Here is a 72,089-nt window from a genome sequence, read left to right on the forward strand (position 1 = left end):
GTAATTTTAACTTTAATATATTCATTAGGAAGGTTTATTAATAATTGGATATTTGTGCCTAATATTATTTATTTTTTTGGAATATTATGAGAATATTGGGCAGATTATGAAGATTTGGAGGAGAAGATAATTTAGGGACTTGCTCCCTGCTACAGGAGGATCACTATTAAATAATAAATCAACAAGATATTATGGAATTATGGCACAAATTGTGGAACTCCAATGATTGAGAAAATCTAGAAATGTGTGCCCTGCCATTTAATGCAGATTCCTAGTATTGGGAACCAGATCCACTAATCAAGGGATTTTGGTGGGGAAATCTTCCTCCATTCATGTGGAATGATTCCTAATCATTTTTTATAAGTACCAACTCGAGTTTTCCTTTAAGGGGAGATTTTCATTAGTGTTCTTATGGAGACAACTCGTATTTCTACAGTTCCATTGTATTTTCTTACAGGGATGTAATTGTATTGATGAAAATAATGAAGATTGGTGTCATGTTTAGCTTCTAAATCTTGTTCTCCTCCATTGGTATATGAGTTTCCTTGGGCTTGGCCATCCCAAGAGTCTTAGAGCCATTTTGTATCATTTTCTTTCCTTCTTTTCACTTCTTATTCACATGCATCTCTTGTTTTTATTTCTTTCTATTTCTGCATTTAGTATTAATGATTTCTTGTTGTAGGATTGGGTTAGATGGTTTATGTAAGTTCTTTTGTAGGATCACAAGCATCATTTCATCCTTGAAAAACCTTTGGAAGGTCATAGTAATCATTGAGCTACTTGGAATAGCTTTTTTATTCTCAAATCTAGATTTCTTGAACTCCTTTGTGGCAAAGAACAGTAAATTCTGCTATTTTTTAGAGAATTCTTACGAGATTCAATCGAGTTGTTTCCACCTGCATTAGATCAAAAAAACATTCTAGTTCATAACAAAAATTACTCCACTACATTTTAACTTGGTTAGGTTAGGCATTTTATAGATTTACTAGCTCACTAGTTCTCGAATTTCTAGATTTTCGACTAGTAATTTTGTACTATTTTTTAGCATGGGTTAACAGAGGTATTTTTGAGTGATTCCACTTTGAATGGGGACCTAAGATATCCTAGTCAATAAAAAAAATTGTCCCATCTAATTTGGATTTGATTTTATTGGTCATTCGATGAATTATAATTTCGTATAGTAAATCTATAACATCCTGTAGTAAATCAAGGGATCCTGTAGGAGAACTAGGAGATCCTGTAGGAGAACTAGTACATCCTGTAGGAAAACCTATAGCAGCCTATTTTGATCCCGAATTGAGAAAAATCATCATTGAAGCTGGGATTAGGCCTCTACTTGACCTCCATGCCATCATGACCATTTTAACCCTCTTCCTCCATACCTTTCTCCCCTGCCAAAGAACAAGGAAAGATTAACATTTGCATTCATAAAGAAAAAAGATTAAAAAAATGAGTTCTTTTATATTTACACATGCACACAGTAGTTAGTACTCTCTAGATCATATATGATGCTTAGATTACTTAAAACATTACATGTGAAAAATAGGGTTAAAATAAGGTTCTTTTGCAAGCAAAGTGTGTTAATAAGGAGATAGAGGATTTCATGTTACTTTACAAACATTTTTAAATTCGATCTTTCATTCCTGCAAATAGACAACATTTATTTTCTCTCATGATAGCACAAGAAGGACACATTGTATGCTACACATATAGTGCCGATGCCTATTAAGTTTGTACCAACCCTGGGTCAATAATTAAGGTCAGTAGCCTTGGGAGTTACAATATTCTTGTTGCAATACCAAGGCTCATCAACAATCACACACCTTCCAAGTTCAAGCATCCCCTTATATACCTCCCCAATCCCTTGGATGATCCATTCCGTGGCAAGGATTCCTTTCATAAGAAAAATATCAATACTTATGGAGTTTTACAGCTAAGGTATCCCTCTAGATTGCTCTAAATAACACAACACATTTTCCATAACATAACTCATGGTGATTAACGTATGTCATATGGTTCCAGTGTCATCACAATGGCCTTTTCTCTAAGTTACAATGATAATGATAATGGATCTTACCCTAGGCTTTGGCGTGGTTATACATTAAGCAAAGTCTTTATGTAATAATTCACTGGTTGGTAGAGTTTGCGGCTGAAAATATTAGTTGCAACTACTCTCTAAATGGGTCACATTAGAGGTTTATTTGCTCTTTATAAACCCTTTGTTTATTAGGTTTTTTTCTTAGGGGTGGATTCACTTCATATTTTAGGATCTCAAGGACTCAAATTGATTGCGGGTAAGGTTTTAAAAATTGATAATACTCTAGTTGTTTTCAAACCTTAGTCTTCGCATTTTTATGTCAAACGTGAACAATCCAATATCATCCCTTTATGGGTAAGAATTCTGGGTCTCCCTGCTCACTATTGGCACGAGTTAATCTTTCAGGATATTGGTAGTCTCTTGGGGGTTTATTTAGAGCATGACTCCTTGTACCTCACTATGAGGGACATGTCCATCACAAGGATTCTCATAAGTGTGGATTTAAGAGGTGGGCTTCCTAGTTCAATAAACATGGGTCAAGAAATGGCTCCTCTAGAACTGGGCTATGAAGGGATTTTGTTCCAATGCATGAGGTGCCACAAACATGGGAATCTAGCTAAATAATGTCACTTCCTTTGTGAAAGAAGATGCATAGAACTAAAACTTCATAAATTATTTGAGTTGCGGAACTAGGGGGTCAATCTTAGCAGTTGTCAATCTCTTTTTCTAGTATGTATTAGGGCTTTGTGGAAGGTGAATAAGAGACACAGTAGACAACATAGGGCTCCTATTCAGAGGCTTAGTATTCGGTTCAATTGTGCCCAATATACATAGGTACCCTATCATCCAATCCCCCATCTTCCTCTATATATATTTTTAAATGATATTATTTTTTTCCTGTGCACAACCTATGGTTGTTTCTCTTTTGACATTTGTGGTCCCATTCTTTGTTATCTCGTATAACCATCCTCAAACATCCCTTCCACTCTTGTCTCAGATTTTTTTTCCTTTCCGTAATGCCCCAGGTGACTTATCCTCCCCTTCTTCCTCCTCATCTCTTTCTACTTTCGAGAATAATGTCTCTAACACTATTATTTACAACCTTTGTTCCCACATGGTTGTTCCCAAGCAAGGGGTATTTTCTGGGGCATGGGTCAACTTTCATTTCCTTCATTGAAGGTCTATGTCGCGATAGGAAATCCTTCCTATCCAAAGCTAAGGAAAAATATTGTGAAGATCTTTTTGCGGGTAAACAATTGTCTGTTAAATAGGCCCTTAGAGCTAACCCAAACCCTATGAGGCCTCCTCATTGAAACTAATGTCCTTCAAATGTAGGAGTATTTCTTGTCCCTCAAAAAATAAGATCTAAAGCATTTGATCGAAGAAAATGACCCATATATAATTTTCCTTCAAGAAACCTTAGGATCTTGTAATCAAATTTATCAAAGCATGGAATCCCTCCTTAAGGAGTGGAATTTCATGGTTTGGGATGCTTCTAGATGATTAGGGGGTCTTACAATGCATTGGAAACCTCGTTAAATTTCGGTATTGAATATATGGAGTATGGAATAAATTTTGGAGATCGAGGTCTCCACCCTAATTTTGGGTCATTATCTGTCTCTGATCAATATCTATGGTGCTTCCCAAAATTATATTGATTTTTGGAAGACCTTCCTCAATAGATTCCACATTCGAATAGAGAATGTCAACATAGGTGGAGATCTAAATTTCTCTGTGGGACCTTCAGTGTCTTGGGGCCCTCGGGCTAGGCCAAATCATTTATTAGGTTTCTTTAGAAGCAAGTTAACTTGCAGTAGGATGGTGCATGTGGAGCCTATCAAAATTACCACCATCTAGAGGAACCAATGTTCTGGTGAGGAATGGGTGGCTAAATGTTTAGATATATTTCTCATTGTTGAATATCTTTTGGATTCACTTCCCCTTATTAGACAATGGACTAGGGAGGGGGGGTATCTTGTATCAATCCCCCATTTTCTTAGAAATAAGGGGAACCCAGTAGAAACTTGCTAGTTCCTTTAAGATTAATTTGGCATGGCTAAAGGATGAGGAGTTCCTCTCCCTAGTAAAATCTACATGGAATTTGTTCTCCACTTATTCAAAGCTTTATTCGGTAACCCAATTTGCAGCAAGATTAAAGTAAATCAAACAAAAAACTAAGGATTAGGGGAAAGGAAGAGAACATTGGAAATTTGGGAACTGGAAGAGATCGAAAGGAAAATCATGGTTATTTCATCTACAGATGGGGAGGGTTTTTCATCTCTAGAATTTTTAAAATTGGCAACCAGGGCAAAACTTCATGTGGGTCATCTTATTCATGGCTAATAATATTTTTATTAGATTCCTCTCGTCGAGATGGTGTAGGATTGATATAAATATCATCCAATTCCAATAAGTATTCATGGAGATATGAATTTATTTTGATTATGGAATTATTATCAAGCCGACCTACAACTCATGTAGGCTCAGAAGCCCAACAGTCGCATCTATTCACCCACCAACGTTCTGTATAAATATAAGAGGACCTTTCCTCATTTGTACTCACTCATCTCATCACATCTCTCTCTCTCTACTGCGCAGATATGAGTCTCTTCTCTACTGCGCTGAAATGGGTCTCTCTCTCACACACATGTGAAGCCGGAAGTTGTTGAATTTGAAGCTGCAACTGCAGAAGTAAAGATTGACTTGCATGGCCTAGAATATCTCCTCTTTGGAACTATGTTGTAGGTTCATCTAAACCTCCTTTGAAAGCTGCAACTTTTGGTGGTGGAATGAAGTCAATCCGACGAACGGTTTGCAAGATATCGACTGCCCTAGTTTGAAGCCGGAAACTATTAAAACTGAAGCTGCAACTGCAGAAGTAAAGATTGACTTGCGTGGCCTAGAAGATCTCCTCTTTGGAACTGCGTTGTAGGTTCATCTGAACCTCCTTTGAAAGCCGAAACTTTTGGTGGTGGAATGAAGTCAATCCGACTGTCGGTTTGTGAGATATGGTCTGCCCTAGTTTGATAATGAAGCCGCTAATGCTGATGCTACTGATCTAGGGTTTGCTACTGCTGATATGAATCAGATTTATTGTACTATTTCTCTTTGCTGAATTATTGAAGATAAAAGAATATTTGATCAAAGGGTTTCCCCACACATTGTGGGGTTTGTCCCTGGCTAGCCGCCACATCTTGTGTCTCTTGTCTTGGCTTGTTTTCTGTTGATCGTTTAATGTTCTATCTGCACTTTACTTTATGTACATGTGATTGCTAATCGGTGGAATATAATAAGAAAAAGAAGTAAACTGTTATAAGCATAGAACATACCATAATTTAACATGGTATCAGAGCTGAGGTGAAGACAAAGCCCGAGCAAGAGCAAGAGCTATCATTGAAGAGAAGATTGGAAAGGCTATCCTAAAAGAACTATGGGGTCCTCAACACTCTTTCCTGCCGAAGACAAGCTCCGTGAGAAAGCTGACTATCACAGATGGAAGATGTCTATCGATCTAACCCTTGAAGATCAAGGAGTGCTGGACCATGTAAGAGGTAATATTGTTGAGCCTTCATCAAATGCATCTGCTGCTGCCTGGAACAAATGGAAAAATGGAGAAGTCAAAACAAAGAAGATCATCCGGGACTCTATCGACAAGCACTTGGTGGCCTACATCTCTGAACTGGACACCTCCAAGGAAATCTACGATAAACTGGTGAGTTTATTTAAAGTTAATGATGCAAATCAAGTTTTGTTTCTTAGAAATAAGCTGAGGGAAATCAAGAAGGGTAAAGAAGAAAGTATGCAAGCATACTTCTTAAGAATCACCAAGATCAAGAACGATCTCCTATCTATTGGGGAAACTATTACTGACAGAGAAATGGAACTCACAACTCTTGGAGGATTGCCATTTGAATGGTATGTGTTCAGGACTACTCTTTTGAACTATAATGTAATTCCTGGTTTCGAGGAATTAATGGCTAGATGCATTCAAGAAGAAACAAGGGAAGAAGTGCAAGAAATGCCCATGCCTAAAGGCCCTCCTGCTGTTTTTTCTTCTCATGCTAAGAAAAGAAATAATTCTGGGTCTAAATCGAAAAGAAAGGCTGGATTTAAGGGTGGAAGAAAAGGACGATGTTTCATTTGCAATAAAGTAGGTCACTATGCAAGGGAATGCCCTGATAGAAAGGACTCTCACCGTGACGATGATCAAAATCTCTCTCATGGTAATCGAAGGAATGGAAAATTCAACAACAAAGGAAAAAGGAATGCGGGAAATCAAGGAAGAAGGCAACCATTCAAGAAGGCTAGAAATTCCAGGTATGAATCTAACACTGTTGACGATAAGCAGGCTGAATATTATCTACCAGCTGCTCTATCTACCTCCGCTCCTTCGGACTCAATGAGAATTTGGCTCATTGATAGTGGTGCCTCAAGACACTTCACTGGTTACAAAGAAGTACTCTATAATCTGGTAGAGAAAGAAACTAACCTGGAAATTGTCCTTGGAGATGACATGAAATACCCAGTGAAAGGTGTAGGCAATGTTTCTCTTAAACTGAATCAAGGTAATACGATTCACTTACAAGATGTATTATATGTACTTGATCTCAAAAAGAACTTGGTATCCATCTCGGCAATGGAAGACAAAGGCTATAAGGTAACCTTCAGCGATGGTAAGGTACGCATATGGAAAAATAATGTTAAAGATGCTTTCACTCTTGGGTTTCGAGTTGATTCTTTATATCAAGTCGGTGGAAGTCCGCTAGGTGTCATGTCTTGTGACACAATGCTTCAGTCCGACCTTTGGCATCAGAGGTTTGCCCACCTTCATTACAAAGCTCTACCCGATGTAAGACAGATGGTAACAGGGATGCCTGAATTCCAAGTAGAGAAAGAAGGTGTATGTCCGGGATGTTCCGAAGGAAAGCTCAAAAGGGGACCATTCCCTTCAAGTCAAAGCAAGACCTCCGATATATTACAACTAGTTCACTCAGACATATCAGGTATGATGCCTATGAACTCCTTGGGAGGATACTCATATTATCTCACTTTTACAGATGACCATTCTCGAAAGACCTGGATATACTTCTTGAAAAAGAAGGATGAAGTGTTCCCTTGGTTTCGACACTTCAAAGCCCTAATCGAGAATCAAACCGAAAAGAAGATCAAGATCTTAAGAACTGACAATGGGACTGAATATGAATCTAATGAGTTCCATGATTTTTGTAAAGAGGCTAGCATCAAGAGGGAGACTACTACACCATATACTCCTGAACAAAATGGTGTGGCAGAAAGGAAGAACCGCACGATGATGGAAGCTGTTCGGGCCATGCTACATGATCAAAGACTTCCGAAGTTTCTATGGGCTGAAACTACAATCACCGTTGTATATGTACAAAATCGATGCCCTCATCAAGCATTGGGTTCCTAAACTCCTGAAGAAATGTTCACCATCGGTCAAAGGGAAGTCGTGATTAGTCATGATGTCACCTTTGACAAAGATATGGCCCTCAGCAAGGTGGACAATCTGCTGACTTTGAGTAGCTCTCAAGAAGCCGACTCCAGGGAACCGAAAGAAAAGGATGATGAATCAAAGCCTGATGTAGAAGAACCCATGGATCCGATTGATCCTCATCCACACGAACCTTCCTCTTCTAGGAAGAGGCCTTCATGGCTTAGGGGGATACTTGACGATGATGAAGGACATGCTGCACCCTGAGGAACCTTCCATCAAAGTAAGAAACTTAACAGGTATCAGGGATACCTGACCATCATGAGCACGATCATACAAAATGAACCTTCATCATTCTTAGATGTCATCAAGCATTAACTATGGAAGGATGCTATGACCATAGAATATGGGTCTATTATGGAGAATGATGTCTGGGAAGTAGTTCCCAAACCCTGGACAAGACAATTGTTACTTCAAAATGGATTTACAAGATAAAGCATGCAACAAATGGAAGTATGGAAAAGTATAAGGTTCATTTTGTTGCTCGTGGTTTATCCCAGAAGGGAGGTATAGACTATGATATTTGCACCTGTTGCCAGATATACGACCATCCGCTTGATCATAGCCCTTGTGGCTTCACAAGGATGGAACCTACATCAGATGGATGTCAAGACTGCGTTCTTGCATGGCTCGATCAAAGAAGAGGTCTACGTGGAGCAACCCGAAGGATTTGAGATTTATGATCGAAAATTTCATGTATGCAGGTTGAAGAAAGCTCTCTATGGGCTGAAGCAAGCACCCCGAGCATGGTATGAGAGGATCGATAGCTACTTGATGAAGCTGGGATTCACTAGGAGTGAAGCCGATCCTAACCTTTACTTTAAGGTTGAAGATGACAAACATCTCATACTGGTGTTGTATGTGGATGACCTCTTTCTAACAGGTGCAGACCCTCTCATTCACAAATGTAAGAGGGAGCTGGCCTCTGAATTTGAAATGAAAGACCTAGGACTGATGCACTACTTCCTAGGACTTGAAGTGTGGCAAAAGCCAGGAGAAAGTTTCCTATCTCAAGGAAAATATGTGGTGAAGATATTGGAAAGATTCGGAATGGTGGACTGCAAGCCTGTAACTACTCCGATGGAGCTTGACTTCAATAAGTTAAGCGGTAGTGCTGCTGGACCTGTTTTACGAAATTCTACCAAGTTTCGGCAACTCGTCGGAGCATTAATGTTCTTAGTGAACTCTCGTCCAGATATATGCTTTGCAGTCAACACGTTGAGCCAGCATATGGTTGAACCCCACCACATACACTGGATTGGTGCCAAGAATCTGCTGAGATATCTTTGTGGCACTATCACTTATGGGTTAAGATACATTGCCAGAGATGTGAGACTATTTGGATACACAGATGCTGACTGGGCAGGCAATGTGGAGGACCGTAAGAGCACTTCCAGGTGTTGTTTCTCCTTGGGATCTGCTTCGATATCCTGGATGAGTAGGAAACAAAAGTCGGTGGCTTTGAGCACCGCCAAAGTAGAGTATATTGCTGCTAGCATGGCTTCTTGTGAGGCAGTTTGGTTGCGAAAACTCTTCAGTGAGTTGTTTGGATTCACATTGGATACCACTGTGATCCTTTGTGACAACCAAAGTGGGATTCGTTTGTCAGAGAATCCCGTATTCCATGATCGCTCCAAGCATATTGATATCAGATACCATTATATTCGAGATATGGTGCAACGGGGAGCTATAAGGCTCCATCATATCGGTACAGATGAACAGGTTGCCGACATTCTGACAAAACCCGTTGGGAAAGTAAAATTTCTGACTTTCCGTGAACAACTTGGAGTTGTTCAAAGACCCTCCAATGAGGGTCATGTATGATGCATTGAGCTCTGAGAGCTCCAGGGGGGTTCCGGGTGCTTCTTGGAGCAGCATATGACCACAGGATTATTCACTATCCCCTGGTGGTATACATGTACACCCTGTGGCGACATTGTAGCAGGATTGATGTGTTCTCCTGTGAGGCCTGGATTGATGTGTTCTCCATGGCAGCCCGGATTGATGTGTTCTCCATGGCAATTGTAGCAGGATTGATGCATTCTCCTGTGAGGCCTGGATTGATGTGTTCTCCATGGAAATTGTAGCAGGATTGATGTGTTCTCCTATGAGGACAGGATTGATTAGTTCTCCTGTCGAGGCATCCTACCCATGCAGTCTGGGACTCATGGGAAGTACCTCTCATCTGATCAATGAGCAGGGAAATGAAGTTAGGGACCATAGTAGTACCGATGGACGCATCGTTGTAACTACCGTACTCCCTACGCTAGGATGACCTCCATTGATCTAGGATCAATGATACTGGTCTGGGACCAGTGGTAGGAGTTGTACCATACTATGACGCTGACTTCGGGTCGGTTGAGACTGGTCTGGGATCAGTGGTACATACTCTGAGACTGACTTTGAGTCAGTGGAGGATGATATTGGTCTGTTACCATTGGAGTTGTACTCACTATGACGCTGACTTTGGGTTGGTTGAGACTGGTCTGGGACCAGTGGTACATACTCTGAGACTGACTTTGATTCAGTATGATACATCCTCGATCATTTCTTCTTCTTCATAATTCGGACAAAAGCAGAGCAGAACAAAACAAAACAGTACAGATCAGTGCAGGGCAGAACAAGACAAAGCAAAATAGGCAAAATAGAGCAGAGCAGGGCAAGGGTCAGGCTGTACAAGGTAGTGCATTTGATGGATGAATAGTAACAACCGATAGACAGATTGCAGATGAAGTTCTCCATGGTTGAGAGGGAGTGTTAAAATTGGCAACCAGGGCAAAACTTCATGTGGGTCATCTTATTCATGGCTAATAATATTTTTATCAGATTCCTCTCGTCGAGAGGTGTAGGATTGATATAAAGATCATCCAATTCCGATAAGTATTCATGGAGATATGAATTTATTTTGATTATGGAATTATTATCAAACCGACCTACAACTCATGTAGGCTCAGAAGCCCAACAGTCGCATCTATTCACCCACCAACGTTGTGTATAAATATAAGAGGACTTTTCCTCATTTATACTCACTCATCTCATCACATCTCTCTCTCTCTACTGCGCAGATATGAGTCTCTTCTCTACTGCGATGAAATGGGTCTCTCTCTCTCTCACATGTGAAGCCGGAAGCTGTTGAATTTGAAGCTGCAACTGCAGAAGTAAAGATTGACTTGCGTGGCCTAGAAGATCTCCTCTTTGGAACTGCACTGTAGGTTCATCTGAACCTCCTTTGAAAGCTGCAACTTTTGGTGGTGGAATGAAGTCAATCGACGAACGGTTTGCAAGATATCGACTGCCCTAGTTTGAAGCCGGAAACTACTGAAACTGAAGCTACAACTGCAGAAGTAAAGATTGACTTGCGTGGCCTAGAAGATCTCCTCTTTGGAACTGCGCTGTAGGTTCATCTGAACCTCCTTTGAAAGCCGAAACTTTTGGTGGTGGAATGAAGTCAATCTGACTGTCGGTTTGTGAGATATGGTCTGCCCTAGTTTGATAATGAAGCCGCTAGCTGATGCTACTGATCTAGGGTTTGCTACTGCTGATATGAATCAGAGTTATTGTACTATTTCTCTCTGCTAAATTATTGAAGATAAAAGAAGATTTGATCAAAGGGTTTCCCCACACATTGTGGGGTTTGTCCCTGGCTAGCCGCCACATCTTGTGTCTCTTGTCTTGGCTTGTTTTTTGTTGATCGTTTAATGTTCTATCTGCACTTTCCTTTATGTACATGTGATTGTTAATCGGTGGAATATAATAAGAAAAAGAAGTAAACTGTTATAAGCATAGAACATACCATAATTTAATAAGAATCCAATATCACACACAAAACCCTGGAAAAAAAAAAGTTTGACCTTCTTGTAGCAAGAGAGAAGGAATGGTGCCTAAGACGCAGAGCTATGTGGTTAAAGAGTGGTGATGAAAGCATGAAGTTTTTTCATGCCTTTTCGAAGGCCAAAAAATGATGAACACCATATGGTGCTTATAGGATGAAAATGGTGTTGAGGTCTCATCTTTTGATGGGGTGTCTAGGCTAGGAATAAGACACTTTGAAAACCTTTTCAAAACCCCTCCAAACACATTAATCACCAAAGTTATACAAATTTCATAAATCTTTCCAAGGCTAGTGGATGAAGATGAAAGAAAGGCATTAATGGAAGAGCTCCAGGATGTGCTCCATAGTTTCCAAAGAGACAAAATCCCTAGGTTAAATGGATGGGGTGTTGAAGTTTTCCTGGATATCTTTAAATTTATGGGATCCGATCTATTAAGGGAGATTGAAGAATCAAACAACAAAGGTGGGATCTATTTGACCTTCAACTCTACTTTCATTACCCTTATTCCTAAATCTAGTTAACCCTTATCTTTCATGTACTTCAGACCCATATCTCTATGTAATTCCATTTATAAGATCATTGCCTCCTGGATTAAACCCATCCTCTCCAGATAAATCTACCTCTATTAATTTTCTTTCTTGGAAGGGAGACAAATTCATGAATCTATTGAGGTGGCTCAAGAAGGTATCCATCATATTAAAATAAAAAACCTGAAAGGGGGTGTTATCAAAATTGATTTATCTAAGGCATATGATAGATTAAATTTTCTTTTATGAGACCTCTCTTTACTCATCTGGGATTTAATCTAGATATCATTAATTGGATCATGAGTTGTATCCAATCAATTTTACTAGAGGTCCTCATAAATGGTTCAACATCCCCATTTTTCCATGCACAAAGAGGATTGTGTTAGGTTGTTCCCTCCCTCCTATTCTATTTCTTCTAGTTCAAGAGGGCCTAAGTTACCTTCTATCCAATGCTAAGAGGAGTGGGGTTTTCCATGGTTCACTTATTGCCAGGAACATGAAAATATCCCATATTCTTTTAGTTGATGATATTCTTATCTTTTGCATCAGTGATGTCAGAGAGATTTCAATGCTTATGAAGATCCTAACCCTTTTTGTTTGTGCCACAAGTATGTTGATAAATTCCTATAAATCATCCTTATATCACCACACTCTATTTGAAACTGAGCTCTAGTAAATATCCCAACTTCTTCCCTATGACTCAAAGCCACTGGAGCTTGGTTTAAAATATTTAGGTTTCCAGATAAAACCAAACTATTACAACAAAGCGAGCTAGGCGTGATTAGTTGCAAAGGTGGAAAATCATATAAAAAGTTGGTACCATAGGTGGTTGTCAAGAGTTGGTCACCTGCACCTCACAAATCCAATATTAGAAGTTATCTTGGTGTATTTGGCATCATTAACATGGATCCTTACGATTGTATTGGTGAAAATTAGGCGCCTACATTCATGGTTCTTATGGGAAGGTAACAAGGAGTTAGGGGTGCTTCTACGGGTAAAATGGGACTCCATCTGATCCAGGTGGCTCCAACAAACCTCACAAATAAAAGGTGTTCAAAATTTTATGAAACTAACACCAAGTCGTAGAGCTCAATGAGATCTTTCCAATAATTCAAATGATGCCTCAATCCGAGTCTGTATGAGAAAGTTATTGCTGTTTAGAGTTTGTACCAAACAACAAAAAAAGTCAAAGTCAAAGTCAACCTTCTACCACGTGGCAAGCCATACATATAGCACGTGGCAAAATCCCTAGTGGGATCCACAAAGCTAATGTGACAGCCTAGTCAACAAACTAGGTGGACCCACAAGTAGGTGATGTGGCAACACCACAAGTCGACACATGGAAAGTATGGGACAGAAGTGCCATATAATGTGGACCAATGAGAATCTGCCACATGGCACAATATTTTGGTGCCACATAGAACTTCAAATTAGGCCCATGGCCTTGGCATGGTGCAACCTCCATTTTGTCTTATTCTCATGGTTTTGAGAGTCGTTACAATATGGACATACGATATACATATATTATATGGTTTAAAAACTACATTAAAGACCAAATTAGGCTTTAAAACCATATTAAAGCAAAATTAGGAATCCATGGATTTTGAACCCAAAACCTCCCAACAACAAGTAACTTAATATGATTATATGAACCATTGTGCCAACCATGCACTTTATCTTATTCATCCTCACACTTTGTTATAAAATGTCATTCAAATGGTTCAAAGGGAACCATGGAGAATACATGAGAGATGAGGACACAGGGAAACCAATGAAGACATGAATCTCAAGAAAATTCAAGGAATATTGTTAGAGCATATGTTAGGGAATATTTCAAAGAATATTCTTTATGAGGAATCTTTAAGATTCCCTGGGGAACAATTTTGAAGGAATCAAAATTATGCCGAATTTATACTTATTTTCTCAATTTTTTGCAAGGAACATAATGGTGTGATCAGTTTCTTTGTCTAAGCAGTCAAATTTCAGTCAGCCTATAGAACAGAATCTTTGAGATTTCCGAGGAGCCCAAATTTGACCGAGTTAGAAGGGGATTGAGTTTACAGTCAGATTTCATGATTTTTCGTTGGGAATTCAACTGTGTTGTCTATTTCATCAGCAAAATTGTGAATTTTCATGTTGTCCACGAAAATGGAGCTATAAGATGCATTGAGTCCATGTATTCTTTTGATTTTTGTTGAGATGACAATTTGATGTTGAGATCCTTGTTTTCCACTTTGTTGGAGGATCCTTGTATGCCACTTCATGTGAGAGTTTGATACTTTGTCATGTTAAAGGAAATCTTATATGAGTGAGAGATCTTATAGAAGAACGTCTTGTGGAGAGACATGCCACTCTAGTTAAAGAAGTTCTTCCTTGTATTGATAAAGAACACATCACATATTCATCATCATCTTGCAACAATTTAATGAAGCAACCTCCCCACTCTTAACATCAGGCCCAAAGACGTAACCCACATTGGGTGAACTCCATTATCAACTTATGTGTGTTTTTTTATTTGATGGTTGTCTTTATGTTTCCTCTTATTTAATGTATGCACATGTGGTTTCTTCATACTTTTTCACATGCAATTCTTCTAACATCACAAAAGTAAAAGATCTTGGTTAATTCTGGTAGATGAGAGAATCTAGATCAAGTTTGTTATCGGAGTGGTCTTCTTGCTGATGAAAACTACGAGTGTGAATTGTAACCAATGATTGAATGTGTAACAAGAAAAAAAAAATTGGAGAAGAACAAATATCTCTACGAGGCCTTCTACATGATGGAAAGCATGGTAGATATAACGTATGTAGATTATAAGGAGAAAATGGAAAAAGAGGAAAGGGAGAAAGAGAGAGCAGAGGACAATCCTCCATCTCCATCTTCGAGTGAATATACTTCTTCTTCGTCTTCTTCTCATCATTCAAATGAGATCAATCAAAGCGTTCAAGCATAGAATGTTGAATTGAGGAGACTTCTACAAGAAGAAGAAGAGGAGAAGAAGATATTGCAACTTTAGTTACTAGCCATGGGAGAGGCCTTGGAAAATTTGAAGTGCAATGAGGGCTTAACGAAGCCATCATCACCTACTTAAGAATCAAAAACTAAGGTAAACAATGTTGATAGTTCTTCAGTTTCATTTTCACATGATGTTATTTCCATTGGAATCCTTGAGGTACATATTTCAGGGTTTGGGTACACAAATGCTCAAAGGCAGCAGAAGCAAGGGGTTCTTCAGACAAATAATCCAATCCATTACCCAAATCATCAAGGAAAGAGAATGATGGGAACACATAACAATACTCCCATGACAATGTACATTCCAGAGAAAAAGCTAAGGTAAACTCTCATTGCCAGGCATGTACCAGAGACAACCAAGCAAGGTATTAAATGTGTCAGTATTCTAAAGCTCATTTTGATTATAGTAAAATTGGTAATAGTGAACAAAACTTGTGGCATAAAAAACCATTTAGCTTTTGTGGCTTGTAGAACCATGTGGTTGCTAAGTGTTGGAAGAGAATGGAAGCAAGGAAAAAGACAAGACATGTAAATTGTTCTCCACGTCAGGGTAGGAAGAAGGTCAAGCGGGTTTGGAGGAAGAAGAATTTTTTCAGCCACTATAACAAGCATGGGCATCAGAGAACTAGATGTTGGGAGCTCCATCCAGAGTAGTGTCTCAAGAAGGACAAAGCACCTATGAAGGAACTAGTTGGTAAAGTTGTTCAACAAGAAAATCAACTATAGGAAGACAATCCATTAACTTTGATGAGTGAGATATGGTTTTATTAGATATAGTAGCTTGTCATGGTCACATTTTTTGAAATGATTGTAAAAGTGATGGTGTGTTTTCCATCACTTATGAAAGAAACATGATGATATTTTTTTCCTTTTTGTTGATAGTTGGGATATTGGTTTCTATTATGATGTTGATGTAAACTTGACCAAAAAGTGTGTTATAAACTCTTGGAAAGTATGGGGTTTTTCTTGAGTCATGATAGGCCTTGTAAAATAACATGTATCTTGCAAATTGTACCAAATGTTTTACACAGGATATGGGTGTCATTTCATCACTTATGGCTCCGAAGTACAAAGGTGAAAGAGAAGGAAGTGTGGTATGTGAGGGAACTTGTGGTGTAGATGAGGGAGTACAGGATATTGTAGATAGTGTTTATGATTTTGGAGGACCAGAAGATCCTTAGTGGGGAGGAATGATCTAGGTGGCTCCAGAAAACCTCAAAATTAAAAGTGTTAAATAATTATGAAACCAAACCAAGATGTAGAGCACGGATATATCTTTCCAACGATGCAAACGACGCCTCAATTCGAGTATGTATGAGAAGGTTATTGTAGTTTGAAGTTTGTACCAAACAACAAAAAAGTCAAAGTCAAATTCAACCTTCTGCCACATGGCAGGATGTACATATGACATGTGGAAGCAAGCCTAGTAGGACCCACAGAGCTAATGTGGCATCCCGGTCAACAAACCAAGTGTTTCCAAAAGTAGGTGATGTGGCAGCACCACAAGTCGACACATGGCAAGTAGGTGGAAAAAGTGGCATATGATGTGGACCAATGAGAACCTGCAACAGAGCCCAACATTTTGGTGTCACATGGCACCTCAAATGAGGCCCAAGTGGCGTTGGCATGGTGCGAACTTCATTTTTGTCTTATTCTCATGGTTTTGGGAGTCGTTACAATATGGACATATGATTTCCATATATTATATGGTTTGAAAACTATATTAAAACCAAAATTGGGCTTTAAAACCGTATTAAAGCAAAATTAGGAATCCATGGGTTTTGAACCCAAAACCTCCCAACAACAATTAACTTAATATGACTATGCCAACCATTGTGCCAACCACAAACTTTGTCTTATTCATCCTCACATTTTGTTATACAATGTCATTCAAAAGGTTCAAAGGGAACCCTGGAGAATACATGAGAGATGAGGGCATAGGAAAACCGATGAAGACATGAATCTCAAGAAAATTTAAGGAATATTGTTAGAGAATATGTTAGGGAATATTTCAATGAATATTCTTTATGAGGAATCTTTAAGTTTCCCTGGGGTAGAATTTTGAAGATGTCAGAATTATGCCGACTTTATACTCATTTTTGTCAATTTTTTGTGAGGAAAACAATGGTGTGATCAGTTTCTTCGTCTGACCAACCGAATTTTAGTCAGCCTGCAGAAGACAATCTTTGAGATTCCCAGGGAGCCCAAATTTGACCGAGTCAGAAGGGGGTCGAGTTTACAGTCAAATTTCATGATTTTTTGCCAGGAATTCAACCATGTTGTTTGTTTCATCAGCAAAGTTATGCATTTTCTGCCCCCATAAATGGAGGTATAAGATGCATTGATTCTATGTCTTCTTTTGATTTTTGTTGAGATGATGATTTGATGTTGAGATCCTTGTTTCCCACTTTGTTTGAAGGTCCTTGTATGCCACTTCATGTGAGAGTTTGATACCTTTTCATGTTGAAGGAAATCTTATATGAATGAGAGCTCTTATAGAAGAACATCTCATGGTCATGGAGAGACATTCCACTCGATTTAAAGAAGTTATTCCATGTATTGACAAAGAACACATCATGTATTCATCATCATCTTGCAACAATTTAATTAATCAGCCTCCCCACTCTTGACATCATGCCCAGAGACATAACCCACACTGGGTGAACTCCATTATCAACTTACATTTGTTCTTTGATTTGATGGTTACCTTTATGTTTCCTTTTCTTTAAAGTATGCACATGTGGTTTCTTCATACTCTTTCACATGTAATTTTTCTATCATCACATAAGTAAAATATCCTGGTTAATTCTAGTAGCTGAGAAAATGTAGATCACCATCACTAAAACAAAATCCCTAGGGTGTTAGGGTTTAAAAAATTATTTCATTTCTCAAAAGCTTTAGCTACAAAATGTGGTTAGCGCGTGATCTCGACTCATAGCCCATGGACCTTTGTAGCCTGTCAAAAGTGTATTTCTCCCAGTTCATGATTGGATAAGCCAACAAATAATATATTAATTGTTTGGAGGGTGGTTCTAAACTCCTTTGATATCATTGGGAGTGGTCCAGCCTATAGGTTGGCAGGGGCGATAAGTCGGACTGAGCATTGATCCTTGGCCTACTGATCTAGGAGGATCTCGAGACTCCAAAGGGATGGATAAAGGCTCGAAACTCAAAATTCCAGAAAGGAGTAGTTGATGGCATCAGTTGAAAGGGCTCGTCTTCCTGATCGCGACGGCATGAACAGTTCGTCAATCTAAGCTCGTATGCAAAAGATAGAGCCCCTCAAAGATTGGTATGGTTGTTAGATGATCCAAAAATACAATTTTATCATAGGTTATAAAATTAGAATAAAATAATTATTAATTTAAGATATTAAATTAATAATTATTATTCTAGAATGTTTAATTATTTAATGGAGACTTTTAGAATTAGCATATTGTTGTAACTAGATATGACTCTCCAAATGTGTCGTATCTTAGGCTCTATTTTAGGAGATTAGTTAGCTAGTTGGTTTGAATAGCATTTATTGTAAATGGACACTTGTTATTTAATAAGTGATCCATAATTAGAGGTAGTTAAGACATGGAGCTTATATATAGCTCATTGCAAGAGTGTTTGTGTTGTTCGGGTGTAAACTCTTGCAAAATCAATTATGTAATTGTTTTTTTCTGATTAATAAAATTACGTGTCTGAGGACACTTCTGCCATTATTGTGGTATCAGAGCTCCAGTAATGATGCAGTGGATGTGAGGAGGATATTCCAGCTCAACAAAGTCTTGGAAAACTCCATTAAACTGATCAGCAAATGATTGGTATGCAAATTGTCTTTTTCTTATTCAAAAGAAAAGAATTTATTCTATTTTATTGATTTTAGTTTTTTAAATCTGAAAATCAATTGTTGTATTATTATCAAAAATTGTTGTGCAATATCCCAATTTCGCATCAGAATCTCTGCTGCTAGCTTACCCCACAAGGTACTCAAACTCCTTTCACTGTTTGTACAAAAGTGCGATATTGGTATAAAAAGTCTGCTGCCCCTGAGTAGTTTCCGCATTTAAACTGAAACTTAGCATATTGGTATAGCGCATCTATCTGGTTAGGTCCAATCTGGTACCGATCACTCAACATCTGGAAATTATATTGCTTATCAGAATGAAGCTCCTGAACAAGTGATAGATTATGTAGAAAACTAATCATTGGTGCAGCGATTTCTTCCAATGACTTTACTCTTGCAACTACTGCAAGGCAACTGTCTGTCATTTCTTGTGGAACGTCTTCGGTGCAGTAAAGGCTCTTGTGGATGTCCATGGCGTAGTCGACCATATTGGTCTTGCTGAGAAGGTCGATCCTCGACTTGAGAATTTGTTCATCTGGATAGATTTGTTTCTCCTGCAGAAACTCCAGAAGAGGGAAAACTAAATGGCGGTCCAGATGGGGAGCAATTTTCGATGTTAGATCGTTCTCCACCATTGCTGCAGTTGCTTCCTGACACAAGGGTTTCAGATGATTTTGAATTTAGACGGCAAAGAGAAACTTGAGATATTCAAGGCCAGTCTCCTTGGTGTCTGCGGTGGTTGGTTGGAACGGGATTTGATCCCTGGACTGCTGGGACTCAAAGACGCCACCTCCTGCAGAACTCATGATGCCGACTCCCCTCTTTACTGTTGATTCACAGCAACGAACCACTACCTCAACCCGTTAAATGAATAATTCTGTAATACGAACAGGCAGCAGCACCAAAACTAACCCGATAACAAGAAGAACAGAATTGTTCCTCGACATATTCAGCTAGCTGTCCGAAACGACGACGACCCTGTAACATTTCACGGTGCATTCGATGCAGTTATTTGGCTTTTTTGGGCGCCCTTCTTCTCACGCCATCACATATAATTGAAGTTAGTAGCAAAATTCATAAATTCCACCATGTTTATCAGATCTTTTGTATGATTCATATAGCACTGGACAAGAGTCACCTTTGTGCAGACGATTGATTGATTCATTGAGTGGAAATGGATAATGGAGTTTCATCAGCTAAATGTCGTCCTCTAGGAACAACAGAAGCTAATTGGTGCAGATTCGATGTTTTTTTTGTAATGGCGAGATAAGTTTTTTTAAAAGGAGAGATGAAGTTTTTCTGCAGTAATAAGGGTGATGTTTTGAAATTTTATTTGTAACTTGGAGAGATAAGGTGTGTTTGGTAATTTGTTTTCAAGAAGCTATTTTTTTAATTGGGATCATCATATTTGTAACTCAAAGTAATTTTACTTTGAGGGGGGGTAATTTATTTTTACCATATTGTGCAAAAGCACCATTGTAAAAAGTCAAATTTTGAAAGTTGCCTTGTAAAAATTTGAGAAATTGACTAGAGCCAAGTGCAAAGCTCAGTCAATTGTCTCCTGTTTTGACGACTATTCGAGGGTCAAGGCCAAGCCCCGATAGATCGTGTTGTTTTTTGCGTGGTGTATTGTGTTGACTATCTTGTCATTTTTGTTATGATTCTTGGTACGACGCTTCAACGCTAAAATGTCTAAGTTGATTAATTTGTTTTCTGATTCCGACAAACTAGAAGGCACCAAATCTTATAAAACATGGCATCGTCTCATCGAAAGCACACTCATTTACAATGAATTATGGCAGGGAATATGTGATGGAGATGTTAAGCCGAATAAACCCATAGATGCAACTGCACTAGCAAAATGGGAAGTCAAGAATGCTAAAGCCTTAGCTCTTATTAAATCTTCTGTAAATGATGAAATGTATGTTCATATAGAGAATGCCACAGATGCATGGACTGCCTTGAAAACTTTTAAAGACCTCTTTGATACTCAGCCTAAATCAAAGAAAGTCGATCTACAATTAAAATTGTTGCAACAAAAATTAACTGAAGGCGGTGATGTTCTTGAATATCTCTCAAGACTTAAGAATATCAGGCAAGAAATTATTAATGTTGGTTTTCCCGCAATTGATGATAGCTTTATGGTCACAATTGTAATTGCTGGGCTTCCTTCTTCCTATACGCATTTTTTAGAGACTCTACAAGTAACTGGGAAATTAGAAAAACTAAAGTTTGATTAACTTTGTGAAATGTTGAGTCAACATGATAAAACTTTTGGGAAGAAGAAGAAAGATGGTGAAGATGTTTTTCTCACAGAGGCTAGCACTAGTAAGTCATCAGCAGATAGTTTTCGAGGAAGAGGCAGATGGAATCAGAATCAAGCAGCACATAATCGAGGTCGAAGCCAAAGCAAAGGCAACAATTTTAACAGAGGAGGAAGAAATAATTTTCAAGATAGAGGAAACAACCAAGGAAGAGGCAATTTTCAAGGAAAAGGATATAATAATCAAGGTAGAGGACAATCTCAAAATAGAGGTCAAAGGAGAGGCAGAGGACAATCTTCAGGAAGAGGAAGAGACTTAAGTCAAATTGTGTGTCGAAGATGCAACAAAGTTGGCCATTATGCTGAAGATTGTCGAACATCACTTAATAAAATTCCCAAGTTTCAGCAGCATTCAGCACAATTTGCAAATGATCAAGATGAAGATAACTCAGAATATGTTTTTACTTCCTCACCAGCATCACAACTTTCATCCCATCTTAGAAGTGACTATGAAGATGCCTGGATCTTGGATTCCGGGGCAACTCAACACATGACTTGTCGACGTGATTTTTTCTGGAATTTTCAAGAATGCCAACTTAATTCCATTTTTCTTGCTGATGATACAAAACATACTCCTTATGGAAAAGGAGTAGTCAAAGTTTTTCTCCCTGGCATCGGAGAAAAAATGATTTCCAATGTATGGTATGTACCTAGTTTCAAGAAAAAATTGCTCTCTTTAGTCACGATTCGACAAGCAGGACATCAGGTGATTATGGAAGATGGTTTAGTGAAGATTAATTCAGTGAAACAGAACTTGAAAACAGTCATGACAGGCTGACTGGAGAAAATCATTGTAAAAGGAACATTGCAGGTCCACATCGATGCGTGTTCTGCAAAAAAGCCTTGGAGACCTCAGCTCACATGTTCATTGAATGTGAGTATGCACAGATGGCCTGGGCCAGCTTCTTGGCGGGACTGAATGTTAGTCCACCGGTGCATTGTTCAATAACAGACATGTTTTTGTCTTGGAAAGCTCGGTATCCTTACAGCATCGCAGACAAGACTCTTTGGCATAAGGTGTGGATTGCAGCTCCAAAATATTTGTGCTGGAAGCTGTGGCTCTCCCAGAATGAAATTGTTTTTAATCAAAAAGAAATGTCTGCAGGAAATGTCGCAGAAAAGGCCAAGAAACTACTTATAGAAACTCTGAGACAAAACAATGTCAGAGACAGCTCCCTAAGAGATGAAGAAAGAACACGGCTGGGTGATTACATTCCTTCATCGAGCCCTTCTTTAATCACTCGCCCAAAACACAAGGAAAACTGGCAGATTCGAGACACTTTGGAAAACTTCCAGAAGTGGTGGAAATCTCAAGGAAAATGCACTATTTTCTTTGATGGAGCTTCGAAAGGTAATCCAGGCAGGTCAGGAGCTGGGGGGGTCATCTACTTCCCGAATGGAAGAAAAGAGGATTACAGCTGGGGTCTCGGAATTAAAACCAACAATCAGGCAGAAGTCCTCAGTCTTTTAAAAGCTTGCCAACTGGTCAGAAAAGGAAACCCAAAGGAAATTCTAGTGTTTGGAGACTCAGAATTGCTGATAAAATCTCTATTAAATAAGAAAGGGCTCAAGGATCCAATATTGAACAAACAGATATTAAGAGTGAATAGACTCTTGAAGGACTTCTCTTCAGTTCAAATCTACCACATCCTCAGAGAATTAAACACAGAAGCAGACAGCCTGGCAAATATTGGATGTAATCTAGAAAAGAACATGATCAGCATAGATGCAGGAGATCCGTACATGGCAGCCATTCCTTGAAAGGACAAGTTGATCTTGTAAATGCAGAAATCTGTTCTTTTAGAAACAGGAAAATGTAAAACTTGATTTGGCTTTCGCCACCCTTTAATAAAATATCCGTTGCGGTTAAAAAAAAAAAAAACAGTCATGACAGGTTATGAAGATGGAAAACTGTTACGGATGAAAGGGACAGTTATTCCAAGGCATTCTGATTTTGCAGGGGCAGTGACTACAGGTATTTCACCTATAAGACTATGGCATGTAAGATATGGACATTTGAATTTTGACAGTCTTTCTCAATTGCAGAAACAAGGAATGGTTAAAGGACTTCCCACATTCAAAAGGGAAAATGCAAAATGTGAAGCTTGCATTTATGGCAAACAAAATCGAGAAAGTTTTCCAACAAGTTCATGGCGTGCAAACAGGCGGCTACAACTAGTTCACAGTGATGTTTGTGGTCCACTACAAACTTCATTTGGTGGTTGCAAATATTTCCTACTATTCATTGATGATTTCAGCAGAATGACTTGGGTTTACTTCTTGAAGAACAAGTCAGAAGCATTTGATAAGTTTAAAATTTTTCGCCAACTTGTTGAAAATGAAGTCAGAGAAAAGATAGGTACTCTCAGGACAGATAATGGGGGAGAATTCACTTCAAATGAATTCAAAACTTATTGCAGTGAAAATGGCATAAGACGACATCTCACTAATGTTTACACTCCACAGCAAAATGGAGTAGTCAAAAGAATGAATCGCACTTTGTTAGGCATGGCGAGATCCATGTTACCTTTCAAAAGGTTAAGTCCAACATATTGGGCGGAAGCAATCCATACAGCTGTCTACTTAAGAAACAGATCTCCAACTGCTTCTTTAGACGGAATCACACCTTATGAAGCTTGGTTTGGTTTCAAACCTCGAGTTAAACATCTTAGAGTTTTTGGGTTAGTGTGTTATGCCTTAGTTCCGAAAGAAAAACGAACTAAGCTTGACTCAAGAAGTTTAAAATGCACAATGATTGGCTATTCTGATGAGAAGAAAGGGTATCGTCTTTTGACCAATGGAAAATTCATTGTGAGCAGGGATGTCATTTTTGATGAAACAGAGAGTAAGAGTGCTGAAGAAATTGAAAATCTTCTTCACAAGTTAGAAACTAAGGTAAGTAAAAGAAATGGAAAAATGCAAAGTCAACAAACTTCACCAAATTGGTATGAACTTGATTTTCCTTCCTCTGAAGATGAGTCCTCCAGTCCATCTACATCAACAACATCATCTGGGTCTTCTAGCAGTTCATCCGCATCTCCAAGTAGCAGCAGTTCTTCTGACAGTGATTCTCCACATTCCTCACCTAAACGACGAACATCAGTTTATATTAATCCTCTTTACAATGATGGGGACTTTACAGAAGCACAAACAAGTGAGCACCAACTTCCGAAATGGGCAGTTCAACTTTTGAAAGATGTCAAGCCTGATGAACAGAATAAAACTGGCACCAGAAGGGCACATAGAAGTGAAGGCAATTTTGCCTTGATAGCAAATGATTTTACTGAACCTTCCACATACAAAGAGGCAGTAAAACATAAAGAATGGCAACAGGCTATGGTTGAAGAATATCAAGCAGTAATTGATAACAACACTTGGAAACTTGTTGATTGTCCAGCAAATGTTAAACCCATAGGATGTAAATGGGTTTACAGAATTAAGTATAATCAGAAGGGTGAACTTGAAAAGTATAAAGCACGACTTGTCGCAAAGGGTTTTTCGCAGCAGGAAGGCATTGATTATGAAGAAACTTTTGCTCCAACAGCTAAATGGAACACCATCCGATTAACACTTGCATTGGCTGCTCAAAAAGGATGGAAAATTCATCAAATGGATGTGAAGAGTGCTTTTCTCAACGGGGATTTACAGGAGGAAGTGTATATGACCCAACCACCAGGTTTTGAAGTTGAAGGACAAGAACATAAAGTCTGCAAATTGATCAAGGCTTTATATGGATTAAAACAAACTCCCCGAGCTTGGTATGCAAAGATGGATGAATACCTTAAGAAAGTTGGTTTTCAACGAAGTGAATCTGATGATACTTTGTATGTGCGACAACAGGGAAAATATCTGGTAATTCTTGTTATGTATGTAGATGATTTGATCATCACTGGCAATCATGATGATCATATTGCACAGGTGAAAAAGGAGTTACATGCAGGTTTTAAGATGACAAATTTGGGATTACTTCACTACTATCTTGGAGTTGAAGTCTTCCAACGTCCACATCATATTTTCATTTCTCAGCGTAAGTATGCCGCAGAGGTTCTTCAGCGATTTGGCATGAAAGATTGCAAGCCCGTTCTCACCCCCATGGAGCAAAACTTGAAACTTTCAAAATTTGAAGGGGGGAAAAGGTGGACAGCACAGCTTACAGACAGTTGATTGGCAGCTTGATTTATTTGACAAATACTCGTCCTGATCTATCTTATGCAGTCAGTATTCTTTCACGTTTTATGTAGGAACCACGAGACAGCCACTGGAATGCAGCCAAAAGAGTTCTTCGATATATCCAAGGAACAAAAGATTTTGGTCTTCTTTACACAAAGACTAAAAATTTTGTACTTGGTGGATATTCTGATGCCGACTTTGCTGGGAGTATTGATGATCGAGCATCAACATCAGGTTATTTAATGAATATGGGGTCAGCAGCAGTATCTTGGAGTTGTAAGAAACAAGCTAGAGTGGCCACTTCTTCAGCAGAAGCAGAGTACATTTCAGCATGGGAAGCAGCATGTGAAATTGTTTGGTTGTGCCGAATTTTGTAGGACTTGGGCATTTCTCAGGCAGAAGCTACATCATTATTCATTGACAGCCAGTCAGCCATCAAACTTGCCAAGAACCCAGTTTTTCATTCAAAGACAAAGCATGTGGACACCAAGTATCATCATATCAGGTCTCTCATTGCCAAAGATGTCCTCAAACCAGATTATTGTCCTTCCGAAGATCAGATCTCCGACATTTTCACGAAACCGCTTGGCAGAATAAAATTTACTAAGTTCAGGGATGAACTTGGTATCTTTTGTAATGTATCTTTGGATCATAGGGGGGAATGTTAGATGATCCAAAAATACAATTTTATCATAGGTTATAAAATTAGAATAAAATAATTATTAATTTAAGATATTAAATTAATAGTTATTATTCTAGAATGTTTAATTATTTAATGGAGACTTTTAGAATTAGCATATTGTTGTAACTAGATATGACTCTCCAAATGTGTCGTATCTTAGGCTCTATTTTAGGAGATTAATTAGCTAGTTGGTTTGAATAGCATTTATTGTAAATTGACACTTGTTATTTAATAAGTGATCCATAATTAGAGGTAGTTAGGACATGGAGCTTATATATAGCTCATTGCAAGAGTGTTTGTGTTGTTCGGGTGTAAACTCTTGCAAAATCAATTATGTAATTGTTTTTTTTTATTAATAAAATTACGTGTCTGAGGACACTTCTGCCATTAATGGCAGAGGAAAAATGGGTCCCACAGTGCATCACATGGCATCCCAATGAGCACATAAAACCACATGGCAGCGTGACACTTGGCATCCCTCCAATTTGAGTTATTAAAAAACTATATAACAAATTTTGTTTATAGTTATTAAAATAACTATACATAAAAAGTCAAACCCAAAATATATATATATAAACCATATAACAATATGGTTATAACCAAATACGTGGAGGTCATGAAATGGTTATGTAAATACCATATAAAAAAAACCCAAAACAAATCAAAACCAACGTATAAACAAAATACGTGGCATCATATCATGGTTAGTTATATGGGGGGAAAGTATGGTTACAAAAACCTTAACATATATTATCCACCCCCAAAAAAACCATGGATCCAAAACCGTTGAACACGTGGAGCTGTTGGGATGGGTTAATGGACCATTGCAATTGAAAAAACCAACGCATGCCGTATTAAGTGATGGTTATGATACGGCCCATGTATGAACATTGACCGCCGTGGGGGCTTGGGTAAGGCGGCCACGTATGTGGTCCCGCCACCCATGCGTACCTATATTAATCCTTGAACTGCCCGCCATAAATCAAAATGCCACCCATTTATTGCGTGTAGGTGGGAGGGGATGGGTGTGGTCCCGTGAGGTACGGGCCCACACCCCCACAATGGTCATAAAATATTTATGTATATGTTATATTGGGATACGTTTGGATTAAATGGGTTTGAAAAAACAACCCATAACCATATTATAAATTAATCCACCCAAAACTTTATAAAATCTGATTTTTTACCATTTTGCCAAGGAGGAGATCAGCCGCACGAATTTCGAGACAAGGTGGTGGAACCTTGAGCACTGAGAAAAACTGGTGGAACGTTCTCTGAGCAGAGTTTTTGCAGGAGAGTGATTTTGGTCTAGTCTCAGAATTGGACAAGTTTTATATGGATTTTGCACCTTTCGGCGATAGGAATCCATTGGCACGCTAGTGAGGCCTTGATGCTCTTCAATCAAATGCAGCGTTCAGATGCAAAACCCAATTCAGTTACGATTTTCAGTGTGCTTTCTGCATTTGCCTATTTAGCTAGCTTGCAGCAAGCTGATCAGATTCACAGTTATGTAATTATAACGGGATTTGAGTCTAATGTTTCTGTTGGAACTGCTCTCGTAGACATGTATGCTAAATGTGGGAATATAGAAAGTGCACACAGAGTATTTGACAAATTGCCTCAGAAAAATCTGATCTCGTGGACTGCCATGATTTCAGGGTATGGGCAGAATGGATATGGAGAGGAGGCCTTGTCCCTATTTCACAGAATGCATGTTGCAGGCCTAAAACCTGACTCTGTTACCATTGTAAATGTGTTGTCAGTTCTTGTGTCAGATGTTTCTGTGGGGAATTCCCTGGTAACTATGCATGCAAAGTGTGGGAAATTACAGGTTGCACGAGGATTATTTGACAAACTTTCTATAACAAATGTGGTGTCACGGAATGCGATGACTGCAGGGTATACCCAAAATGAACATGCCGAAGAAGCTTTGAAACTTTTCTATCAAATGCAATTGGCAGACATGAAGCCCAACTCAGTCACCATGGTGAGTGTGCTCTCAGCATATGCCCATTTAGGAGATCTGCAACAGGGCAAGTGGACTCATAGTTACATCATCAAATGTGGATTTGAATCAAATGTTTTTGTGGGAACTGCCCTTACAGACATGTATTCTAAATGTGGAAATGTGGAGCTTGCTATGAAACTTTTCGATGCGATGAATGTGAAAAATGTAGTCACATGGAGTGCAATGATTGCAGGTTATGCACAGAATGTAGACGCGAATGAGGCTTTTACACTCTTTAGTAAGATGCAATTTTCTCAAGTAACACCCAACTTAGTCACTATGGTAAGTTTGCTCCCTGCATTTGCATGTTTAGCATATCTGGAACAAGGTAAGAGGGTTCATGAATACATTATCAGAAGTGGATTGGAATCAGATGTTTCTGTGGGAACTGCTCTTGTAGATATGTATGCTAAATGTGGGAATATAGAAGTTGCGGCTAGGTTGTTTGACAAAATATCGAAAAGAGATGTAGTCACATGGAATGCTATGATTGCTGGTTATGCTCAGAATGGCCATGCTGCCAAGGCCTTGATACTTTTTCATGAAATGCAACTTGCAGGTGTCCAACCCAACTCTGTCACCATGACATGTGTGCTCCCAGCATGTGCCCATTTAGCAGCTCTGCAGGAGGGTAAACGGATCCATGATTATATAATTAGGAATGGACTTCAGTCAGATGTTTCTGTAGCAACTGCTCTCATTGACATGTATGTCAAGTGTGGAAATAAAAATATTGCACGTGAACTCTTTGAAAATATTGTAGAAAAAGATGTAGTCTCATGGAATACAATGATTGCAGGCTATGGAATGCATGGAAATTGTAAGGATGCCTTGGAACTTTATCGCCAAATGCAATTGACGCATATTAAGCCAAACCACATCACCTTTGTTTGTGTTTTGTCTGCTTGCAGTCATGCAGGCCTAGTGAGTGAGGGCTGGCAATATTTAGAATGCATGTCTCGAGATTATTGCATCACACCTAGGACGGAGCACTATGCTTGCATGGTTGACCTTCTTGGCCGTGCTGGTCATCTGGATGAGGCTTACAACTTTATCAAAAAAATGCCATTAGAACCTGATGCTGGAGTGTGGGGGACATTGCTTGGTACTTGTAGAATTCACTGCAATGTTCAACTAGGAGAACTCGGGGCGAAGCGACTTTTTGAGTTAGAGCCAGACAATACAGGGTACTATGTACTTCTGTCAAATATCTATGCTGCAGCTGGCAGGTGGGATGATGTGGTAAAAATGAGGACAATGATAAAAGATAGGGGACTCATAAAAATACGAGGATGCAGTCTGATTGAAATAAACTACAATATTCACGCGTTCCTTGCAGATGACAGATCACATCCTCAATCGGAGAAAATTTATGCAATGTTGTCAACCTTGGACAAGCAGATGAAGGAGGCGGGGTATTTGCCTAGCACAGATTTTGTGCTGCATGATGTGGAGGAGGAACTGAAGGAAAACATGCTTTGTAGTCACAGTGAGAGGCTGGCCATTGCTTTTGGGGTTATTAGCACAAGGCCTGGGACTCCTATTCGGATCACAAAAAACCTTCGTGTGTGTGGTGACTGTCATATTGCCACCAAGTTCATCTCCAAAATTGTCATGCGAGAAATTATTATGAGGGATGCATATCGTTTCCACCATTTTAAGGATGGGTTGTGTTCTTGCGGTGAATATTGGTAATAGTGAATGAAGCGAGTTCAAAAACACAAGTTGCGTAGGTGCAAACTTCTGTGAAAATGTTAGCCCACAACTATTTTTTAATTTAATTTCATACATAAAATAACCTAAGGGGGTAACAGGGTAATGTGGGAAGTGTTTATGTATTGGGTCAGAACAGTGATAGGCTGATAGCATAAGCTGAAATCCTATTGAAGAGCTCTAACCATAGATACAAAAAGTAATAGCTTCGACAACCTAAGAAAGAGAGATGAGAGTGGGGACTCGGGTAGCAAGCTCACTTTTCTCCAGTTAGGTGAAGTAAGAGAGCTAAGACAAAACTCCATCTTCCCCCTTCTTGTCTCTTTGATGCATGGTGGCATCTACATCTTATTCGTGCTTTTCACTTAATGTAGATTACGAGGTCAAGGCTATCTTAATTGGTAGTTATACTGTTTAGAGATGATATGCATTGGAGTAGATTGGGCTAATGGGTCTTTCTGTCTGCCCATATAATATAATTGTAGAATTGAATTCCTTGGTATTAGTTTAAACTAACACAGAAAACTAAAAAGCATAAGGCCCCAACCTTGCCGAATGACTGGATTGGCTCTCGTGGACTGCCATGATTTCAGGGTATGGGCAGAATGGATATGGAGAGGAGGCCTTGTCCCTATTTCACAGAATGCATGTTGCAGGCCTAAAACCTGACTCTGTTACCATTGTAAATGTGTTGTCAGTTCTTGTGTCAGATGTTTCTGTGGGGAATTCCCTGGTAACTATGCATGCAAAGTGTGGGAAATTACAGGTTGCACGAGGATTATTTGACAAACTTTCTATAACAAATGTGGTGTCACGGAATGCGATGACTGCAGGGTATACCCAAAATGAACATGCCGAAGAAGCTTTGAAACTTTTCTATCAAATGCAATTGGCAGACATGAAGCCCAACTCAGTCACCATGGTGAGTGTGCTCTCAGCATATGCCCATTTAGGAGATCTGCAACAGGGCAAGTGGACTCATAGTTACATCATCAAATGTGGATTTGAATCAAATGTTTTTGTGGGAACTGCCCTTACAGACATGTATTCTAAATGTGGAAATGTGGAGCTTGCTATGAAACTTTTCGATGCGATGAATGTGAAAAATGTAGTCACATGGAGTGCAATGATTGCAGGTTATGCACAGAATGTAGACGCGAATGAGGCTTTTACACTCTTTAGTAAGATGCAATTTTCTCAAGTAACACCCAACTTAGTCACTATGGTAAGTTTGCTCCCTGCATTTGCATGTTTAGCATATCTGGAACAAGGTAAGAGGGTTCATGAATACATTATCAGAAGTGGATTGGAATCAGATGTTTCTGTGGGAACTGCTCTTGTAGATATGTATGCTAAATGTGGGAATATAGAAGTTGCGGCTAGGTTGTTTGACAAAATATCGAAAAGAGATGTAGTCACATGGAATGCTATGATTGCTGGTTATGCTCAGAATGGCCATGCTGCCAAGGCCTTGATACTTTTTCATGAAATGCAACTTGCAGGTGTCCAACCCAACTCTGTCACCATGACATGTGTGCTCCCAGCATGTGCCCATTTAGCAGCTCTGCAGGAGGGTAAACGGATCCATGATTATATAATTAGGAATGGACTTTAGTCAGATGTTTCTGTAGCAACTGCTCTCATTGACATGTATGTCAAGTGTGGAAATATAAATATTGCACGTGAACTCTTTGAAAATATTGTAGAAAAAGATGTAGTCTCATGGAATACAATGATTGCAGGCTATGGGATGCATGGAAATTGTAAGGATGCCTTGGAACTTTATCGCCAAATGCAATTGACGCATATTAAGCCAAACCACATCACCTTTGTTTGTGTTTTGTCTGCTTGCAGTCATGCAGGCCTAGTGAGTGAGGGCTGGCAATATTTAGAATGCATGTCTCGAGATTATTGCATCACACCTAGGACGGAGCACTATGCTTGCATGGTTGACCTTCTTGGCCGTGCTGGTCATCTGGATGAGGCTTACAACTTTATCAAAAAAATGCCATTAGAACCTGATGCTGGAGTGTGGGGGACATTGCTTGGTACTTGTAGAATTCACTGCAATGTTCAACTAGGAGAACTCGGGGCGAAGCGACTTTTTGAGTTAGAGCCAGACAATACAGGGTACTATGTACTTCTGTCAAATATCTATGCTGCAGCTGGCAGGTGGGATGATGTGGTAAAAATGAGGACAATGATAAAAGATAGGGGACTCGTAAAAATACGAGGATGCAGTCTGATTGAAGTAAACTACAATATTCACGCGTTCCTTGCAGATGACAGATCACATCCTCAATCGGAGAAAATTTATGCAATGTTGTCAACCTTGGACAAGCAGATGAAGGAGGCAGGGTATTTGCCTAGCACAGATTTTGTGATGCATGATGTGGAGGAGGAACTGAAGGAAAACATGCTTTGTAGTCACAGTTAGAGGCTGGCCATTGCTTCAGGTGGTGTATTTCCTACATTCAGGGCTTCAGTCAAGACTGTTTTTTGCAACCCTTGGTTGTTTCTTCTTGAGTTCAGGGTGAGTATTAAGTTGAGTTTGCATTTTGATTCAAATAATTCATTAGATCTATTGTTGCAGATGTGCTCATACAGTTTTTGATGTGTTATGCTGTTTATACTGGAAACTGAAGTATGTAAATCGTCTAGAATTTATCTGGGATTACATTAGGAAGGGATAGATTGAGATTCCTGATTTTGTGTATGACCATGATGATCAACTGGAAGACAGAACTTTGATGGACTATGGTGTTGAAACAGATCCCTTTCAAGTTTATGACATGGCTGCCATTGGATCATTTGATTCTTGATAGTCCTTGAGATGGGCCTCCTAGGCACGGTGCAAAATTTATCCATCAATTATGGCAATTTGTTGTATAGCATTTTATTTTCATGCTTTTCCTTCTGTATGCAAATGTGAGTGATCCCTTTCCAAGTGACTTCCCTTGACAGGAGACTGTGTTCTTGAGAGAAGGCACTTTCTTGTTTTTCTATTGCAGTTTAGTTATCCAAAATTCTTGTGCTATAAAATTATGCCCTTCCGCATTGGGTGTACATATATGTAAATAGTCAAACCTGAAAACATGGCAGCATGCAGTTATTATGCTTTAGTAGTTCATCTTGTCGAAGGTGTTGATGGAAAAAAGGGTGTGTAGTGCAGAAGCATGGTGAAGATTATTGTCATTGGAAAGAAAATCTACCTTTTGTGTTAAAACTTGGCTTTCAAAAGTTTCAAAAGCATGCCTAGCACACATTGTCTGCACGGTTTTTGCCTCAAAGCTAGCCAATTTCCACTACTTGACTGAAGAACTACCCTTATAGTCAAATTTGTATTTTGACTGTTGAATTAACTTTTGATGTGCCTTCTATGTATAGAATAATATATCCTGTCATGAAGAAAAACTTCATAACTCTTCCTATTTGCTAAAATTTCAAAAATGTGCGGTGTTTATAATATGTCTGGTCTTCTTCTGCATCTTGGATATCACTGCAGAAGCTCTTACATGGTTTGCTTGTGTTTGTGTGATCAAAAAAAAAAAAAAAACATGATTAACCAACTGTTCTGGACATACATATTTATAATGGCTTGAAAACGAATTACTTGTTTTGCAGCGCTTTCCCTTCTCTGAAAAATCTTCTTGAATGATAATGATAAGTTTACTTGGACAATGTTCAGTCATCTGAATAAAAATCCTTTTTGAATGATAGATAAATTACTTGGACTATGTGGATTTTGGTCCCATCAAATCATGAAGTTTGCTCTTATGTTCATGGATCTTTTCTCAACGATCATCAACTTTACAACATTGGATCAGTAAATTTTGCCCAATTCAGATTCTAGAGCATGAATAATTGGGCTTGAGAGGCAAACAAACCTCTGAGCTCACCAAATTTAGCTGAAACGATATTGCCAGTTTGTTCTTATTGTATCACACTTGGGCTATATCATTATGCCTGTATGGTCGATCTTCTCGTCCTGCAGGGAAACTGGATGATGCACATGCCGTTATTAAAAATATTCCCTTGAAAATTGATTTTCGGGTGTGGGGAGCCTTGCTTAGTGCATGCAGGATTCAGAGATGGTAGCAAGGAGGATTGTCTAGTAAAATTTATATGTTCCATCACCAGAATATGGCTAAGCTTAAATGGTGGGGTGTGGGGAGCCTTGCTCAGTACCTGCAGGATTTAGAGATGGTAGCAGGGAGGATTGTACAATAAAATTTATATGTTCCATCACCAGAATATGGCTGAGCTTAAATGGTGCAATTTTCAAATGAAAAGAATTAAAGAGTCTTATTGTATCACACTTGGGCTATATCATTATGCCTGTATGGTCGATCTTCTCGTCCTGCAGGGAAACTGGATGATGCACATGCCGTTATTAAAAATATTCCCTTGAAAATTGATTTTCGGGTGTGGGGAGCCTTGCTTAGTGCATGCAGGATTCAGAGATGGTAGCAAGGAGGATTGTATAGTAAAATTTATATGTTCCATCACCAGAATATGGCTAAGCTTAAATGGTGGGGTGTGGGGAGCCTTGCTCAGTACCTGCAGGATTTAGAGATGGTAGCAGGGAGGATTGTACAGTAAAATTTATATGTTCCATATGGCTGAGCTTAAATGGTGCAATTTTCAAATGAAAAGAATTAAAGAGGCAGTAGCAGTTGCATGAGTTGTAAAACAATTTTATCAAAGACTATGGTCCAATACACTGTGAACAATGATCATGTGTAGCATTTTGGAGTCACTTCAAAATAAGGCAAATCATCAAAATTCTAATAAATGTTAATATTATTGGATGTTTTAGTAAAGTCTCAATGATGTGTAATTCAATCAAACATGATAAAGCCATTTCCCTAACAGAAATGTCTTTATTCCTAAAATAACCTACAATCTACAATTCATGAAAACTTCCCTTGCCTCATTATTCAAAGCTAGAAAACCCAATTCCACATACAGAGTTGAGAAGGAAAAATAACCTAATCATGCATCAATCTCATCTCCATACAAGCTTTTCAAGGAAGTAGAAGTACGACGACTAAATTCACCTCTTGATTTGGTGTCATAAGTTAACTAGGGGAACCTCCCCTCATCGGCTATTATATTAAACTTGTCAATTACATATCTTTCGTTCTCTTACATGATGTGGCCTCGGCATTGAATTCAAGCTTCAAGCTTCCTGCAAATCTTTTCTCCGCATTGTAAATCCATTTTGATAATTCTCTGGATCCCATATACCATAACGAACTAGTCCCCTGTCCCACTTGTGACTTGTAAGACATTCAAAATAATCTTTTAGCCTACTATTAAAAGGTCTCTTGCCAAAGTTCAAAATCAGATGAGGACTGAAGGTTGGAAAAATTCATAGCGGCATCAATTTTGTTCATTATGCTTTGGGGTTTGCTTTGGTAAACTTGAAATGTGGCTTAGAGTTCACAATCAGAGGACTGAAGGTTGGAAAAATTCATAGCCGCATCAATTTTGTTCATTATGCTTTAGGGTTTGCGTTAAAATCTCCATAGTATTCATGGGATGCATAGCTATAACAATCATCAAATTAGAATGTTTACAAGAGATCAGGAGACCCATATCTACAATTATATTCCAAGGAGGTAGTAGTAGATTCTAAATAAATTAGCAATGCAACAACATAAATGTTCGCAACAAATTAACAAATTTAGAGATATCCACCTTCTTCAATAATGCACACACTACATGGATAATGGATTTTTGCATTTTATGCCTTACGGCGTTTCCTTTGCAACATCTGGTGCAAATGCTAGTTATGTATATGTTATATTGGATACGTTTGGATTAAATGGGTTTGAAAAAAACAACCCATAACCATATTATAAATTAATCCACCCAAAAACTTTATAAAATCTGATTTTTTACCATTTTGCCAAGGAGGAGATCAGCCGCACGAATTTCGAGACAAGGTGGTGGAACCTTGAGCACTGAGAAAAACTGGTGGAACGTTCTCTGAGCAGAGTTTTTGCAGGAGAGTGATTTTGGTCTAGTCTCAGAATTGGACAAGTTTTATATGGATTTTGCACCTTTCGGCGATAGGAATCCATTGGCAGTGTCAGTTTTTGCAGCAGAGCTCTCTAATTTTCAGGCACTTTTCAGCATGGAGGTATAATGCTCCATTTTGTAAATTGATGAATGTATCTTTTTTATGCCATTTTTTTTAATGAATGAAGGCCTCCCCATTGATTGAGCAGGGCCTGGAAACGTAGTCCAAGAGGGACGAACTCCGTTATCAAGCTTCTTGTCTTCTTGTCATGCTTATGTGTTTCTTCTTCTTCTCACATGTGCACATTTAAGTTTCTCTTTGGTTAAGCTACAAGCTATTTATGTAATTCTTTTCATGCATCTATAAACAAAATATAACCTGGATCACCTACTAACAATATAAATAATTTTTTACCCCCTTCTATTACTAATCATCTAAGAAATTTTGGATGTAATAAGCCAACTAACATTATAAATCCAACTCTCACCTATATTTGGTGACACGGTTGGGTATCCATTGAGGATCTTAGTCCTGAGGGGAAATATTAAATAGCCTAGAAAGAATACCTTAAATCTCTCTTAGACTGTCATATTAGATTGATTGACAAGGATGATTAACTTAAATGGATTTTTTCACCCTTTGGATCCTACACCCCAAGGTTGTGTTTTATCTTCCTTATGGTTGATAGATTGGAGGTAGGGAAAAAATGGTGGTGGAGGGGGGTGTAGAAAGAAAAATGCCCCCATAAGTCCAAATTATTCATGTGATGTCTCATGATGAAGAAGGTATCTACCTGGGACATTATGTAGAGGAGGTTTATGTGTGTGCTGAGTAGGTGTTTTTTGTGTCAAAATGGCGTGGAAATTGCAGTGCACTTGTTCATGGTCTACCCTTTCTTTAAAAAAAATTGGAACTTATGTAACGCTTCTCTTGCTAGGTAGTTTAATTGATAGTTGAATTAATTTATTAAATTTTCAAACCAAGTTTCATGTACTTGAGAAGTGTATGTGCACTATATATCCTAGGAGTTCAATCTTTGATTATGCAAGAAAATATAGACTTTCTCAAGTTCAATTTTCATTAAAGAGACACACATGTTCTTTCCATAAGGCTCATGAAATTAAAAATGATTTTAAAAACAAACCAAAGAGAAAGAACTGGAAATGAAAGTTATTCTATTGACTTGGAATAAAAACTATTCTATTGATAGAATTGAAATCTAATCTATGGATTTGAAAATGAAAACTAGTTTACGAGAAGAATTGAAATTTGAAATTTGATCTACTAACTATTCCAAGAGCAGTGAATTGTAATTTAATCTATTACATTGAAATGAAAACTAATCTATGAATGAAATGAAAATCTACTTCAAAAACGTGTTCAATTCTATTGTACTGAATAAAAAGCTACTTCAAACCAAAACCATAAAAAGAGATGAATTCCAATACAAGCCTTTATATATTACTAGTGTGTGTTTGTGACCAATTGCGATCATTAAACTTGTGCAAATATGATACTAAGCAGATCAACTGGGATAAATGAACTAAATAAAGGCATTTTTTTTTTATATTTTTGACTTATGACTGAGTGCTCAACCTATGTAAACAAAGCATTGTCAAATAAACTCAGTCGTGAAATAAAGCATTGACAACAAGCATCCAATGATCTACAAATCGTAAAAACTATTGATAGAACAAAAATGAAAAAAAAATTAATTGACTTACAGCTCTTCAAGGGGTCGTCCTGTCGAGTGCAAGAATTAAAGAACTTCAGCCTGCACCCACTATTTACCCATGCATTTAATAAAAAAGAGGAACAAAGTATTTGTATTAAAAAAAATTCTTTCAATAGCGAATGATTACAAAACTTAAGGATTTTTCATCGTCTCAGTCCAAGGCTATTTATAATCCCCTTTTTGAATTACAATTTGAAGAGATATAAGTCGACAAACTAGTTCATTTTTTACAACTAAGTAACTAAGTTAAAACTGGAATCATGCTTCTCATGATTTTCTACAAAAAGAGAAAATCATGAGAATATTTTTATTTTCCATGTCACATCTTTGAATCCACACTTTTGTCATTCAATTCCATGCTTGCTTAATGATGCCACGATCTGCCTTCAAATTTTGTGCAAAGATGGAGTATAATAACCATAGTTGACTTCTAGTTTGACCATTAGATTTCTCAACCCCTGCAAGTTTCCAGATCGATGTAATAGGTGGATGTCCACATGTTCTCCATTTTTCATCTACCTATATGCCTTGTTCTCCTTCAAACACGTCGAAACCTATCTAACCATGGATGTAGCTACAGATCTTTGGTTAACTACAAAATTAGTGCAATTTGGTAGCTATTGAAATGTTTTGGACTAGATTTTCATAAGAAACTAAAAACTAAAAACTTCAAATGATTGATAACTTTTTATTGTATCTGAGCATATCTGGAGTGACGTTATAGATTGAAAACATTAAATATATATATATATATATATATATATATATATATATATATATATATATATATATATATATATATATATATATATATATATATATATATATATATGATAGAAAAGATAGAAATGAAAGGTAGTGTCAAAAACAGGACAATTCAGGACCTTAACATTCCTCCACGCCAAAGATTTTGCATGTCCTCATACATCAAAACTTCAAAATTGGAAAATATTTTGTTTATTAAACTAATTTTGAAGATTTTATTAGGGCATCCAAACTAGTAGATCCCCTCTGACTCTTAACATTGAGTGATATTCTTGGCTTCATCATTAAGATCTTTCCCTGTATTCCTTCGATTTTGTTCCTAAGAATCTTGTTGTTTGCTTTGAGCCTCTTGTTTTTCTTATACCAGTGGCATGATTTCAACAATATACTATCATCTTGAGCCCTCAAAATTTCATTTTGAATTCTTACTGATTCATTTTCTTCTTTGAGATTCTTATTTAATATTTCTAACTCATGTATATCTTGTTTTAGAGCATCTACAATATTTTGATCTTCCTGAGGAATGATATTAGTCAAAGGGAATTCCTTAAGAAAAGTCTCTTCAAGTTGGAGAGGAGAATTTCTTTGTTTTGTGCCCTATGTTCTAGTTTTTCTACGTCGTCATAGATCTCTTGTTGGACTGGTTCAATTTCTGGCGTTTCCTCGCTAGACTTGGAGCTTGATAAAATGAATATTCCACTACTACTTTTGCTTCGACCTCGTCTTCTTCTTCAAGGTTAAAAATTTATGGATCCTCTTGTCGTGGTTCTTCATTTAATCTTTTAGTAATGCACTTACTCCTCCTCAACTTTGGTTCTAATTCTACTGTTTCTTATGTAACCTTTCTTTTGTTGCCTTACCTTTGGATTTTCCCTCATTCCTTATTCAATGTCTATGCCCCTTTGACTACTTCTGGTTACTTGATATTTGAATTGGATTTATTTCTTCTAATACTTTTATTTTCATTTTTCTTCTTAACTTTCTCCAAAAAATGACTAAGGGGAGTATTATCCTTCAACTCATCTAGTAGAGTTTTCGTCCCTTCTGACTCATTGACAGACAAACCCTCCTCTACATCGTTTGGCTCAAGGTTAGGGTTTGGAACTGTCCTGCGATAACTTATCCTAGTTTTTATACTTCCTCCTCTTCTAGAACATCTATGAAATTATTTCAAACTAGAAATATTTTACAATTATCTCCCTTAGTCTTTATATGAGCTTCAACAGTAGTTTTGACTATTAATGCATGATGATACAGGGCACTGCCAAGGTTTCTAGAGTCTCGTTGTATACTAGAGGCTATTTTCTTAAGACTACATAGTAGGAAATATTTTAAATTCAACTCATTTCTTTCAACGAAGTGCATCAATAGCCGAGCATGATAGAAAAGAATTACGCCATATTGGATTTCACAAGTCAAAAATTTATAAATGACTAGCAAAATATTTCTCCATTTGGTTTTCACTGCAGTTACTGGTATCCCTTTTCTGAAGATAGAAGTATCCATACTTGGGTTTTGGAGGAATATTGTCCACTCCTTTTCTTTGATCTTTCTGTTTTTGAACCAACTCTCTCTGTTTCTGGGTAAGCTTGTTGCCTCTGCCATTATAGACTTTGTAATTATCAGCTTGATGTCCCCAATATCAGCCTCTACTCCATTGAATGCTCGAGCGAATACCCTTGTAACCTACACCTCGTATCCAACGAATTTCTCAAATAAATTAAGCTAACCTACTTTCTGTAATTGATCTCTGACTCGTGGATACACTTGAAGAAGATTAACTCTGTTGGGCTCAAATCTGGCGATGACACCCATGGTGAAGGGGAAGTTTTGATCATGAATTGAGTCTTATGACAGGGATAAATGGAGGATGGTGAATTCCTTTGATAATAATGAAATTAGAGGATGAATGATGGGGCAAAGTGGCATATTTCTTAGAGTAAAATAGGTCGCTCTTAAGGCAGTGGATGATTCCCAATGGGATTATACCTCTTCCATAATTTATTCACCACGATTCAAAGATCCATTTTTATAGGACCGTTAGAATCTTAGTAATTTTGAATACGACGAAGAGGTATTGACACGAAAGACATGGTTATGATTATATGTAATAGAATAGGATTGTCATAAGGTCATGATTTGCTTGTTTAATGAAATAAGTGTATCATTACCATTCAATGAGTTTTCAAGTCTATCATTTCTAAATGAAAAATAATCTAACATTTCAATTGCACACCTTATTACACATACCTTTAATACTGATGTTTTATCTCTTGTAGGTTTGAATTATTTAGGAGGCTTGACAATATCACAGGTTCAAAGTATTTGAGAGTTTCATATTGGTTGCAAAATGTCACAAATTTTGTAGTTGTTTCTTTACAATTTCTTGAAATCCATTCTACTACTAATGTAGTTGGTCCTGGTCGGTGTTGATGATTTTTTAGAATACTTGAAGGAGAAATCAAGTCTCAAAGGCTTTATTAGACCTGAAAAAAATTATTATAAGAAAAAGAGGGAAATAAAATAAATGGGACGATATAAGACAAGGGGTTGTGAAAATATAAACCACAAATAATTCTTGGTTTTCAGTTAAGAATTTATGTATAGACATGACAACAATGTTGGTTTTTATTGGCTTGTGGGGCCTGACCCAGGTTCAGAGGTGATTTAGCCGAGAAAATCCCAGTACTACTGGCCCTTTTGGCAACAATCCGTAGAGCACGGACTGAGGTCTCACCCGAAGTAGTATGGGAGGGTGCTAGAACCAGGTTTCCGCATCCTGGGGATGTCTGATGAGCTTCTGGAGGTCCATGGTTTGACCCTGCACATGTTTCCGTGCAGCCCTACTCAGGGCACGACCCGTATAATACCCAAGTTTCATGCTAATTACCTGATTACTTAACTTGTGTGTGTAATATTAATGGTTATTACAGTATATTTAGCAATCATATCAGTGTGCACGATACATAAACCAAAATAAACATAAAGAAGGAAATGTACAACAAATACATAGAAATAAGAATCAACTTCTCTTTATTGATCTCAATCCCGATTACAGACTCGACACCGCCTTACGCACTCAGCTACAGGGGTCCGCTCACTCAGTTGCGGACTCTACGAGGCCTCTGCGCACTCAGCTGCAAAGCCTCTTCCTACTACTATGACCCAATACACTTAGAATCCTACTCTAAGCTTGAACCATTCCTTCCTTATTAACTCTCTTTACAACTTAGATCCTCGCTCTATTTATACAATCCCATGGTCCACGGACCATGGGTAAGCTAACATGAATTTACATTACATTACATTACTTTAGGGCGAACAACCCTATGACTTAATCTCTACTTCGCGCTCTGCGCCTGTAGTTCACGGACTTTTACAAAACATTTGACCAAAACTTGGGCTCTGAGCCCCAAAACATGTTGTGGGGGGGTTCCATGCCCAACAGGCCCCCAACATAATCATCGTGACTCATCCCGAGTCACTCTGCTGGTGCGGTGATCTTGGCACAGAGCCCTTCCAACTGTTCCCGTACTACCCGGAGGTCCGCAACGCACTGTTCTACTGTTTGTTGGACCTGCTACATGCGTTCCTCTGATGCTTCTTTGTGAGGATTCGCTACTTGCCTTAATGCATATATCTCCTGCATCTGTGCGAGCTTTCCCTCAATCTCGATCGTAATGGTGAAGGCCTCATCAATCCAAGGCTAGACACGCGCTTTGAGAAGTGCCTCTTTTTGCCTTGCAGAATCCACCTGTTTCTTCAATGCCCTTTGTTATTACATCTTTGCCAGCCGTTGGGTGAGGACAACTATCTACACAGTTCCCCTTACACTGTCATACTGCTCCTGCAATTCGCTCGCCTCTGTTTCCAGGCGATGTCTGTTGGGGTCCTCCTACAAGGATGTGAGGATGTTGAAATATTGATCCAACATACCGGTACAGTCCTGCACTGCCCATCCAATTTCTTCCAGTCCTATTTGAATTGCACTAACGCATTGTTCTTTGACTTCAGGAGGAGTGGAAGGTTGTGCCTTCATCTGCAACTCAGCAATCTAGAGGTTCAACTCCAGCTGCACTCGTGTTGTTTCCTTGCACGTGCTTCGGACTCCACTTGCTAGACAGTGGATCCACATCTCTGTTGGTAGGTCTACGACGATGGATAATTCTGGAATGCGTCGACACGCTTCATCCACTGTTTGCATGATCTGTTGATTCTATGACACTAGCTCGTCATGCTGCAAGCTGAGTTGTTCGATGTTGATCTTCTGCTCACTCAATACCTGGATCGTGCGGCCTTCCCTGGTGCATAATTCTGCTATGATGCCATCCTGTAGTTGATACAGTGTATCGTGCAGAAGGACATCCAAATTAAGGACCATTCCCTTGATTCTGCTTACCGCGGCTCTGTAATATTCATTCTTCATTGTCATTGCTCCTTCCGGTAGCACTATGGTGTTGGCCATCTTTGCGCATAGCAGCTGCTCCGCTGCTAATGTACTTACAGTGTCATAGGTGGCTATTGCTCCTTCCTGTGGGGGCCGCACCTAAAGTTCCTGTAATTGCACTCTTAGGGCCCCCAACACAATCTGTTGCTCCGTCATGGCTTCCTAGAGCGCTTCATTGTTTTTCCAGCGCAACTACCGGCGCTGGTACCTCATCTCCGCAGCATTTTCGCATTACTTTCCCGACCAGGAGTTGGGTGGCTATGCACATCCATTTATCTTGAATGTTGTTGATTGCTTAACCGCTCTTTTTCTTTTCCAGTTTGTATTTCTTCTTCATGGCCTCTGCGAGCGCCAAATCTCTACTTTTTCAGGGTATCTCCGCAGGGTCCTTTTCCTTATAGGGGAGTCAGGAAATCCTGTGGATAAGATCTACCGTGATGGGAATAGGCTCCTCCAGCCATAAGTACCCATCATGCACGGGCATAACAGCTGCCTGATGACGAAAATTATGATAGGCGCACGGTGAAAGTGTGGAATCCATAAAAGTTGAAGTAGTCCGACCTTCTCCACACCACACAGCCATTTCTGTGGCTCTAGTGTCGTAACTGACCCCTTCATGCTCTGTTTCATGAGGTTCTCAGTCTCTAAATGTGGGAACTTCTCGTTGTCTGTGAGGTACCAATCTTCAAACTTCATTGTGGGCATGCGGCCCAGGGCCAAGCCCTCAAACACAATTCCACCAGGGAGGAGCAGGGTTTGGAGTGTGCTCTTAGCGACATCCAAATCCTTGGGTATCTTAGCTTTCCCTTTCTGTGGAGGAACATACTCGGGAAATTTCGTTGTAGCGCGCACTGGCTGGATGTCCTCTTCCATGTCTTATGTTGCTTCTATCTCATCTACAAGAGCCTGCAAGTCCTCCTCCTCATCATTTGTCTCAATGGTGACAACCTTGCCCTTTTCTTCCATGGATAGTTTACCGAACCACAGATTCTGTGGGGACATGCGGACTGGTCCCATCGCCTGCTTATCATTCTTGGGCCTTGGCATCTGAGGCGATTTCAGGATTTCCGGTGCGACCCCAGTGTCTCCGGGAACATCATGCACCGTGGGGTTTTTCGCGGCCTCATCGGTGGTTTCTTCTACATAGCCCAAACCTCTCCTGGTAGCCGTCATCCTGTTTGAGCTGTCTGTGGTCATTCGCGAACTTCAAGGCTCAAATATCGCTTGGCGCTTAACACTCTATGCTCTACGTAATTTCTCAAATCTCAAATGACCAAGTGTTGTCTTGTGGTTAGCCCTTGGAGTTTTATAGCGCCTTTTGAATTCAAATCCGACCGTTCCCCCCAATTCTGAGCCACCAATGCTTTTTTGGCGGTAGATTGCCCTAAATCTAGCTCTTAATCCATGTCTTAAATGCCCGATGCGCAGTCCCTTTTGCCTTAAATTCGACATCTCGTCATGAACAGTGACACCAACGATTACTTCCCAGCCTACCCATGCGGCAACACAGCCCCCCGTGCGTGAGCGCGAACCTTGTGTCCTGTTGATTCTGCGCACATGTCCCTCATCGCACAGCACCCAAACAGACTCTTTAATAGTCCCACGCTCTCTTTCAACTGTCTGGAGCACTGAGGTTGTGCTCCCTACGGCTAGTTAGGTGGTCACACCACCTGTGTGAGACTTCAACTCACTTGCTAGCATAGTCCGCAGAAACTCCTCAATTGTCTGCACGATCATCGGTGCCGTGAGTTCTGCTGTATGTAGTGTGCTCCCCTGGTTACTATGTTTGGTGAGGTGTAGTCGTAGCCATGGTAGTAGAGTCATGAATTCTCAGTGACACTCTTCTAATGCAGTGGTACGATCATCTGTATCTTGCCTTGTCCTCCTTGGTTTGAGACATACCTGCATGATCTCGTTTTCCAGCCTCTTGATCTCAACGTCCATCAAAAGGCTTTTCTTCCTCAATCGTACCCAGTCCTTTTCAAGTTCGCGAAGTTTAAGGTTCCCTCGTCGGATGGCTTCCTGAATCCTTATATGTTCATCCTCGCGTAGATGTGTGATTTCTTCCTCCTTGCCATCGCGCACTGCCACCACTACAGGGTCCAATACGTGTGGATTTCTTTTTGTATTTTCTTCAGTAATTATGGTCTCCACTCTGTTCTGCACCTGTGGAATTGTCTCCGCGTTTAGGGTTTTGCACATGGCCCGGTAGGCCCATCGAACCGCTGGAACGTCAAAGTCCCAATCATTCCATTTCGCCTGGTCAACCTTGTTCAGTACCCTACACACCCTATCAAATGCTTCAACATGGATACTTGGTAGCGCGCATCGCCTTTCTTGTTGTTGCAACTTGTTCCAATTCTCTATCCTTGGGCTAGTGTGCACTTGTGTAGGCTCTACAACATATTTCTATACCCATCGAGAAAGATGGGCGCACAAGTTGTTCCGCCACTATTAACTGACTTGCATTCGAAGCTAGGGTTTCCCAAAACGTAGGCGCATCATCCTTCTGCATCTGCACCAGTCCTTAAAATTTCCTTGATGCGTACCCCCACCATCGTGCGGGTTTTACGCGCAGTGCCCACTTTAACGCATCGAACCACTGTTGTTCTGGTACTGCACTTTCAAATTTGCTGAAATTCATCCACCGCTAAAAATCCATCATATGTCAGCAGCTCCCTTGCCTCTGTTGTCATGCAACACAGTGATCTAACCATCATGTTGCAATTAAGCACTGTTACTTCATGCAGCCGATTCTGCCATCGCTCTATCTCTTCATCTGAATCCAAAGTGCAGGAGATTTCGCACTCCCATGAGATCCTTCCATCTGTAGTCGGATTCACCCAATCTTCTTCTCACGCAGTTATCTTATAAATACAATTGAGTTTGTCATCACTATCGTCGTCACGTACTAGTTCAATGTATCACATTCCTTCGGCTGGATCTAACAGTACGACCATGCATAGTGACTTTTTCTCAAAGATCATTTTTCTCTTCTTCATATTTATGAATCCGTTCATCTCAGTGGCCCAGTCTATTCCTAGTAGTGCGGGATAGGGACTGTTGTCATCGATAATCTCTATCACTTCAAAATCTGCCTGCACGCTCGCACCTTCAATATCAACTGTTACCCCTTATAATCTTCCCATGGGAAAAATCTTCTGTTAGTTCGCCATTCGTAACTGAATAGGGGACCATTGTAGCGTGGGTCTACCCATGTGTTCCCATGCCTTCTTTGGTAGTACATTCGCGTCTGAACCCAGATCTAGGATTACCTGATCCATTTCGTACTCACCTAATTGTGCAATCAACCTCATTTCTCTTCCTATGTGCAATGCATGCTTCCCAAGTTTCCGGACCACATGCAGTTCTCCTAACCCCGTGAACCTATTGATAAGTTCCTGTAGCCCTTTGACTGCCTTGCTGTTGTGCAACAGTTTCATGCATGTCTCCAGAAAGGTAGTGAGCATTGAAGGATCCATCCCTGGTTCTAGTTGATCCTTGCTACCTAAAGTGGAGGCCTCTGTGAAGCTCTTCTTAGCTTCCATGAATGTCTCCTTCACATGTTCTAAACCAAACTCGAGTTCCTTTGTAGGAGCCTTGCGAACCCATGCGCTTTCTTCTCGCTGCTTCCCTTTATCATCTCCCATGGTCATACCGCTCCTGAGCATCATGTTTACATTTTGGTATTCTTCGCACAGCTCAGACCTCATCATTTGTAAATTTTGGGTCAGAGGGGGCTGGAGTACCCCCTTGTCACGCATCCTCACTATCAGCGATGAGTAGTCTTCTACCTCATGATCAAATTGATTACAGTACCAACATGATATTCTTGTCAGGTTTGTGCAATCGCGGGCATAGTGCCCTGGCCCTCCGCAATTGTAACAAATTATTTGTCTACAACCCCTTCCTAGTCCCATTCCACCTCGACCTCGACCGTGCCCCTGAAACCCAACTCGCGCCATCCTCGCATTTGGGTTGAGGGCTCGCGTTTCGTTCTGCACCCTGTAGGCAGGATTCTGATCCATCACTAGTTCATAGCTTCGACAGGTGCATTCTTCTTGGTCTACTGACCTGCATAAATTACAAAATAATTGTTGGGACATCTGCGTATACTTCTGCAACAGATGACAATTATCCATGGTGTGTTTTCCTCCTATCTGGCAGATCATGCACCATAATGCAGACGCCGCACTCGACCCTGCCTGTGCCTCAGGTATTAATGGCATCGACCCTCCTCCTACCAAGTAGTTCGCAAACACTGGACAGTGGTCCTTATCATGCCCTTGGCCTTTTCATTTTATGCACTGTACTTCCTCACGCACCTCCGACCAAGATGTCCTATCTTGTTTTAGACTTTGCATTTCCAGACATAGATTCTACAGTTGTGTGTGGATTTGCTGGACTCCCAACCCAGGATCTTGTATAGGGGTCTCATGCAATCTCATTGCCATCTCCAACGCTTCGACCTGGGTGGAAATTTTTTACTGTGACAGCGTCGTCCTTAAGGGTGGCATAAGTGAGGCCATAAACCAGGCGCTATGTTGTTCATCCGTTAACGTCATATTGTCTTCGCGGATTGTGCTCTTCAGCATTCAATCTAGATCCCAGGGAGTCTCGCCCGGGAGCATCGTGATCTCCTTAAACCCAATGATTGATTGTGTTTTTGACTTTGGCCTACTTAATTCCTAGTTCAGCGCGACCAGGATCTCTGCAATTCTTGCATTCGGGTGGTCATTAGATTACTTGATATACCACGTTAATGCGCGATCCTGTAGCGCACTCACTAGCGTAGCCTTTTTAAAATTATCATCTATGATGCCATGTGCTTCCCATACTGCTCTTACCACAAACCATAATTAGTCTAGATCTTCATTTTCTACTCCTCTGAACATCGGTAGTTTGATCACACTCGCCATACTAAACTGCGGTGGTGGCCGAGGTTGAAAGGGGTGGTGGTGGTGGCGGAGGTGGTAAACGCGGAATTCTCTATCTTATCAAACTAACCACACTTCTCGGAGAAACTTTCGCGAGCTCCTCATTTCTTTCCCGCGAGGGTGAAATTAAGGGACTGTTTTCCAACTCTTCACTACTTCTGCTTCTGTAGATCTTCCCACTTCGCGTAGTCCCAAACATTAATTTATTCACATAACCCGCTTTTCACACAATAACATCTTAATCCAAGTGTTCAAATATTTAATATACTTACCCGCGATCCCTTGAGAAAACGTCACTCTGCCTCACTATAGCTGACAGTCGTGTCTACTGCGAACTCAGTGATAAATCCTCCTATTATTCAGTTGAGCCAAAGGTCCACAGCTCGTGCTATCTTATCTTCTGATGCTTCTAGTCTGCGCACTAATTACGGAGTCCACACTAATGGTTTGTCGAGCCTACACCTTCCTTGACTGTCTGCTAACCTCGTGATCCACTCATACAGCTTAGAAGGAAAGGATGCAAAAAAAAATTCGTGGATTTCTGTATACAAGTAGTACTCCAACCACTGTTCCTTATATACTCACGAATTTCTGTTCTCTTGTGCCGCGAACTCATGAATCTTCTTGTCCAACTACTCTTCAATTTCTTTCTTCTTTGGATTCTAGTGGCATGACATCATACATCCTTTATGCAGATCCTGGTGTCAACAATAGAACCATTTGTTGGCTTGTGGGGGCCTGACCCAGGTTCAGAGGTGATTTAGCCAAGAAAATCCTGGTACTACTGGCCCTTTTGGAAACAGTCCACGGAGCGTGAACTGATGTCTCGCCCGAAGTAGTATGGGAGGGTGCTAGAACTAGGTTTCCGCACCCTGGGGATGTTTAATGGGCTTCTGGAGGTCCGTAGTTTGACCCTACGCATAAGTCGCTACGCGCACTTGTTATTCCTTCGCAACCTGTGCTACTGTTTCCTCGTAGCCCTACTCGGGGCGCGACCCATGTAATACCCAACTTCCGTGCTAATTACCTGATTACTTAACTTGTATGTGTAAGATTAATGGTTATTACAGTATATTTAGTAATCATATCAGTGCGCATGATACATAAACCAATATAAACATAAAGAAGGTAATGTACAACAAATACATAGAAATAAGAATCAACTTCTCTTTATTAATCTCAATCCCGATTACAGACTCGACACCGCCTTGTGCACTTAGCTGCAGGGCTCCACGCACTCAGCTGCGGACTCTACTAGGCCTCTGTGTACTCAGCTGCAGAGCCTCTTCCTACTACTATGACCCAATACACTTATAATCCTACTCTAATCTCGAACCATTCCTTCCTTATTAACTCTCTTTACAACTTAGAGCCTCACTCTATTTATACAATCCCATGGTCCACGGACCATGGGTAGGCTGACATGACTTTACATTACATTACTTTAAGGCGGACAACCCTATGACTTAACCTCTACTTCGCGCTCTGCACCCATAGTTCACAGAATTTTACAAAACCTTTAACCAAAACTTGGGCTCTGAGCCCCAAAACATGCTATGGGGGAATTCCATGCCCAACAATTTTCATGTCTATACTTTTTTTTTTCAATTTAAGGAAAGAAATTACAATCTATTTGGAAGATGAGGAGAAGGATCTCCTTTCTCATCCAACTTGAAATTAGAATGAGTTTGCAAATATTTGACAAATTCTTCTCTTGTCAAGAGCTTATGGTATAACTTTAATATATGGCCATAATAAGGAAGGTTATATTTTCTTCATCAATAGTCTTGATTCTAACTGTTCCATTGTCAAAGACAATATCTATCTCATAGGGACCAAGCCAATGAGTCTAAATTTTGCCTTGAAAATCTTTGAATTTAGAGTAAAAAAGAAGGGCCTAGTCAACTGGCTTGAACTTCTAAACTTTGATGAATTTGTCATGCCATCTCGATCTTTGTTGTTGTAATATGTTGGTTCTTTGGATAACATCTTGTCAGATTTCATCTAACTCGTTCAAATATATTATCCTTTTTTTTTAGCTTTAGATAGATCGAGCCCCAATTTTGTTGTTGTTCTAAAAGTCTCCACTTGGAACTCAATTAGAAGCAAAAATTTCTTCCCATAGACAAGCTCATAAGGAGTGTGTCCAGTAGTGTTTCTCCAGGTGGTACAGTATGCCCAAAGTTACTCTAGAAGCCTTTCTACCCAATCTCTTCTATGTAAGTGTACAGTCTTGGTTAAGATTGCTTCAAGTACCTTATTGGTATATTCCACTTTCCCATTGGCTTGTGGATGATATGGAGTAGACTTTCAATGTTTGATCTTATATTGCTCCATAATTTTTTTCACCAACTTGGATGTGAATTGAGTACCTTGATCTATCATAGTTTCCCTTGGGACACGAAAACAAGTAAAAATATCCTCAAAAATATATGTAACTACAACATTTTCAGTTACAAAAGGAAGTGGTTTAACTTCTACCCATTTACATTTTTTGTTTAGATGGAGGATTGATTGGACCAACAAAATCTAGAGCTCATATTTCAAAAGGCTCTACAAGTACCTGAGGTTGTAGAGGCATCACGCCCAATGGAATGTGTTTTCCCATTCTTTGGAAGTTATCACATCTTTTGACATATTCCTTGCAATCTCTAAAAAGAGAAGGCCAATAATATCCCAAAAGAAGGGCCTTATAAGTAGTTCTTCTATCATCAAAGTGTCCTCCACATGGTTCATCATCAAAATCTTTTAATTTCTCTGGTACTTCATCCTCTCAAGCACATCTCTAAATGATCAAATTAGGTCCAATTCAGTATAATTCTTCCTCTATCCATGATTAAGGTGCACTGGTTTTGATGAATTTCTTCTTTTCTTTGGCTGATAATTGCGGGGGGGGGTTTGTTGTAGCCAAATAATTAGCAATATCTATAAACCAAGGAGTTTTAGTAGACACTACAAAAAGATATTCATCAAGAAAATTATCCTTCACAGGGGTATCAATATTATCATTCTTCATCCTGGAAAGGAAATTAGTGATTGTGTTTTCCTTTCCTGGCCTATCCAGAATGGTAATATTGAACTCTTCTAATAATAAAAATAATCTAATAATCCTACCACTAGTAATTGGTTTATTCATTAAATATCTAATAACAAAATGATTTTTATGATTGAAAGTTTCATAACCAGTGATATAGTGTCGAAATTTATTAATGGCATGAACAACAACTAAAAACTCCTTTTCTGTTATTGTGTAATTTAACTCTATAGGAGTCAATTTTTCACTTGTGTAATAAATAACATAAGGAGTTAGATATTTTTGTCCCAACATAGCTCCTAAAGTTGTATTTGAAGCATCATTTGAAATGTGAAAAGGGAGAGACCAGTTAGGCCCTCTTAAGATTGACGCTTCAATAATTTTCTGCTTCAATGATTCAAATGCTTTTTGGTAGTCAAAATTCCAAACAAAATCGCAATCCTTTGTAAGAATTTTAAATAGTGGAGAGGCTATTTTTGTGATTTTTTCTGTGAATCTTCTATAATATCCTGTAAAACCAAGAAGACTTATAACATATCTTTGACAAGTGGGGAATAAAATTTTAGAAATTATCTCTACTTTAGATGCATCCACCTTAATTCCATCACATGAAATTTGGTGGCTTAAAACAATTCACTCATTGAACATCAATAAACATTTCTCATGACTTAATGAAATATTTGCTTCCTTACATCTAATGAGAACATTTTCTAATTTTTCAACGACTTCTTTAAAATTATTTCCATCTAAAGTAAAATCATCTATGTAAACTTCTACACAATCATGAATTAGATAAGAAAAGATACCTAAAACGACTCTTTGGAATGTTTCAGGTGCATTATATAACCCAAAAGGAAGTACCCTATAAGCATATGTACCCCATGGGAATGTAAAGGTTCTTTTATCTTGATCTTCTGGTGCCAAATAGATTTGGTTATATCCACTAAAATCATCAATAAATGAAAAATATTCCTTCCCTGTTAAGGTATCTAGTACTTGATCAATGAAAGGCAGTGGAAAATTATCTTTTAAAGTTACCTTATTTAGTTCTCTATAATCAATGCACACTCTCCACTTTCTGTTCTATTAACACCCAGGTTGTTCCCTATGACTCCCAAGGGAATACGGCCGGGGTAACCACTAACCAATCTTTTGATCACTGTTTCTAGCCAAACTGTGATCAGAGAGGGCTCTCTCTTTATGATTTGTATCTGTTATGATAGGGTTTTAGGCTAGGTATTATGCACAGGTTTTGTTTATCTTTTGGTTGAAGAGTTTCTTTCAGGTCTTGTGATGTAGTATTCAAAGAGTCAAATATCATTGGGCAATGGAGTCTATGGCTGTAGGTGTCTAGAAACCTTGAGGTGAATTGGTGAAACTTACAGGGCCATTTGGATACTTCATAGAACAAAATTTTTGATTTATAACATGAACAGATGAAACAAGCAGTGAAAGCATTTAAGAATTTTCACTAAAGTATTTAGGTATTTCCACCAAACTGGTTATGAGAAACGGATAGATGTCTCAGGAGCAAACTTGAATCCCTGGGAATGTCTATCACCGCAAAAGATATAGTTTTAAAGTGCAGCATTTAAGAATTACACTTCATTCACTGTATCTGAAGAAAACATGGATAATAGCTCAGATTGAGTTCAGGGTAATCAGTGATTAAATCCTGGAACTATTCTTCTACTTTGCTATTAAGTGTAAAACATTTAAACAATAAAAGAGAACAAAAGACTCGAAAACATGTAACACAGAGATTCAAGAAAAACTTATTGTTTTATGAAACACTCTGGAATCCTGCAACATTCACCATTCATCACAATGCATCAAGGTACGCCAAGCTTTGGAAATTCCATTCACCCTTTGTATTATTTCTCTGAGAATTTTACAGCAAGTGAGATCTCCAAAATGAAAATAACAACAACCCCTTAAGCTTCAGTGAGGGGCGAATATATACATACGATTTTACAAAAATATCTGAGTTCTAAGTTATCTCAGACTTAATGTTCTCACCAACTTTTGAGATATTATCATCAGAAATTTATTACAGCATTGAATACAAAATAAAGGCGTCTTGATGTTCTGTCAGAAGATATTTTGGCCTTTGGGAGCTGCTAAGTCGGTTGGGATACTTTGATCAAATGCTGGAGAACCCGACTTTATGGCTCGTGCGCTGTATTTTGGGTCTGCCACCTGTGATTGTGATTGCTGCTGTGGTGAGTAAATAGCCCTGCTGAGTTGGCTCAGCATCTGTCTTTTCCTTGTGGATTTATCCACCAAAATTCTGCCTGTGCATGACTGTTCATAAACTGGAGAAAATTAACGCTACAGGTTCTGGCCTGATAAGATTATCTGTGTCAAATTCCTCCATACTTCCTGTGTGGGCAATTGGTGTTTTATGATTGCCTCCATAGTTTCATCTGCTTCTGTATACTTAAAGAAATTTGGTGGTGTATCAAACAGGTGATCAATTTCATTCATAATAAAAAACAGGTTATCCACCCTATCATACAAATTCTGCCCCGATGCTGGCCCTGTTTCTGCTGAGGTACTGGGCTGTTTTGCAATTTGTGCTGCAGCATGGGCATCAACCCTTTTGATGTAATTTTCCAGGGTAAGCAGTCTTCCTACACTGCTTAATATGCTGGGGAGGCCTCTGTTTTGTAATGCCAGGAATCTGTCCAGGAATTTGTTGATTTCGGTCTGCATATCCTGTGTTCTCCTCTCCAGCGTTCCAACTAGGCTTCTTAGTGTCAGGACTCTTTTAACTACTGAGATTGTTTCAGTCCTGTTAGTAATTCCCATGGTAGCTAGTTGAGAGCTAGTTTTGTTATTTAAAATATTGATCATTCTGCTGGCAGCATCTGGCATGTGGCCAAGGCTTGCTCTAGCTCTGTGTATTTCCCTGTTTGCCTTTGTAATGAGTACTATTTGCTCATCCATAGTCTCAATATACTGCCACTGATTGGTGATGGACCGACCAATGTTACCCCAGAGGACTGCTTTTAACTCTGCTGTTACTTTTTCTAGTGTGAGCTCCTTTTCAAGTTCAGTTATCCTCTTCTTTAGAGCTTTTACTTCTCGTTCCTTTGCAGCCTCATTCTGCTTGCTCTTATCAAGTCTTTCATTTACTTTAGTCAAAGATTTTTTGACTTCATCAAGCTCTTTCATTTGAGCCTCAAGAACTTGGATTTCGGCTTGCAACCTCTGCATATCCAGACTAGGAGTCTGCTCTGTTGTTGGTGTAGCTGTTGCTGTAGTTGGTGCTGTAGGCCCTGTCTGTTGAGGAGGAGGAGTAGTTGTTGGAGGGGCTTCCTCAAGATTGATTATTTCAGGAGGAGGCTGGGAGGTTTGGCCCTCTTCTTTTTGCTTTAATGCTGTCTGTAGTGCTGCCTTTGCAGCTTCTGATTCTCCTAGTTTGTCTTGAGTCCGAACCAGCTCCTTGTACAGAGATATCATTAGATCTGTGGCATCCTTTTCCAGCCTTTGCTGGGCAACCTCATCTGTTTGCGGATGGATGGTAGCTGGGAGCTTGATTTTCTTTCTTAAGGCCGCCATGTCTGCATCCCTTAGCTTCAACAGTTCTTGGATACCTTTAACATCTTTAGGATCATGTCCTATTTCTATGATTACATCTTCTAAGGACTTGATTCTGTTGTCCTTGGCTTGTGATGATGCTCTCTCCAATTCCAGCTGAGAGGCTGTATTATCAAGGCTGCTCTTCAATTTGTAGTTTTCCAATGTTTCATCTGCCAAGGAGGCATACACCATTTCACCAGTTTGTTTATGCAATTCGATTTTATCCATAGGGTGTATGTCTTTAGCCAGAACCTCCATGTTGGTCCTTAGGTAATCCGAGGTAGATTGGGGATGCAGAGTTGTGGGCATGAAGTGACTCATGATCATTTTGCCTTCACTTACATCAAAGGCAGACATGAGTCTTTGCTGATTGGTGGGAGCCAGGTTCAGCAAATGATTGTACAGTTGTACTTTAATAGGATCACTCCTCCTTTTAATGTCAATAAATTGCTGTTTGATGCTTACCTGTCCTTCTTTGTGCTGGCTGGAGGAGCTGACCTCTCCTCCTATAGCTCTATCATGTTCATGCTGGAATGAACTGGCTGAAACTTCTCCGCTGGGTGGGCCCATGCCCATTGCTTGTCTGATTGCTATGTCATCCTCTGGAAAGTCATTTAATCTTTGTCTTTTCTCTCCCTGATTGATGGATGAAGTCAGGGGAGTCTCTCTATCTCTTTTCCTGGTTAAGTCCTCCTTTTGTGGGGTTTGGAGGACCGAGGTATCAAAAGTAGTTTCTGCCCCAGGATGCACTATTTTCTGAGCCTGTTGCTCAGTGGAACTTGGAGCATCAATCACTTTTTCTTGCTGCTGCCCTTGTTCATGCTGCTCCATCTCTTCTTGCTGTTGTAGTAATGTCTCCACTTGTTCTTCTGTCAATGGAGGTGGCTGTTCCACCTGCTTCCCTTTATCTTTGCTTGCTGTCTGCGGTGCCTTCTCGGCAGTTTGCTGCTGTGTTGTTGATGATGTAGTAGCTGCTCCAAGCTGCTTTTTGTATGAGAGGGGAACCTGTCCACAAGTTTCTAAGTCAGCTTCCTTTTGCATATTTCTAGCCTCTCTCTCAAGTAGCTCTTCATTAGTAATTTCCTCCTCTAGGGTACCCTCTTCCCAACTTGATGCGTTGGCATACTGTTCAATCTCACGTTGTCTCTTGTGTGCATAGCTACCCAATTTGTATTTTATCCTCCTGAGGGAGACAAAATGATTGGGGTCATAGGGTATCCATTCAAAACTAGTTTGCAGTCTGAGGCCCTCCAGGATATTGTCTGCCTCCTTCCACCCCTCCTCTTTTCTGTTATATAGGAAAGGACCCAGCTGGCTCCTTACTTTTAACTGTGACTTCTTGTTCTTGCTCTGAAAATGGAGGTAGTCTGAGTTCCCAAACTGTCTGAAATATTCCAAGGCAAAAAGCCTCATGGGGACATACCTTGGCAACCTAAAAGGGTTCAACTCACAGCCATATATTCTGATGACTGTGTGGTTTTGGTAGAGGTACCAGTTACCAATGCTGTAGGATTTATTCAAATGGAGAATTCTCCTCATGTCATCAGTTAGTCTAGGAGGAGGAGTACCATGCAATACTGTCATGGCTGGATAAATGAATAAATCAATGAACTCAGAGTATGTGTAAGGTGATACAGAGGTATGATGAAAAACGGAGGTCCAGAACACCACTGACCTTGGATTTCCCTGGGCATTGAGTTGCTTCAAAGGAAAAGAGAATGTGGCTGGCTGATAAAACAAGAATAGGTGGTATATGTATGAGGTATACCTGAATAGTCTTTCCCTCTTCAAGTTCATAAACTGGTCATGGATTTTATCTGCAATGTATGTGGCATAATCATAATGTACAACTGGGGGCTTACCAGGAGAGAATAGAGACAGCATTGCCATTATGATTTCATCCACATCCTCCATTCCCTTGAATCCTAGGGCATAGCTGATCAAATCCACTAACATCCTTCCCAATTCATTCAAGTACTGATATCCAATAGGAGGAGTTCTGATGGATTCAGAGCCTGGTTTTACAAACAGCTGATTGATTTTAATGAGTTGGTCACTTGACAGCTTGCTCCCTTTCTTTATCAAATTCTGCATATGGAGGGGGGTCAATTGCTTGGCAGTATGGAAGTGCAGCATTTCATTTATACTCTCTGGGGTGATGTGGAACAGGACTGAGCCTGTGGGGCTGATGACAGCTCTTTGGTTTGGGTCATAGCATTCCTGGCAGCTGTAGACCAACTCTGGCATAGGATTTACCTGGGGGAGGTTGTAGATGGGCAAGTTTGAGTCCCAAATCCCCAAGATGTCTACTCCACTCAGGTGCTGGGCTTTCAATTCATTCATCATCTGAATATTATACTTGGAGCCCATAAGAAACCAGTCCAACATTTGATAATCCATGTCTCCCAGGGCTTTCCATGCTAATTCCTGGTGAGGAGCGTTGAGGGGCTTGATATTCAGAGCAATAGGAGTGTCCATGGTTTTCTTTAAGCTCAACAACTCTAAGTAAATGGCTCAAAAGGACCAACACAGAACAGAGGTGCTTTTGTAAAAATAGTGTTGAGTTTCAGGTATCAGAGCAGGAAATTATACAACAGCAATTGAAATACTGTTTATATCAGGAATCAAGGCTACTGTGTGGTCTCACTATCTCCTCTTCAATAGGTGTATTCCGTAAACAAGAGTCTTTAGGGAATGCGCAGGCAATACCTCTTTTTAAGTGAAAATACGGGTAACAAGGCTCAGCTGGCGTTTTTGGACTTCACAATTGCAAATGGGGTGTATGCAGAGGGAAATGACCGGTGAAATTATGATTTTTATCGTCTCTTTAGCTCTCTGAGTAATTTTATTTTCAATTGCAGGCGTATGGAGGATAGAAAACGAGAAATACCTGGTAATTTACGAACAGAGGTCGTGTACGCGTGCAAGGTTGATGCTGTGGAGGTCGCCTTGGTCGACTAAGCAGGTTGGCAGAGTTTTTAGGACGTAAACGGTCATGCAGAGAAAACAGTAGAGAAACGCGCAAAAAATGGGAAAAATAGGCGTTTTTTGGCTTAATATGGGCTTTTTTATGATTTTGGCGCTTTTTAGTGATGACGTCAGCATGACGTCATTGGCGGGTCAAGGTCAAGTGATGTCAGCTGACGTCATCGGGTGACGTGGCGGTATGCTGTTGGTCCACGGGGGATGGTGCGGTGGCAGCCATGTCAGCGGCAAGGTGGACGAATAACGGAGGCGAGGACAAGCGGACATGACGTGGCGATGTACTACTGGAAAACAGTTGGCGATTAGGATCGTAGCGGTTACGGTTAAGGCTAGCCGCTACGGTCTCTCGGGGCGGTTTAGGTACGGTCCCAGAAATGTCAGACCCGGCTCCGAGAGCCTTCATTGTGCGACGCGTGGACTGGCCCTGACGTGACGCAACGTCACTTTCTCGGGCGTTAACTGTCCGCTGCGGGGGCTGCTCCGATATTATTGTGGATCGTCGGATCCTCGGGACCTGATCCGACGGTGGGCGGAGCAACAACGTGCTCGGAGTATACGCGCGGGCGGAAGACTTTGGGTTGTGGGTTTTTTGCAAGGTTTTCAATGTATTTGAGTTAATATTGGACCCCCGCGCTAATGCTTGGAATAAAGGCTAAAAAAGGGGGGTTTTGGACCTTGGCAATCTTTGCAGAGAGGGTTTAGGGGTACAAAGGGGTTCTTATGAGGTTTTTTAATACAAATGAAGGTTTGAAAGGTAAGTTGGGCTTTTGCAAGGGGGAGTGGGGTGGGACAGGTTCACCAAAGTAACCAGAGGTCATTTTGGTTCCTTTTTAAGAACATATGGCTATAATGCCAAGGGAAGGAGTATTTATAAGATTTGGGGCTTTATACACCATAGTGTTAGTATTATTAGGGGAAGGGTAAGATAGGGGAGCTATATAGTAAAATTAGAGGTTAATATGAATGAGGGGAGCAAATGAAGGGGATCTTACTGAGTTTATCTGAAATTGATTTAGTTTAGAGACTAGATAAAAATAAAAGGTTTTTAGACAAGAAATGTGGCTTCTGAATGAACTAGAACCACCATAAAACCATGATCTCTCCATGAATCTTAGCTGAAAAAAGGGAATGTTAGTAATGGAGGGAAGGGGGAAAGGGAGGTTAGTCATGCTCCTTGCTGCAATTTGATGGAATTAACCACTTTGCCCATTGACAGATTTTGCCTTGGCAAAACACCTTTTGACATATGTGCAATGGTGAAAATACCCTTTCTGCAACCACAACTGCTTACCCAGCTATTTTCCTAGCATTTTTTGCTTCTCCTTGGAGGGTGCATTTGGACTTGCAAACCCTTACTTGCCTTTTCTTTTCTTTGGCTTTTTCTTTATTCTTTTCTATCTACTTCTACCCTTATCTCTTCCAAGGTCCCAGATTAGGCTGTTGGGATCCTTTTCTTCTCTACCTAAACTAGTTGTCTGCCAAGATTAAGCAGTTTGGACAGACTCCTTTCTCTATTCTATAACTCAAAATTGAAACATGGCATGATCCAGGTTAAACTGTTGAATCATCCACCAAAATTGGAATAAGGTCATCAATATTTGAAACACTTTACACACCTCTTGTTCTCTAGGAAATATGGGATCTTTGTGATATCAAAGCAGAGCATAGTTGGACTTTCCTTGGCCAATCATGAAATATGAAACCTATTGGTATAGGTATCCAACAGTGGCTCCACATGGGGATGGTTTTTCTTTTGAAAGACCAAGAACAGCAGGTCAGATTGCCTTTTTCTTTGACTGCCCATCTCAATCTTTGAAATTTGCTGCAAAAATGTGTCAAAATTGTGTGCTTCTTTCTTGGAAGACCTCTGATTCTATTTGCCTCTTGCTGGTTGGTGAATCACTTGGAAAACTGTATTTTACAATCTAAAACAGAAAACTATATGTACATCCGCATATATACCATGAATCCTTAGTTTCTACTCATGGGGAATAGTCAAAGTAGTGCTTCAGCATCCTGCCATTGACAGGACCTTCATCCAAGTCAGTTCCAGTCAGACTTTTAAGGAAGTAAGTGTTGTTACCTTGTACTGCTTGGACAGCAAATGGTCCTCTCCATAAAGAGTCAAACTTTCCATGTTTTCCTTTCTCTTCTCTTCTTGCATCCCACTTTAAGACTTTGTCCCCCACATTGAAATCTTCTGCTTTGGTTCTCCTATCAAAGGCCTTTTTCAATTTTTCTTGTAATATCTGCACTCTGCTGAAAACTTGTTCTCTAGTTTGCTGTAAACAGATTATCTGATTGATCCTCCTTTGCATATCATTTGGCTCTGCTTGACTTTCTTGCAGAAGCTTCATAACCGGTACTCCTAGTGATGAAGGAAATCTGGCTTCTAATCCATAGACTAACTCATATGGGCTGGTCCCAATTGATCTTTTTGTTGTTAGTCTATCTGCCCATAAAGCGTTTACTAGTTTCTTATGCCAGTTCTTTTTGTTCTCTTCCAGCACTTTCTTTATGATATTTATTAAACTTTTGTTTGATGATTCAGCAAGACCATTTCCTTGAGGATAGTAAGCAGTAGAATGGCCCAAAGTTATGTGAAACTTATGGCAGAAGTTCACCATTTTCTTGGATCTGAAGGCAGCAGCGTTGTCTGTTATTATCTTGTCCGGACAGCCAAATCTAGCCAGTATATTGTTTTCCAAAAACTGAATAATTACTGAATCATTTGCTTGTCTGCATGGGGCAGCTTCAATCCACTTGGTGAAGTAGTCTGTTGCTGTTAGAATCCATCTGTGTTGCCCTGAAGATGAGGGATGAATTTCCCCAATGAAATCCAAGCCCCATTGTTGGAAAGGTCTTTCTGCTGCAATGGGCTTCAAAGGAAGTGGCAGCAACTGTCTTTTGCCTTCAAACAGTTGGCATTTGTGGCATGAGGTTGTAAATTTCTTAACATCAGAGAACATGGTGGGCCAGTAATAACCAGCCCTCAATATCTTGTCCACAGTGGACTTCCAGTACAAATGTCCACCACAGTCTCCAGCATGGAAATCTTGCATGATATTGTTAGTTTCATTCTCTATTAGACAGTGCAGCAATATACCTTCATGGTTTTTCCAAAGTAAATTTCCATCTATCACACAAAATCTAGATGTTTTCATTTTTAGGAACCTACACTTAGTTCTGGACAGTCCTGGGGGAGCACACAGGTTTTGTAACACATAGCAGATATCAGAGTACCAAGGAGATTGTTCAAAGGCTACATTGATCTTTGGAGTCGCCAGCTCTGTTTCACTGTCCAGTTGGTTGATATCTAAGGCTTGGAAATTTGCTTCTGTCATTAATTTGGCCAAACCTTGCCCTTTTATCAGCTTTGTAGGCTTTATTTCAATGTCAAATTCTAGTATATTGGCAATCCATTTTCCTCTCCTACCTTCTAAGTTTTCTTGGGTAAGAATGTCTTTGACAATAGGACTTGGTACATAAGCCACAACATGGGAGTAAAGGATGTAAATCCTAAAGTCTTTAATAGCTTTGATCAAAGCATAGGCTTGTTTCTCCATTATTTGGTACTTTAGAGGGGCATCTCTGAGAGCTCTGCTGAAAAAGGCAATAGGCTTCTCATTCCCTTGGTCATCTTTCTGTAATAAAACAGCAGCAATAGTATGCTGGGAGGCAAAAGAGAAAATGATAAAGTCTCTGTCAAACTGAGGATTAGTTAACACTGGGGTTCGAGTCAAGGCCAATTTTATACTTTCAAAGGCTTGTTTTGTTTCAACAGTCCATTTGACCTTTGAATCTTTCTTTAGCATATTGTTTAGTAATCTGATTAATTCTGCTAAATTTGGGATAAACCTTCTTAAAAAGTTGATTTTCCCTAAGAATCCTTGCAATTCCTTGACATTCCTTGGGTGAGGCATTTGTAGGATAGCTTGTATCCTATCTGGATCAATTCTTATGCCATCTTTTGAAATAATGTGTCCTAAGAGTTTCCCTTCTTCCAAGCCAAATAATGATTTCTTGGGGTTTAAGGAAATGCCATATTTCCTGCATGTTATGAAAATCTGTCTCAAATGTTTCAAATGTTCTTGGTCAGATTTTGAAAAGGGTGTAAGATCATCTAAGTAAATGACCAAGAAGTCATGAATCTCTTTTGCAAAAGCAAAGTCCATTGCTCTTTGAAACGTTGCCCCTGCGTTTTTCAATCCAAAGGGCATTTTCACATACTTGAAAGTTCCCCATGGGGTTGTAAATGCAGTTTTGTCTTGGTCATCAGGGTGTACTAGGATCTGATTGAAGCCTGAGAATCCATCAAGCAATGATATCCTTGAAGCCCCTACTACTCTTTGAAGAATATGATCCATTTTGGGTAACGGGTAGTTATCTTTGAGTGATACTTGATTCAAATTCCTTAAATCTACACAAAGTCTAATCTCACCAGTTTTCTTTCTTGTAGGGACCAAATTTGAAATCCACTCAGAGAACCTGATTGGTGCTATGATACCAGCTTTGAACATTTTATGTAATTCTTTTTCAATGGAAGGAAGGAGCACAGGATTGATCCTTCTCAGTTTCTGTTTGAATGGTTTTTGATTAGGCTTGAGGGGAATGGTATGCTGGATGACAGAAGTATCATAGGACTTTAGATCCTCATAACCCCAAGCAAAAACATCTTGAAACTCTTTAAAGAGGTCAATATATTTGGGTTTTTGATCAGGGGGCAAAGAAGCAGATAGTTTTATTATTTTAGGCTTGTCAATAGTACCAATGTTGCATTCTTCAACTGCTGCATCTAATGGCTGCATCTTTGGCTTCCTGGGGACATCATTTGAATCAAAAATGTCTTCTAATGGGGTAAGGCCTACTGGAAGGAAATTGTCTTTGAGTTGTATGATTTCAGCTTCAGCGTTGCTCATCTCTTCACAGTCAATTTGGTGAATTTGCTGAATGTTTTCATTGCTGAAAATGGTTGGACTCAGTAATTGTTTTGCTGTTCTAGGTGACATTGGGTGAGCAGACTGTTGAAACTGTATTTGTGATGGACTTGCTCCATCAAGTATTTGTGATTGACTTGCTGATTCAAGTATTTGTGATTGACTTGCTCCATCAATATCAATATTTAATCCTGTGAACTCTTGTTGCAAGGTTAAAAAATTGTTTATTTGCATGTCATCCTCAAATACTTGCCATTCTTTGACATTGTTTGGAATAGAGGGTCTGTATTTGACCTCGGCTGTGAAACAGTTATTGGGTTCTAATGGGAATTTGAAGGTGCTGGCAAACGTTGCCAAGCTGTGTGCATGGAGATTGTGGCCCCTTGAAATTTTTGTGATAACATACTCAGAGAAGGTCTCTAATATTTCAATTACAGCAGACCTGTAGGACCTCAATCTTTTGTCATTGGTGACAAAATTTCCTTTTACTTGTTGAATTACTAGATCAGAGTCTCCCATGATGGAGAGTCTAGGTGCTTGTAATGACTTTGCTAGTTTGAGGCCTAGTAACAGAGCTTCGTATTCTGCCATGTTGTTAGTGCATCTAAAATTCAATCTATACGCCCTGCCTTCTGCATAATCTTTCTCTTTGTTATGTATCCACACTCCAGCTCCTGCCCCTAACTTGTTAACTGAGCCATCAAATTCTAGGACCCACAGGATATTTTGCTGAACAGGAGATTTAACAATCTGTTCCTGGGGTGGCAATGTAAGCAGGAGTTGGGGTTTCTTCCCCCATTTGTTTTCTAGGACAGCTTTATCACTTGTTTGACACTCTTCAACAACTAGAGGAGGGATGAGGTGTATTGTTGGTGTGCTTAATGTTTTGCAGGTGCTACTTACTTGATCAATGTTTTGTTCTTGTATGAGTGTTTCGGTCCTAATGTCATTGTTTGAGAGGCTTGTGCTGTCATTGAAGAGGATGAAGGAGTCTATGTCCGAGTGGACAGCATATATTGGAAAATTTTGAGGCTTTTCCTCACTGCTGACCATATACTTCATGAGTGTTTCCCTGTAAAGTCTTTTTGGTTGCCCAAAGACAGAGATAGTTGCATATGACATATCTAATTGCAGGGAGCCTTGGAGCTTGGCTCCCCATGATCTTGATAACAGCATCCCATATTTAGGTGGGATATCAGCGACTACAACATCCATTAGAATGGTTTTGTTGGGATATTGAACCAGAGACACACATAAATCTTTTATTAGGCCTAAACATTTGACTTGGCTTGAATCAAAAGAAAACAGGTCTTTGTATGGTCTTGTTATATCCAAGTTCAATCTTTCCATGACTGCTTTTGGCATAAGGTTGTGCGAGGCGCCTGAGTCAAACATTGCATTGTGCAGTATTTTATCATGTATATGCAAGCTGACATAAAAAGGTAAAATCCCTGAGACTATTGCTTTTCCATCTACCTCTGGACCAAACAGTAATTCTGGGGTGTCATCTAGCACGTTTACATCATCTTTGCTATTGGTGAGTTGAAGGGATTTCTTGATCTGTTGCTTGTATATGTCATGCCTGGCTAGCTCTGAGAGGGGAATTGCTATCTTTAGCTTGCCAATCTCTGTACCTAGGTCAAAAGGTTTGTCAACTTGGGTTTTAGAGTCACGGATAACAGTCTTTTCTTTGTTCATTAAATCTTGTTGTTGGATTTCATCTTGACTTTGAGACCTGCCTCTTTTACTCATGTCTTGAGGGGTAAAATTTGAATCAGGGTGAGAGGACGAAGTTGCCATGGGCTGTTGTAGTGGGGACAGTAGTTCGGTAACCTCCTCAACTACAATTTCTTCTGCAGGCAAGTTTATTTTGTCATTAGGTTCTGTGACCATGGTTTCTTTAGACCTCTGTTTCTCCTTTATTTTTTCAGGGTGATTTACATTCACAGTCCTACTCCTCAGTTTATACTGTTTATGGACTTCATAGACAGCAGTATCATATCCTTGTTTGAAGTCAAAAGATTCTCCTGACTTGGTTTGGAATGTTTTGATTTCATCCTCCTCATGGTCTTCTTGTGTTAAGAAAACATGGCTTTTACCATCCCGACCCATTAAGTTAATTTCAGGATCTTCATTGAGCTGATTGGCTGTGGAAGTTTCTGCATAGTTTTCTTGGAAAGGGGGTCTAATGTCTTGGTCAGCACTTGTCTTTCCTATGTTTGGGTTCTGAGTTCTCCTAAAATTCGGGTTTCTAGGAGGGTTGCTTTGTGATGCCTCCCATGATGATTTTCTTTCAACTGATTCCACTCTTTCACCCAATCTCTTCATGCTGTTTAGTATTGCATCCAGCTTTTGATCAAAACCCGAGGGCTCTTCTCTGAAGCCAGTCTTCTTTTCCAACTTTGCCCTGTTTCTTTTGGCAATTAGGTTAGCCTCTACAGTGACTGCAACCCTTTGAGCTTCTGCAAGGGTTGGAGGATCTCTTTCTTTCAACTGATTGGCCATATCAGAATCAAAATCGTCAGGGAAGTTATACAGGGCCAAATCAGGAGGGGGCCTTAAGTTCTGGGGGATAGCATTATATACATTGTTAAACCTAGCACAATATTCCAAAACTGTTTCTTGGGGACCTCTTTTAATAGTGTTATATTCACCAAGTATGTGGAGTGGGTCTTTCTTTTTCTCCCATCTATTGGTAAACTCTTGGTACAGGTCCTCAGGGGTTGCAATGGAGTTTGCATTTAGGGATCTAAACCAAGTTCTAACATCCCCAGTTAAGCTTTGAACAAAAATTCTCATCCTGACACTGTTATCATCTATTTCATAGGTCTCAAAGTGGTCTTGCATCTTCTTAGCATGCTGGACAGCTGTCAAAGGGCCATGGGAGTCAAAAAATGAGATTTTGGTCTGGTAGTCTTGGGGTAGAGCTGGAGCATTAGCTGGTATCTGCAGAGGTGCATACCTGTTAGCCATGTTTATGAAGTTTAGAGGGTTAATAGGAAGAAATGGAACAACAGGGATTATTGGTGTAACGGGGTTAGTGGTATGGGTAACAAGCGGGGAACTGGTTGAAAGAGTATGTGCAGATGGTGAAGATGGGAGAGGAGGGCTTTGAGGTGTTGATGGTGAACTAGGGGAACTAGGGGTGGACCGGAAAAGGACTTTGCAAGGAGTGGGAATGAGGATAGTTTGATCTGAACTTATATTTGAATCAGCAGGTTTCTTCTGCTTTTGCTGTCTCCTTATGTTCTTTGGAATGATATTTGGATTATCAACAATGATAGGTTGATTAGGGTCAGGGTTTGCCCTAGTGTGCCTTGGGTTTCTTTTGGGAGCCAGCTTCTAATTTCTCTCTGGAACTTGTACAGGAAGCTGCTATATATGCAAGGACTGGATGTGAATTTTGGAATGGCTATATATGTTCCAAAGCTAGGATGAAGATTCCCTAATTAGCTCTTCCCTAAAGCTGTCCCTGTATTACAGAAACAGTTCTAAGGCCTCTTGGCTAGTTTCAGGCTTGATGGTAGCTTTGGAAGATAGATAGTAATTGGAAAATTTTTAAGAAGTCCCCAGTGGAGTCGCCAATTATGTTAACACCCAGGTTGTTCCCTATGACTCCCAGGGGAATACGGCCGGGGTAACCACTAACCAATCTTTTGATCACTGTTTCTAGCCAAACTGTGATCAGAGAGGGCTCTCTCTTTATGATTTGTATCTGTTATGATAGGGTTTTAGGCTAGGTATTATGCACAGGTTTTGTTTATCTTTTGGTTGAAGAGTTTCTTTCAGGTCTTGTGATGTAGTATTCAAAGAGTCAAATATCATTGGGCAATGGAGTCTATGGCTGTAGGTGTCTAGAAACCTTGAGGTGAATTGGTGAAACTTACAGGGCCATTTGGATACTTCATAGAACAAAATTTTTGATTTATAACATGAACAGATGAAACAAGCAGTGAAAGCATTTAAGAATTTTCACTAAAGTATTTAGGTATTTCCACCAAACTGGTTATGAGAAACGGATAGATGTCTCAGGAGCAAACTTGAATCCCTGGGAATGTCTATCACCGCAAAAGATATAGTTTTAAAGTGCAACATTTAAGAATTACACTTCATTCACTCTATCTGAAGAAAACATGGATAATAGCTCAGATTGAGTTCAGGGTAATCAGTGATTAAATCCTGGAACTATTCTTCTACTTTGCTATTAAGTGTAAAACATTTAAACAATAAAAGAGAACAAAAGACTCGAAAACATGTAACACAGAGATTCAAGAAAAACTTATTGTTTTATGAAACACTCTGGAATCCTGCAACATTCACCATTCATCACAATGCATCAAGGTACGCCAAGCTTTGGAAATTCCATTCACCCTTTGTATTATTTCTCTGAGAATTTTACAGCAAGTGAGATCTCCAAAATGAAAATAACAACAACCCCTTAAGCTTCAGTGAGGGGCGAATATATACATACGATTTTACAAAAATATCTGAGTTCTAAGTTATCTCAGACTTAATGTTCTCACCAACTTTTGAGATATTATCATCAGAAATTTATTACAGCATTGAATACAAAATAAAGGCGTCTTGATGTTCTGTCAGAAGATATTTTGGCCTTTGGGAGCTGCTAAGTCGGTTGGGATACTTTGATCAAATGCTGGAGAACCCGACTTTATGGCTCGTGCGCTGTATTTTGGGTCTGCCACCTGTGATTGTGATTGCTGTTGTGGTGAGTAAATAGCCCTGCTGAGTTGGCTCAGCATCTGTCTTTTCCTTGTGGATTTATCCACCAAAATTCTGCCTGTGCATGACTGTTCATAAACTGGAGAAAATTAACGCTACAGGTTCTGGCCTGATAAGATTATCTGTGTCAAATTCCTCCATACTTCCTGTGTGGGCAATTGGTGTTTTATGATTGCCTCCATAGTTTCATCTGCTTCTGTATACTTAAAGAAATTTGGTGGTGTATCAAACAGGTGATCAGTTTCATTCATAATAAAAAACAGGTTATCCACCCTATCATACAAATTCTGCCCCGATGCTGGCCCTGTTTCTGCTGAGGTACTGGGCTGTTTTGCAATTTGTGCTGCAGCATGGGCATCAACCCTTTTGATGTAATTTTCCAGGGTAAGCAGTCTTCCTACACTGCTTAATATGCTGGGGAGGCCTCTGTTTTGTAATGCCAGGAATCTGTCCAGGAATTTGTTGATTTCGGTCTGCATATCCTGTGTTCTCCTCTCCAGCGTTCCAACTAGGCTTCTTAGTGTCAGGACTCTTTTAACTACTGAGATTGTTTCAGTCCTGTTAGTAATTCCCATGGTAGCTAGTTGAGAGCTAGTTTTGTTATTTAAAATATTGATCATTCTGCTGGCAGCATCTGGCATGTGGCCAAGGCTTGCTCTAGCTCTGTGTATTTCCATGTTTGCCTTTGTAATGAGTACTATTTGCTCATCCATAGTCTCAATATACTGCCACTGATTGGTGATGGACCGACCAATGTTACCCCAGAGGACTGCTTTTAACTCTGCTGTTACTTTTTCTAGTGTGAGCTCCTTTTCAAGTTCAGTTATCCTCTTCTTTAGAGCTTTTACTTCTCGTTCCTTTGCAGCCTCATTCTGCTTGCTCTTATCAAGTCTTTCATTTACTTTAGTCAAAGATTTTTTGACTTCATCAAGCTCTTTCATTTGAGCCTCAAGAACTTGGATTTCGGCTTGCAACCTCTGCATATCCAGACTAGGAGTCTGCTCTGTTGTTGGTGTAGCTGTTGCTGTAGTTGGTGCTGTAGGCCCTGTCTGTTGAGGAGGAGGAGTAGTTGTTGGAGGGGCTTCCTCAAGATTGATTATTTCAGGAGGAGGCTGGGAGGTTTGGCCCTCTTCTTTTTGCTTTAATGCTGTCTGTAGTGCTGCCTTTGCAGCTTCTGATTCTCCTAGTTTGTCTTGAGTCCGAACCAGCTCCTTGTACAGAGATATCATTAGATCTGTGGCATCCTTTTCCAGCCTTTGCTGGGCAACCTCATCTGTTTGCGGATGGATGGTAGCTGGGAGCTTGATTTTCTTTCTTAAGGCCGCCATGTCTGCATCCCTTAGCTTCAACAGTTCTTGGATACCTTTAACATCTTTAGGATCATGTCCTATTTCTATGATTACATCTTCTAAGGACTTGATTCTGTTGTCCTTGGCTTGTGATGATGCTCTCTCCAATTCCAGCTGAGAGGCTGTATTATCAAGGCTGCTCTTCAATTTGTAGTTTTCCAATGTTTCATCTGCCAAGGAGGCATACACCATTTCACCAGTTTGTTTATGCAATTCGATTTTATCCATAGGGTGTATGTCTTTAGCCAGAACCTCCATGTTGGTCCTTAGGTAATCCGAGGTAGATTGGGGATGCAGAGTTGTGGGCATGAAGTGACTCATGATCATTTTGCCTTCACTTACATCAAAGGCAGACATGAGTCTTTGCTGATTGGTGGGAGCCAGGTTCAGCAAATGATTGTACAGCTGTACTTTAATAGGATCACTCCTCCTTTTAATGTCAATAAATTGCTGTTTGATGCTTACCTGTCCTTCTTTGTGCTGGCTGGAGGAGCTGACCTCTCCTCCTATAGCTCTATCATGTTCATGCTGGAATGAACTGGCTGAAACTTCTCCGCTGGGTGGGCCCATGCCCATTGCTTGTCTGATTGCTATGTCATCCTCTGGAAAGTCATTTAATCTTTGTCTTTTCTCTCCCTGATTGATGGATGAAGTCAGGGGAGTCTCTCTATCTCTTTTCCTGGTTAAGTCCTCCTTTTGTGGGGTTTGGAGGACCGAGGTATCAAAAGTAGTTTCTGCCCCAGGATGCACTATTTTCTGAGCCTGTTGCTCAGTGGAACTTGGAGCATCAATCACTTTTTCTTGTTGCTGCCCTTGTTCCTGCTGCTCCATCTCTTCTTGCTGTTGTAGTAATGTCTCCACTTGTTCTTCTGTCAATGGAGGTGGCTGTTCCACCTGCTTCCCTTTATCTTTGCTTGCTGTCTGCGGTGCCTTCTCGGCAGTTTGCTGCTGTGTTGTTGATGATGTAGTAGCTGCTCCAAGCTGCTTTTTGTATGAGAGGGGAACCTGTCCACAAGTTTCTAAGTCAGCTTCCTTTTGCATATTTCTAGCCTCTCTCTCAAGTAGCTCTTCATTAGTAATTTCCTCCTCTAGGGTACCCTCTTCCCAACTTGATGCATTGGCATACTGTTCAATCTCAGGTTGTCTCTTGTGTGCATAGCTACCCAATTTGTATTTTATCCTCCTGAGGGAGACAAAATGATTGGGGTCATAGGGTATCCATTCAAAACTAGTTTGCAGTCTGAGGCCCTCCAGGATATTGTCTGTCTCCTTCCACCCCTCCTCTTTTCTGTTATATAGGAAAGGACCCAGCTGGCTCCTTACTTTTAACTGTGACTTCTTGTTCTTGCTCTGAAAATGGAGGTAGTCTGAGTTCCCAAACTGTCTGAAATATTCCAAGGCAAAAAGCCTCATGGGGACATACCTTGGCAACCTAAAAGGGTTCAACTCACAGCCATATATTCTGATGACTGTGTGGTTTTGGTAGAGGTACCAGTTACCAATGCTGTAGGATTTATTCAAATGGAGAATTCTCCTCATGTCATCAGTTAGTCTAGGAGGAGGAGTACCATGCAATACTGTCATGGCTGGATAAATGAATAAATCAATGAACTCAGAGTATGTGTAAGGTGATACAGAGGTATGATGAAAAACAGAGGTCCAGAACACCACTGACCTTGGATTTCCCTGGGCATTGAGTTGCTTCAAAGGAAAAGAGAATGTGGCTGGCTGATAAAACAAGAATAGGTGGTATATGTATGAGGTATACCTGAATAGTCTTTCCCTCTTCAAGTTCATAAACTGGTCATGGATTTTATCTGCAATGTATGTGGCATAATCATAATGTACAGCTGGGGGCTTACCAGGAGAGAATAGAGACAGCATTGCCATTATGCTTTCATCCACATCTTCCATTCCCTTGAATCCTAGGGCATAGCTGATCAAATCCACTAACATCCTGCCCAATTCATTCAAGTACTGATATCCAATAGGAGGAGTTCTGATGGATTCAGAGCCTAGTTTTACAAACAGCTGATTGATTTTAATGAGTTGGTCACTTGACAGCTTGCTCCCTTTCTTTATCAAATTCTGCATATGGAGGGGGGTCAATTGCTTGGCAGTATGGAAGTGCAGCATTTCATTTATACTCTCTGGGGTGATGTGGAACAGGACTGAGCCTGTGGGGCTGATGACAGCTCTTTGGTTTGGGTCATAGCATTCCTGGCAGCTGTAGACCAACTCTGGCATAGGACTTACCTGGGGGAGGTTGTAGATGGGCAAGTTTGAGTCCCAAATCCCCAAGATGTCTACTCCACTCAGGTGCTGGGCTTTCAATTCATTCATCATCTGAATATTATACTTGGAGCCCATAAGAAACCAGTCCAGCATTTGATAATCCATGTCTCCCAGGGCTTTCCATGCTAATTCCTGGTGAGGAGCGTTGAGGGGCTTGATATTCAGAGCAATAGGAGTGTCCATGGTTTTCTTTAAGCTCAACAACTCTAAGTAAATGGCTCAAAAGGACCAACACAGAACAGAGGTGCTTTTGTAAAAACAGTGTTGAGTTTCAGGTATCAGAGCAGGAAATTATACAACAGCAATTGAAATACTGTTTATATCAGGAATCAAGGCTACTGTGTGGTCTCACTATCTCCTCTTCAATAGGTGAATTCCGTAAACAAGAGTCTTTAGGGAATGCGCAGGCAATACCTCTTTTTAAGTGAAAATACGGGCAACAAGGCTCAGCTGGCGTTTTTGGACTTCACAATTGCAAATGGGGTGTATGCAGAGGGAAATGACCGGTGAAATTATGATTTTTATCGTCTCTTTAGCTCTCTGAGTAATTTTATTTTCAATTGCAGGCGTATGGAGGATAGAAAACGAGAAATACCTGGTAATTTACGAACAGAGGTCGTGTACGCGTGCAAGGTTGATGCTGTGGAGGTCGCCTTGGTCGACTGAGCAGGTTGGCAGAGTTTTTAGGACGTAAACGGTCATGCAGAGAAAACAGTAGAGAAACGCGCAAAAAATGGGAAAAATAGGCGTTTTTTGGCTTAATATGGGCTTTTTTATGATTTTGGCGCTTTTTAGTGATGACGTCAGCATGACGTCATTGGCGGGTCAAGGTCAAGTGACGTCAGCTGACGTCATCGGGTGACGTGGCGGTATGCTGTTGGTCCACGGGGGATGGTGCGGTGGCAGCCATGTCAGCGGCAAGGTGGACGAATAACGGAGGCGAGGACAAGCGGACATGACGTGGCGATGTACTACTGGAAAACAGTTGGCGGTTAGGACCGTAGCGGTTACGGTTAAGGCTAGCCGCTACGGTCTCTCGGGGCGGTTTAGGTACGGTCCCAGAAATGTCAGACCCGGCTCCGAGAGCCTTCATTGTGCGACGCGTGGACTGGCCCTGACGTGACGCAACGTCACTTTCTCGGGCGTTAACTGTCCGCTGCGGGGGCTGCTCCGATATTATTGTGGATCGTCGGATCCTCGGGACCTGATCCGACGGTGGGCGGAGCAACAACGTGCTCGGAGTATATGCGCGGGCGGAAGACTTTGGGTTGTGGGTTTTTTGCAAGGTTTTCAATGTATTTGAGTTAATATTGGACCCCCGCGCTAATGCTTGGAATAAAGGCTAAAAAAGGGGGGTTTTGGACCTTGGCAATCTTTGCAGAGAGGGTTTAGGGGTACAAAGGGGTTCTTATGAGGTTTTTAATACAAATGAAGGTTTGAAAGGTAAGTTGGGCTTTTGCAAGGGGGAGTGGGGTGGGACAGGTTCACCAAAGTGACCAGAGGTCATTTTGGTTCCTTTTTAAGAACATATGGCTATAATGCCAAGGGAAGGAGTATTTATAAGATTTGGGGCTTTATACACCATAGTGTTAGTAT

The 72,089-nt window shown here is 39.9% G+C and overlaps 2 pseudogenes; one reads left to right on the top strand and one right to left on the bottom strand.

Annotated features, from left to right (window-relative positions):
• Positions 1-18,903: 18,903 nt before the first annotated feature.
• LOC149205013 (eukaryotic translation initiation factor 3 subunit E pseudogene) lies at positions 18,904-19,395 on the bottom strand (annotated as a pseudogene).
• Positions 19,396-27,315: 7,920 nt separating this feature from the next.
• LOC149205014 (putative pentatricopeptide repeat-containing protein At3g01580 pseudogene) lies at positions 27,316-32,093 on the top strand (annotated as a pseudogene).
• The last annotated feature ends 39,996 nt before the right edge of the window (positions 32,094-72,089 follow it).

The sequence above is a fragment of the Pinus tabuliformis genome, chromosome 1_2 (genome assembly GCF_031772625.1).
Source record: "Pinus tabuliformis cultivar Carrire ecotype Pingquan chromosome 1_2, CPIR1, whole genome shotgun sequence".
Taxonomy (NCBI): domain Eukaryota; kingdom Viridiplantae; phylum Streptophyta; class Pinopsida; order Pinales; family Pinaceae; genus Pinus; species Pinus tabuliformis.